At 52.6% G+C, this 69,541-nt stretch overlaps 3 protein-coding genes across 3 annotated transcripts; all 3 read left to right on the forward strand.

The window, feature by feature from the left end:
- Positions 1-12,533: 12,533 nt before the first annotated feature.
- BCL6 (BCL6 transcription repressor) lies at positions 12,534-30,299 on the forward strand. Its single transcript, XM_082767401.1, has 10 exons — positions 12,534-12,781; positions 21,418-21,456; positions 22,456-22,623; positions 23,582-23,803; positions 23,940-24,923; positions 25,476-25,657; positions 26,734-26,901; positions 27,877-28,007; positions 28,322-28,459; positions 29,309-30,299. Exons 3-10 carry the CDS (start codon positions 22,463-22,465, stop codon positions 29,450-29,452), a joined length of 2,130 nt encoding a protein of 709 aa, XP_082623527.1. The 5' UTR covers positions 12,534-12,781; positions 21,418-21,456; positions 22,456-22,462; the 3' UTR covers positions 29,453-30,299.
- A 5,865-nt stretch (positions 30,300-36,164) lies between these two features.
- SST (somatostatin) lies at positions 36,165-37,760 on the forward strand. The gene is made up of 2 exons (XM_082766916.1): positions 36,165-36,358; positions 37,254-37,760. Exons 1-2 carry the CDS (start codon positions 36,221-36,223, stop codon positions 37,464-37,466), a joined length of 351 nt encoding a protein of 116 aa, XP_082623042.1. The 5' UTR covers positions 36,165-36,220; the 3' UTR covers positions 37,467-37,760.
- Positions 37,761-42,781: 5,021 nt separating this feature from the next.
- Positions 42,782-46,432, forward strand: LOC309881365 (cytoskeleton-associated protein 5-like; the record flags this gene model as incomplete). Its single annotated transcript, XM_082767232.1, has 1 exon — positions 42,782-46,432. The coding sequence occupies one exon, from the start codon at positions 42,782-42,784 to the stop codon at positions 46,430-46,432; it is 3,651 nt and encodes a 1,216-aa protein (XP_082623358.1).
- Between the last annotated feature and the right edge of the window lie 23,109 nt (positions 46,433-69,541).

The following is a 69,541-nucleotide window of genomic DNA, read 5'->3' on the forward strand; positions in this document are numbered from 1 at the left end:
TCACACTGGGGTATGTACCCAGGCTCACACAGCAGCCCAGCACCCGACCATACCACCTCCCCATTCACACCCACTCGCCGCCCCAGAATCTCTTGGCCCGCAGAAGTTGCCCAAGTCTCCGGAGTGAAGTTCTCAGCGTTATCATTACTGTTGCAGTGTCTAGAGGGACCCAGCCAAGAGCAAGGGACTTGTTTTCCTGCATCCTACACGCTGCATGCTCAGAGGGAGTTTCTCTGCCTACGAACATAGTCACTAAGATCCTGGTCTCATAAACTCTTACAGGCATTACCATAAAACCTCGTGAAAGGAAAATGACCAGGCCTTATGGAAACTGCCTTCTCCTCTCCCTGCGTTTAATTAATGTGTCTGCAGGCTTTAGCTGACCTGAAACAATTGGTGAGTGGGGAAGGCAGGGCAGGGAGAGCTGGGGAGTAGTTTGTGCCCCGTGCTGAGCACAACCCAGCCAGCCCGGGGCTCTGCCTGGCATGGTCCTATGGCACACACTGCGCCGGGGGCTGTCCCACATGTTGCCAGTGTCCCCTGTGTGTTTGGCTGTTGGTAGGCAGTGAATGAGTCTGAATGTCCCTGCTGAGACTCCCTCTTGTCGAGGCTGCACCTTTTCCTAGTTTTGCACTTCTGCTCATTGCACAACCACATTTATTTCTCCTGACAGCTGTCCCCCACAGACCTGCACACCTGCGAGCAGCGGCTGTGGCACTGACCCCTCCAGAGCAGGAGCTGCACAGGGACATGAAAATCAGCCGTGCCTGGCCAGCACCTATGTGCTGGGGGCTTTCTGCAGCCAGCTCTCCAAATGCCAGAGCTAGACCCAACCTGTGCAATAGACCTGCTCCCTTGCAAGGGAAAGCCCTACACTGTCATCCTCCTGCCTTACCCAGACAGACAGACCGATGAACCTTTAAGATACTGGGAACGCCGGCTGCTAACAAGGTTGGCCAATGCCTGGGATGTCTAAGGGCTGCGGGTGTCTTAGCTGAGCTCTTCCTGCTCAAGAGAAGGCTAATTAATCAGCTCTGCTATTCTGGCATCACCCAAAAGCGAAAATACTTTCTGGCAGAGCAGCAGGCACAAAATTAGCTGCTACATTAAACTGCCAAATCTCCTTTACTCCTTTATTAGTTGCATTTGGTGATGATGAGGAGCGAGGCATTAACCGGTCCCTGATGGATAAAGAAACTATTACTCTGCTTTCTCTTTGCAGCAGGGAGGAGGAAATAGGTTTTATTACAGAGATTTCCTTGAAGACATTCACTTGACTTTGTGGCATCAGAGACGGAAGAGAAATGAAGAACACAGAAATCTTGGCACAGCAGGAGAGATTGCGCACAGATAATAAAAAAGAGAAGTACCAGGTCAACGGGGATCTGGAATGTACTTAGGTGATTGAATCCCTGCATCGGGTCGAGGCTCTGACGATCTGCTGGGCTCAGGATCACAGCCAGGTTCTCCGTGCTAGCTGTGCGGGCCTAAACCGTGAAACTTTCTGGGGTCAAAAGGTTTGATTCACCAGAATGTCATAGAGCAGAATAGAGATAAAAGGTTATTCAGTCTTTTTTTTTTTTTTTTTTTTTTTTTTTTTCTCCTTTTTTCCCCCTCAAACTAGACCTTGAATATATTTACCCCTCTTCATCTGAGATCCTGGCTAACATGGCGTGGCCCTCCTAAAGGTAGGGATGTACTGGAATAGCCCATGCCAACTGCTGTTTCCACGTCCTGAAATATCCATCAAGGGTCACGGACCAAAGTCCAGCGTATGAGCTGCAGATGAAAGTGGTGGTGAGGGAATGGGGCAGGCTGCCAGCTGGGTGATTAGGTTGCAGGACACGCCATGGCCACAGTCTGCCACCTCTGCTCCAAAAAAGGCCAAAACAGAGAGAGGGATGGGCAAGAATCTTAAAAAGCACTCTAGAATGAAATGTTGAACTTCCTAAAGCATAATCCCAAGTTCCTGAGTTTTCCACCCATTTCCCAGCAAGATAAACATGGCCTGGAGGCAGACGTCCAAGATGCCTGCAGCTGACAGGAGCGGGAGGGCATGTCTGGCACAGGGGTGGCCTAGACATGGTGGGGAGCCAACGTCCATGAATAAATGTAGGGTGGAAGCTGGAAGAAGCACCCTAACCATGAGTGAAAAGAGGTCCTGCACGAGGCAGCCAGAAGCAAGGAGCCAAGCTGGTGAGCATACAGCTGCCAAAAGTTTGTGGTAGTCCAGAGAGGCATGGGTTGGCCTCCATGGCCCACCTGGGCCTCCTGCCCTTCATCACTGAGGGGCCATCCTCATCTCCCTCATCACCAGGAGGGCTCAGAAGGAAAACAGCATGAAAACATCTCTGCTCATCACTTCTGACACTGAGGGGAGAAGGCACAGGCTGGAGGCCCAGTGAAGCCCTCCTGGTCAGGGTGGATTTGAACCTCTTGTGGGAGAAAGCAGCAGCAAGGGGAAAGGCTGTACGGACTGGTGCAGCACCACGGAGCAAGGAGGCTGCTTCATCCTGGAAACAGCCGGTGCTGTGCCCTGCGCTCACCCGAAAGGACCCAAGGCAAAGAGCTGCAGGAAGGGCAGCCTCCTCCATGCATAATGCAGCCCAGGAGGGCAGCACCTCCCCGGCTCAAACCCTAGCAGGGTATGTGATGGTCTGGTGAGATGAGCTTCCTTCCCAGGACATGTCCTCCCAGAGCCCAGCTGAGGCTGGCTGCTACTCGAGGCACACTCCCGCAGCCCCAGGACCTCTCCCCAGCTCGGCTGCAGCCTCTCAGCCTCGCTTTCCCCATCTGCAGCGCAGAGCTGAAGGTAATTACAGCCCCTAGAGCAGAGCTGCGTGGCTTGGCTTTCCTCCTATTTCCAAAACGCTCCAAGATGAAAGGTGCTTGAGAGAGCAGGGTATTGTTATTACTAATAATTACAAAAATTAACCAAATATTTGTCTAACAGCATCCCTCCCCGCTGCTGTTTTTCACGTAAAACACACACCTGCCCCGGCTGCCAAACCAAAGCCCCAGACTTGCTGCATTAGCCCTCCAGTATCGAGAAGGGGGGCAAAAAGTGCCTTGGGTCTGAAAAGGGTTGTCTGTTCCAGCAATTAATTTAATTGGCCTAAAAATAACCCAGGTACACTGCGGATCCAAATTGCTTGCTGACAACAAACCCAAACAGGGCCCACGGGCAGCCAGGCAGCGGGTTCACCGCCGCTGCCGAAGCTGCGGGGCCGATCCTGGCACCGAGGGTTTTTTTTTTTCTCCTGGTATGAGCCACCGCTCTCTGCTGCGGAGCCGGGCTCTCGTAAAACGTTTATCAATGCCTGGGCATCTTCCAAACCGAGAAAGGGTGCACGCGGAGAGAAGTCTCCCCTCGCAGTCAGCAGGGACTGGATTTCATCACTCGTTTTAATTCACGTCCTTATAATTTTATTGCCTTTCCCCCCCCCGTTTTCTAATAAGCTCCTCTAACACCTAATAAAATCAGTCCTTTTCCCTTCTACTTACCTCCCCCTGCTGCCATCGCGATTACCTAGACAAGAAAAATACAGAGCACGGGGTCCTGCCGGCTGAGGTTTTAGTGACTGATTTCAACCGACGTGAGCAGAATCGGCAATAAACTTCAATGTCATGGTATTTTGATTCCTCCTTCTTCCATATCGCATGAAATATCTGAAGGGGACAAACGCCAGGGAGTGAGAGGAATTCTTTCGGGTCGCATAGCCAAAAATGAAACTAAGAGAGGAGCCATTTCCAGAGAGAGAGATGCAGTCAGCTGTGCCATAGTTATCTGTAATAGATGGCATCTCTCACCGACGCGATCTCTATTATCCTCCTATCTCAGCATCTCACAGCCCTCAATAGATTCTTCCTCCCAGCATCTTTGCGAGGCCATGCTATTGTCTTATCCATATTTTACCAACTGGGACCAGAAGCATAAACAGGCCAAGACCCAGCTCCCCTAACCTACTTTGGCACCCAGTTCCCACTGTCGTAGGCTAAAAATCCATCTGTATTCTGGTCACTAGGCCACGTACCCGTGAGTTTATTTGTGAAGGTAGATAAAATGCTCTGTGACCACAGAGAGTCAAACAAAGCTCGTAAAAACCAAGTTTGTTATTTCCTGCTCTGCTTTCAAAACAAAACACAATAATTTTAGCAGACAATTAAACTCCCTGATTTCCAAGGGAGGAAGGCACACAAATACTTTTGAGGATCTGAGCCCACATGATTATGTAAGGAATTAGCAGGAGGGAATTAACCCAATCGCTGGAGCATCCTTGTAGCGAGGCTCTCATCCACACTCAGGGCTGCTTCAGGGGGATGCACCAGAAAGAAATATAAATCCCCAAAATACTTAAAATTCAAATCGGGGAAATGCCAGAAAATGGCCGGGGCATCTCCGCCCCTGCCATCATGCTGCTGTTTGCACTGCTTGAAGCCAGCAAAAACAAGCCCAAGTCCTTTGCAGGCTCCCTCTCCGACCCATGGGACTGGGTGGCGAGCCTGGGGGCTCATGGTCCACGTTTGGCCCCCTCCCTCAGCACCCAAGGAACATTTTTCAGGGGTCCAGAAGTGCAAAGGCACTCGCAGCAAAACACGGGGATGAGGCAGGAAGAGTGCAGGGTTTCCACATCTCGGCAAGGAGCTTGCATTCCTCCCTCCAGCCTGGGGCTGCTTATTAAATATGCTGTCATATTAAAACAGAACTATTACGAAAAAAAAAAATAGAAATGAGCAGGATTTGGGGAAGCAATGGGGTAGGCTGTGGGCCTGATCCTGCTCTCCCTGGGGCCGGGGCAGTGAGGGGCATTTTAGGTGAAGCTCAGGGAAGAAGAGGAGCAAAGCAGGTCAGCAACAGGTTCCTCCGTCTCAGCCAGGGTGGGATAGAAAGGAAACCTGGCCGCTTTCCCATATTTCACACCATTGCAGCCCCATTTATCACCCTGGAAGCGGCGGGATCGCTTGCACAAGCGAGGGCTGAGGCAGCCCTGGCAGCACAGAGCATGGCCAGGGGAATTTGGGAATTAAACCCGTGGCTGGGACGGCAGCAGCCCCACGCATAGCCAGCGATGCCAGCACCCCGTCCCCACCGCACTGGGAACCTCCCGCAGCCCTGGGCTTCACCTGGTGTTTAATGATTCACCTCCCCAGCAGCCCGCCTGTACCTTTGTAATCTTTCTGAAGGTTAACTTGTTGATCCTGGAAACTCGTCTTGAGAGAGCGAGGCAGGCAATTTTTCAGAGAGGCTCGGAGGGGAAAGTATCGTGTTTTCTGATGAAAAGTGTTTTGTTTTGGTTTGTTTCTTGAAGGAGGAGGAAGAAGAAATAAATTGCAAAATTCATAGGGGCCGATAAGACTTTGGAGAGAAAAAAGAAGAAGGGGGGAAAAAAAAGGAAAGAAATACCCACAAAAAAAAAAAAGACGAGGGGAGAAAAAGCAGTTGGGTTCAGTTTCCAGCTCCTTGGAGAGGTTTTATTTCTACTTTATAGGAATTAAAAATATATTTGTCATTTACTAGATTAAATAAAAATAATCCTGGAGTTAAAATATTTTTAGGACTTGAAGAGTTACATTCTTATGGGCAATAATCTATTTGTAAACTCTAATGGAGTAACTGGCAATTTCATACAGCTCAGAGATCGATCCTTCCCTATTTGCCATGTACCTATGCAAATAAATATCCCATTCGATTCATGTCCATACCATAGAATCTGCCTGCTTCTTTCTGAGTCCTTTAATATTTAATTATTAAAAATAAGGAGATATCCCATGGGCATTTTAGCCTCAAAAAATAGCTGGCTTATTCTTGTCATTTGAGAGTAACTGAAAAGGACGGGAAAATCTAATTCTTTTTAAGTCCTAAAACTGAAACTCAAATAAGAAAAAAAAGGATGAGAAGAAAAAGTCTTAAAACCCAGGAACCAGTTCTCCCCCCCCCCCCTTCACATGAATATTCTGCTTTTTTTTTTTTTTAATGTAGCTATTCATAGTCGTACCTAAATGTAGTCTATAAATCTACTAATATATTATTTAACACTCTAAATACTGGTATAAAAAATATAAAATAATTTGTTGGCAATGCATTTAATTGAATTCTTTTCAGAGACAGTTTGTTATTGCCAGCCATGCTTTTAAAGATAGTACAGAGAAATAAAAGAATTTCAGGAGGCAGTAAAACAAATAATTACCATTTTCATCATTACTTCCAGATACCCTCCCACCCAGTCACTAAATCCTTTAAGTCTAAATCAAAGGGTTTCACTGAAATAAAATGTGCAGATCATTTCAAAGAATATAAAAATTACGCTGATGCTTTATTTGAAGAGAGAAATTGAAATTCCCGCAGCACTCGACTGGCTGAGATGTCCGAGGAGCTGTTAAACCTCCCTGCTGCTGCAGCCTGAACTTGAGAGGCCTGTTTGCAAACCATCAGGATCGATGCAAACCCCTCTTTTAATTTCCATTTTTCCAGGGCTTGCATTCAGGCTCCCTGCAAAACTTTGAGGCTCTGTCCTTTTTCTTAGGCTCTCTTCTGCATTTTGATGTCAAGGATCTGAGAGATTCTTGAACAGAAAAAAATAAAAAAATAAAAAAATAACAACAAAGCTATTAACCATCCAAAACATTTATTTTATTTTTTTTTTTCCAACAAAGCAACTTCTTTTGCATTAGGTTTGAGCAACTCCTTATCAGAGAAGTATCTGTGGGGGTTACTGAGGTTTTTTTAACGTCAACAGCTGAAAGCTGACAGCTCTGCTGCAATGGGAGAGGTCAGCGTCCCCACGCAGTGCCAGGAGAGGGATTGAGCACTGCCACCGGTCACACGCTGAAGATTTCTGAAGGTGCCAGGATGAGAAAAATGTGAGGAAAAGCAGGCGAGCTGGGGACATGGGGCAGGTTGGGGACGTGGGACAGGTGCTGCCATCAGGCACGCGAAGGCTCTCTGGCACGGCCCCGCTGAGGCACTCCCAGACTTTGGTCCATAACTGGTTAAAAATTGATGGGGAGCGGGCAGGGGTGGGCAGCAGTCCTCGGGTGCAGCGTCTGGCAAAGCTGGGGCTGCTTAAATCAAATCCCATCTAAATCAGAGCTGGGGCACGGACAGCGAGGGCCGTCGGCGCTCTGTTGCACGGTGCCGGCACGACGGCAGGCTTTGCACCCTCTCCGCGGGTAAATAATGTTTACTCGCCCTCGTCCTGAGTGCTTGTGAGATTAGGCAGGCAGGCAGGCAGGCAGGCAGACAGCTATCTCGCTCCTTCGGCTACACGGGAGGAAAGTCATTTTTGACAGGCAAGTTTGCACTCTCTCCTGGCAGTGGGAGCTGAGGAGATTCGCCAGTTATTCGGGCAATTTCACGGGAATACGTGCTGGGATTTTATCTGAGTGCAGCGGGACCACCTTTATCATAATGCTCTTTTTGCAGGATATTGATCCGAGCGGTGTTTATTGCCCCAAAGGGGGCATCTGCATGCTGTGGCACTTGGCACGTAAGAGGCAACACTCTCAGACAGAGCCATGCCATCGCACAGAGGCTGGGGGCACCCGGAGGCACCCCTCCCTGCTGTCCCTCCCTCTGTCTGTCCGTCCATCCCTCCGCTCATCCCGTCCTCTGTCTGTGTCCCTCTAGGAGATGCCAAGCTGTCACCCAACACCTCTGCACGGGGCATGATGGGGGCAATAAAAATGGGGCTGGGGGCTTGTGGAGGGAAAGCTTGGGGTGGCAAGGAGCAGGGAGCTGGGGGGTTTGGCTCAGGTGTGCCCAGGGCATGTTGGAACAGCCGGGCCCTGCCACGACATTCAAGTTTTTCCACTTCAGTCCTTTCGCACACAGCGAGGACCAAGCCAGATCACAAACACTCCAATTAAAACAAAAAAAAAAAAAAAAAAAAAAGAGAGAGAGAGAGAGAGAAGAAAGCAAGAAAAAGTGCCCCGATGCACATCACGATACTCCACTCCCTGCCATTTACATGTTCCCTCTTCCCTCCTCACGGAGCTGATGGCTCTTCCGATACCGAGGAAAACATTTTGTTCTGCGCGAGGGCTGAAGCCTGCACATGACCAGCGAGAGGCGGCAGCTTGTTTAGCTCGTGGAGTTTATTTTAATTGCGGCCTTGTTTTGTAATGAGCGCGGCCGCGGCAGGGGGAGCCTGCTGGGAGCAGGGGGCTGTTCCGGGGGAGTTTCCCTTATCAATAAAAAGGAGTCTCAGCTATTTAAATTTACTAGCACCGGATGGGATGCGTGCTTGCTGGCTTGGTTTGCGTGGAAGTTACATCTTGTTCATTACAGGTTTCGGTGGCCAACAGGGACGGCAGGGCAGGGAGCACTGTCCCTGCTGAGCGCTGGCCTCCCTGGCCCCAGCCTCTGTCGGGGAGGAAGGAGAGGAGCTGATGCTGACAGGCAGAAAGCAGCCCGGTAAACTTGAGCAGTTTGTTATGATGATGCATGAAAAAAAAAAAAAAAAAAAAAAAAAGAGGAAAGAAAAAAAAAAAGAAAAAAAAGAAACCCCATGTGATTTTTATGCAAATCAGGTGAATGGACGGTTAAAAAAACCCTAAATGTCAGGTAGATAAGATCGCGTACACCTAGAGCAGTGTCATGATATTCTTTTGTACGTTACATTCATACTGGAAACCAAAACGTGTTACAGAAATCAGACACCCACAAAAAGCTCTGAGATTGCACTGCGAACAGGTTCCTGCAAAGCACCAACCTCTGACAAAAAAGAAATAGTAAAAAAAAAAAAAAAAAAAAAAAAGTAGGTTAGATTAGAAAACAAGATAGTTGGGCTGAACCAGGGAATACAGTGTCCCCGTGCAGCGTGTGGCCCGGCCTCGGGCACGCACCTCCATGTGCACCCAGCTCCCTTCCAGCAGCGTCGTGCAGGCTGCGGCCACCACCGTCCCCTGCTGCCTCTGGGTACTCCTCTTTAAGGCTGAACAGCCCCCTCCCGGACACAGCTTTGGGGTCTGCTTTTTGGAAGGGGGCTGGAGGAGGCTCGTGGCCTGAAGGAGTTAATTTCTGAAGGGCAAAGTGATCACGGGGCGCTGTTTATGTCCTGAGCTCAGGCGCTTCTTGACAGGGTCACCTGTGAAGAGGTGCGGGCTGCGGGGATGCCTCGAACCCACCGACGTGAGGGGAGGTCCCGCAGCCCCTCACCTCTCACCCCTGGCTCCGAAGGTCCCCATAACAGAACTGTGGCCCTGGCAGGGGATCAGAAAGCGTCCCCAGTGCCACTCAGCCCAGCAGCTCAGCCAGGGCACATCACCCTCCGTCATGCCCAGCACGGCTCCGGCCCTGCACAAACGCTCTGCCAACACCACAGGGACCATTTTGTGGCGGCGATGCCCCCGTCCTGGCATCACCGAGCAGCACCGGGGTTGCAGTCCCAGCTCCGAGGAGAGGCTGCCTAGGGCTGGCTGCGTGATGTGGGCACGGGGGGCCCTGTGCCAGAGGGGTCCCGGCAGCCCCGCTGCCCCTCCGTGTGCTGCGAGCTCGTCGTCGCCTTCCTCTTGGGCAGCTGCCACCAGCTGCAAAGTGACCACCCCGAGCCAGGGCCAGCGGGCACCCAGCTGGGCCAGGAGAGGGGCAGGAGGTGACAAGGCCTCGTCCTGCCCGGCACGGACCCCTCTGGCCTGTGGGTGACAGGCACGGCGAGGGGGATCCTGTGGAGATGTCCCCTTCCCTAGCACCCCGGAGCTGCCATCGCTGCTTGCATGGGGTGCTGAAGCTGTGGTGGGAGACAGCGTGGGAGCCCCACGGGTGATAGGATAGAGGGATGAGAAGGCATGAAGCTGCGGAAGAAATAAAAAATATAATAAAAAAATAAAGAAAAAACCACTCTATTATAGCACCCAGGCCGAACAGGCACCCGCTGAGTTCCCGGCCCAGCAGGGATGCCAGTGGGTGACCTCCGCATCCCCACTAAAGGGGGGGGGGGACACGATGCAGACCGAGGCAGAGCCAGCCCCCCTCCCAGTGCCACCAGAGCAGAAGTCACGCCTGACCCCGGGGCTCTGCAAAAACCCCCCTGCGAGCCCTCTTGCCCTGCCTAACTTTCTGCAAGCGTTGCGTCCAGCCAGGCACAGGGGCCGGCTAAACCGAAAGCGTCACGCTGCAGAAAAATGACAAACAGCAAGAAACCTTTTTTTTTTTTTTTTTTTTTTTTTTTGCTCTTCTCCTTAACCCCTCCACCCCCCCCTTAGGCTTTTTAATTTCCGTGCTGTAAGGAAGCACAAGCCCGGAGGGCAGTCGGTGCGAGTGGGTCCCACGAGCCGGCCGCTCGCAAACACCTCCCGAGCCTGCTCCCGGGGCCCGGAGCCTCGCACGGCTCCGGCCGTGCTCCCTCGCTGGGAATCCCATCTTGCTTTTTAACTACAGCTTTCGAGCATATCTGAACCATCTCAAGTGTCTCGGCAGCACCGTTCCGATCTTGCCACCGGGCTATTTTTAATGATAAGATGAGTCGGATTAGCAGAACGGCTTTCTTCTTATTCCCCCCCCAACCACCACCACCACCACCACCCTTCCACTCCCTGACTTCAGAGCAGGCACCGAGCATTTCGGCTCCCGAGCCCGGCTGCAAAACCAAAATAAAGGCAGCACCCGGCACGCAGGAACTTCCCAGCAAAGGCACCCGTTTCGTGGGGCTCGGCGGCGACTGAATCAGTAGCTCCGAGCGACTGTATTAGCGGAGGAGCGAGGGCACCGTGACCCGTGGTGGTTATTCTCATAAACAAATTTCTATTAATTGCAATGGGAAAGGCAGCCCGGCCCGGAGCGTGCCCTCCCCCTGCTCGGCCACACCGGGCAACCCGCAGCCGAAAAAGTGTCAGGGCAAACGGCACAGCGGGCTGGCGATGTGCTGATGCACCCCCCCACCCCTCGAGACAAACCCAAGCCGCAGGCCCCAGCGCCGGCACGGTCGCTCGAAATAAATACGCAAGGCTCGAGGCTGGAGAAGTATAAATCTCTACAGATTTACATACAGGGCGATACATTTACATACGGGACCAGAGCAACGCTCGGGTGGCGGCCCCCTCCCACCCCCCTCCGTCCTCGCCCTGCAGAACCCAACTGGAAGAAGGGTTTGCAGAAGTCTTCGCCTTATCCCCACCGCCTCCCCGCAAGGGCCAGCGCAGGCCTTCGCCCTCCCCACTTTACACCCGGCAATAGGAAGGGGTAAAAAGTGCCCGGAGAAAAACCCCGGGCAGCCCAAGCTCGTCAGGAGGAGCCGCCGGCGTTTTTGCACCCCAGCAGAGATTCGCGGAGCAGCGGAGGAACGCGAGGATGTGAGCACTTACAGGCTGGGCTGCAATAAGAAGCACAAGAGCTACAGAGAATTAACCCACCGCTCGGGAGTCCTGGGAAGGAAAAGAGCGAAAGCGTCTGAAAATAAAGGAAAATAATAAGGAAAAAAAAAAAAATTGACATCGTCATCCTTTCTTTTTTTTTTTTTTTTTTTTGCCTCCTCTCCTCCTCGAGAATCCCAGCGTTAAGGAGCAAAGCCGAAAAAAAAAATAAAAATGCAAAAAGTAAAAATGAAATAAAATAAAAAAGAGGAAAAAAAAGCGCGTGGGGGTGGGGGGGGGGCTTTCAGGAAAAAGCTTCTGGCCCCAAGAGTAAATCCCATCTGAGGCTGTGAGCCGAGCGTGGATGTGTTTGTAAAAAATTAGCAAAAAAAAAAAAAAAAGAGGCAACGGAAGGAAAAATAATGAAAAATGCAAAATTCCAGTGCAGTGCTGCAGGATCCAGGCTTTTTCTTTTCTTTTTTCTTTTTTTAAAAGGGGGGGGGGGGAGGGTTGATTGTTGGCATGAGAAAGTTGTCCCCCCCACACAAAAAAAAAAGGATAGAAGGGAAAAGGAGAAAAAAAGGAGGGAAAAGGGAAAAAAGGGGGGAAAGGAGGGAGAAAAGGGGGAAAAGGAGGAAAGGGGAAAAAAGGGGGGGGAAGGAAAAAAGGGAAAAAAGGGGAGAAAAGGGGAAAAAAGGAGAAAAAAATGGAGAAATAAAGGGGATAAAAGGGAAATAAGGGGAGAAAAAGGAAAAAAGGGGGGGGGTGAACAAGGAAAAAGGGGTAAAACAGGGGGAAAAAATGAAAAAAAAAAAAAAAAAACAAGAAAAAAAAAGGGAAAAATGAAAAACCAAGTTAAAAAAGAAAAAAAAAAAAGGAAAAAAATGAATTATCATTAAAAAAAAAAAAAGCATATATTTTTTCACACGCCCTCCTTCCCCCCTGCGTTATATTTTTTTTTGGGGGGTAGGCGAAGAGTTGGGGGGGGGGGGTCCACGTGCGCTCAGCCCCGTCCCCGCTCTCGCACCCGGGACCCCCCTTTAGCGTCCAGCGCGGCGCGCGCGCGCGCGCGCTCCCCCGCGCCCGCCCGCCCGAACGCGCGCGCGCGCGCTCTCGCCGCCACCCCGCCGCGCCCCCACGTCACGCCGCCGCCCGCCGCCACGTGACCCCCGCGGCCGGGCGAGACCACCGCGGGGGGGGGGCCCACCGCGGCGAACGGGGGGCTCCGGCACCCTCCCCGCCGCCGCCTCCCCACCGGGACCCCGGCGGGGGACGCGGAGAATCCATTCGGGACCACCGGAGGGGGGGCGGCTCCCCGGCGGGGCGGCGGCGGCGGCGGGGAGGCGGTAGGGGAGGTCCCCGTCCCTCCCCGCGCCGCGCGCAGTGGTAGGGCCGGCAGCTCAAATTCCGAGAATTGGGCTCTGTTGATTCTTAGAACTGGGGTTCTTAGAAGTGGTGATGCAAGGAGTTTCTAGGAAAGCCCGGAGACCAGGTGATTGCTGCTTCTATTGCCGCGGCCGATTTTACCCTTTAATTCTCTCGCTCTTTTTTTTTTTTTTTTTTTTTTTTCTCCTCTCTTCCCTCCTCTCTCTCTCTCTCTCTCTCCCTCCTCTTTCCCTCCCTGCCCCGCTCTGGCGCCCAGCCGCCCCTATATATTTCTTACCCGTTTTTTTCCCCCCCTTTTTTTTTTTTCTCTCTTTTTTTTTTTTTTTTTTTTCCCTCGGCAGGTGCCCCGACGGCACTTTTAATCCATCCAAAAAATAATAATTTTACCACCCCCTATTCCCCCTCACCCCTTATTCCCCCTCACCCCCTTCTCCTAATTTCCCCCCGTATTTTTTCATTATGATAACAATTCGCCTCCCCATCCTCAATTAACGCGCTCCTTATTAAATCAACCCGGGGACACCCCAACCCCCTCCTTACACCCTTAATAGTAAAAAAAAAAATAAAAAAAGGAGAGGGAAAAAATAATAATAATAAAAAAAAAAAAAAATCCTAGCCCCGGCTGCCCTAACGGGGCCGGTTCCTGCAGGGGGGGGTCCCCCACGGTGGTCCCCATGGAGTCGCTGGGGGGTTTTGTCCCCCCGAGCGCTGCTGTCCCCATGTCCCCATCCCCGTGTCCCCCGGGGGGGCCCGGCGCTGTCCCTGCACCTGCAGGCGGCCGCAGGACGGCGGCGAGCGCGGCCGCCGGGGAGCTCCGGGCTTTTTATTTTGTTGGTTTGTTGTTTTTCTCGGGCTCGTTTCTCGGTGGATGGAGCTCGGGCAGGGTGTTTTACGTTCAGTTTGCTTTATTATTTGGTGTTATCGTCCTTTCGCTTCTGGGGGCTGTTCCGCTCCTGCTCCCCGCGTGTGCGTCGTGGCGCGGCACCGGGCGGCTCGGCCCTCTTTCGGGGTGATTTTTTTTTCTTCTTTCCCCTTCTCGGAGGATTTTTTTACCGCAGTCCAAGCTGGGGCTTTTTTCCCCGTGTGTGTGTGTGTGTGTCCCATTTCGGCTCCTTACCGGCTTTTTGCAACCTGTGGCGGGGCCGCGCCGGGATCTGTCAAAAGCCCCCGGGGGGCGAGGAGCCGGGCGGGGATGGAGCGGACTTTGCGGCATTTTGTCGGCCCGGGGAAAAGAAGCGGCGTGGGGCTGGGGGGGGGGGGAGAGAGAGAGAAAAAGAGCCACGGCGGGGAGGCTCGGCTTCCCTGCCGGCCTCCCTCCTCCCCGGGGCTCGGTGGCAGGAGCCGCGCCGGCCCCGACGGCACGGGAGGCGCAGCGAAGGTGCGGGGAGAGGGAGAAGCGGCTCTGAAAATACCGCGCAGGGGAGGGCTCCGAGAGGTTTTATTCCTTCCCCTCCCCGTCCTTTTCCTTCCAGCGATGCCGCCGCAAACAGCGCGGTGGAGAAGGAGGAGGAGGACGGGGGGTTCCTCCGGCCGCTCGGGGATGGGGTGCGCTTTGGGGAGGGGGTCGCTTGTCGGGGTACGGGGGAGCCCGACAACCCAACCGGGTTGTGTGTCCCCCCCTTTTCGCCGTGGCAGCCCTTTGCCGTGTGTTTACTACCGCGGCGGACTTGGCGCGGCGACAGCAGCTCGTAAATCTGCCGCCGGGAGCTGCGCGCCTGGCCCCCGGCCACACGCTATTCCTGGAGCGAGCCGCGCAAATAGCGCGCAAACAGCGCGCAAACCCCGCGCCCGGCCCCCTCCGCACCCCCCACCTCCTCCCCCCTCCAAAAAAAAAAAAATAAAAAAATAAATGCGCAAAAAAAAAAAAAAGGCAGCAAACAGCATTTGGGAGAAGGGGGAAAGCTGTTTGGGTGATGCGTGTTTTATTTTTATTATTTCATTATTATTATTTTTACACCCCCCCCCTCCTTTAAAAAAAAGGGAAAACAAAACCGAAAAAGCCCAACTTTGTTGTGAAAACTTTCGTGGTCGGGCGGCAGCGACCTCTCCCGGCCGTCCCCCCCCTCCCCTTTCTCTCTCTTCCCCCCCCCCCCGGCCCCAGCTCTCCGCCTCGCCAGCCGGCCCCCCCGCCCGTAGTTTGCAAAGTCACAGTATGAAATGTTATGAAATCGCCTCTTGGGAAGGAGGGAAACAGAAAGCAGGGCGTTTGTTTAGAGAGGAAAGAAAAAAAAAAATCAGCGGCGGCCTCTCAGATGTGCCTAAAAAGCTGCCTTTGACCCCCTGTTGCATTTCCAGGGAAAGAGGCGAGTCGGGGCTTAAAATCACAGGTCAGAAACAACAAAAACAAAGCCTGCCTCGCTTAGTTTTTTCCACTGGCTTCGGCTAGGCGCAGGATCGGTGCGAGGCGAGGCTGAGCCAGCCAGCTGGGGCTCAGTCCGTCGGTCCCGCAGCTGTCCGGGGCCGAATTCTTCCCCACGCCGCTGGACGTGTCAGCAGGGTTCAAGCCCTGGTTCGATCCGGGGCTGTGTATCGATTCCTGTCCGGAGGTTTTAGATGCTTTAAAATATATATATTTGCTGTGTTGTTTTAAAGGTCGGCAGGATAAGTGCTTGAAGAACAAACGCAGGCTTCCACCTGCAGTCCCTGGTTGGGGGGGTCTGCAGTTCAGAAATCCCTTAGAAAATATTTTAGGGCAGACCTCTCTTCCTCTCCCTCCGTAGGCAGAGCTACGGAGGCAGAACCTGAGGTTCTGTTATTTTCCTGCTAGCGATGGGATTGCTGGCTTCAAAAAAAATAATTAAAAAAAAAAAAACCACCTTACGTTACAGATAGCAATTTTTGCCCCGTGAAACAAATCAGCCACCCATCTAAAATATTCAAAGGGTGTCTAGCAATTTTCCAGAGGAATGGATTATTACATTGTTCCAGTAAGAAAAGACTTCATCTCCGAGCATTCAATTTTGACTGGCAAAACAGATCAAAGATCTCTTGGGATGCATTTCAATTCCAATTTCCAATCCCCCTCAGTTCTGCCTGTCTGAGTCAATATTCAGAGAGGAAGTGGAGGTTAACTAGTTAGTTATTATTGTGAAGGAAGAAGTTGGAATGAGAAGTGATTCTTACAAATCTCGCTTTAAAGAGGGGAGGGGAAAAAAAAAAATCTGTCAAAAGTCTTTATGCTACTTTTTAGACGTCCCTATTTGCAGCCCTGGGAGGACGTAAGCCTGCTGTCTGATGAGACAAAAATAACCCTAGCAGAAACATTAAGTTTTGAAAAACAAGGCTGGAAAAGCTCATAAAAATAATGTTGCTCAGACGCGTTTTAAGAGAAACAGAATTACATCGACAAAATTATATGTTTTCCAGGTTTGGTTGGGGTGTTTTATTTTCCAAGGGGAAAAATTGGTCCCGCAGCAAAGCTGACTGGTGCCATCTAGTGTCGGGTCTTCTCCTTCCTCCCCGGCCAGGGGCTGAGCCGAGAGGCTCGGGAGAGTGGGAACATGTTTATTAACGCTGCTTTTTAAAAAAAGAAAAAAATGCTTGCTAGCTCGGAGGAAGGTGGCAGAGGAAACTCCGGATGCCGCTGAACTTACTTAAGGAGCCTAATTGGAAACAACCGAGTGCTTATTAAAGTCACTGACATTTCCATATGGAGCTCTCTCTGCATCTGGTCATGAAATCACATGTGAAAATCTTTCCAAGTTGTGGTGCTAATCTGCCCTTGAATTTCTGCCTAATTTAGGTTGTATTGTAAAGCTATGCTTCTTTTTTTTTTTTTGCTTTTTTTTTTTTTTCTCTTCCACATCATGCCCCCCGGAGGGGCTGAAGCGTTCAGCCACCAATGGCAGCAGCCTCAGGTTAATTTGCAGGCATGTTTTTTAGTAATAACACCGACGCTGTCCTCCAAAACCCATTACAAAGACAGGTGGTAAAACTTACTGAGGCGGTCCCGTGTTTTTTAGCAGCAGGGGTGGATGTCGTCTTAATTTGCTGGAATACCCCATTAAAAATAAACTCGTGTTACAGAGTCTGTAGGTGAGTGAAATGAAGCTCTGACCTGTAGACAGACTATACGGTGTTTGTTGTGGCTGAAAAATACATTTCATGCCCGTTTTAGTCCGTGTGTGGTAGTGTTTGGGCTGCAAACTCCACGAGAAGGGCTTTTACGGGTTCAGTTGGATCCCAAAATGTTGTTTTCAGGTTTCTGAGAAGTTTGTAAAATCTAAATTTGGTGAAAAGTTGCCTGCATGCTCGTAACCTCTCGTTCCGTTTTTATAGCGGCATGGGAGTCTATAAACAGGAGCCCTGTATGCTGAGTGCCTGTATTCTTTTCTAATCTATTTTTAAACCATTCTTCTGTTTGGCAAAAAGTGACACTTGGTTTCCATGTTTACAGCAGGCATTGGCAAACCTCAGGAGTTCACAGTTTGCAGTTTGGTTAGATGAATATCCAAAAGTTAGCATCTGACCACTCAGCTTCTTCAGACTGCAAATTTAGACTGCAGATGTAGTCCTGCCTGCTTTTTTTTTTTTTTTTTAATCCGTGCTAGGTCTTGGGTTCCCATTACAGCAGGGCACCGGCAGCCAAAAGACACACACACACCCCTGGCCCTTCAATCAGAGCAATTCAGGGCTGCTTTCAAAGCCCAGCAATCTCAGTGGAGCTTCGCACCTAGAGCAGGGAGAGCTGTGGGAGTTGAGAGGGGGGCAAATTTGGGGCTGTTTTTTGGTTTTGTTCCTCCCTATTAATTTCTCCTGGCTGGTGTGCCCCCTTTGGCTTGCACACCAGGAACCCATGAGGACAGTGGGCTAAATAAACACGGAGGTGTCTCTCCCCAGCCTGGGGACCCCCAACATGTATTCATGTCTCACCCCAACTAGGGGGGATGCTGAAGCTGGTCCTCGATGCCACAACGAGCTGTGTCTCCCTATCAGCCCCAGGCAGACAGAGACAGGGGGGTCAGTACAGGGTGGGGACAGCGGGACCCCTCCTCTGAGCCCAGCTGGGACAGGGATGCCCGGCCCCAGCTGCACCCTGCCGTCGGCTCGGCGCGGGGCTTGGCAGCGCATGGCGTCAGTCCCTTGCTCCTTTGGCTTCAGCCGGGACGAGTCCCTGCCTTCCCTTGAAAAATTAATGTGCCAAATTGCTTGGGGTCATTGGAAATGCTGAAGGAGGCTCGGCTCCTCGCTTCCCAAGGGCACTCGCTGGCTCTGCCTCCTTGTTCAGCTACGTGAAGGGCAGGGGGAGTCTTCCTTAGTGGAAAATGTTGGAGGCAGCTCTGATGTCCCCCCCCCTCCTGCTCTGTTTTTTCTTCTGCAAAGACCAAAACAATGCGGAGACTTGAGCTGGGCCAGCTTTCAAGGGCAATCCTTTTAAACCCTCTTTTGAAGTACAAACTATAAAGTTCCCTGCAGCGCTCAAGAAAATATGCAGTTTTCCTGGTTCCAAATGCTGATAATAAACCCGTCCGGATAATGTATTGCATTTCCTAGAAACATTTGTTTGCTGGCAGGAAATTGGATCAGATTGAAAGTTAGCAGAGACCGCTCGATATAGCGAGTGCAATCTGCTCACGGAAGGGTACGATGGAAAAAACTACAGGGCTCGCACTGGCGATGCTGCTTTTGATCTGTGCTGACACAGTGCGCTAGGACTCCTCTCCGTCTCTTCTTCGGTTATTATTAACCAAGCCACGTTTTGGCCTAGACGCCAACCAGAAGCTGCTAAATTAATAAAAACCGTGCTGTGACAGCTAAAGGACGCTTGGTGCCCCCTGATTGTGTGATGTGGGGAAAGCCGAGCTGGGAACTTGCGTACCCCCAGCCCACAGCATCCTCTTTATGGTGGCTCACGGCACCCCTGACTGTGTCCTGGGTCCCCCCCTGCACCCCATTTCTCTTTCTGTGCCTCTGCTCCCTGCGCTGGACAAAGCGAGCATCCCCTCTTGGTTTTGGGGGGAAGCTGGCAGCCTGCTGGGTAGGCAGGGGGGTGCTTCCCTCTGGGGCTGGGCTGGGGGGGGGGGGGTGGCAGGATGGAGCTTCCCCTGGGCGGGCAGTTTCGGAGCTGTGTGTGGGATGAGGCTGTGGGGAAGAGAGACTTCACCCAGCCGCCCCTCCAGGGTGAGGTGAGGGAGTCAGCGCTGCGGGCTCTGGAGCAGCACAGGGTGGAGGGGTAGGAGAGCTGAGCTCGGGGGGGTGGTCGGTGCCCCCACCCAGATTGTGATTGTGCGTGGTGGGGGGAGAGGGGCAGGATGCGGGGTATCCCCCAGTGCGAAGAGGATGGGGAGGAAGGCGTCTGCGCTCTGCACAGGGCTGTGGGAGGATGGATGGAAAGGGATTCCCTATAAATAGGGGAGTGGATGGCTGGAGGGATTTCCCTGTGAATGGCAGGAAGGCAGGATGGGGGGTGGGTCCCAGCTTCTCCCCCCACCCCCCCCTTCCCGTGCCTGTGGCCGGGAACAGCTGCAGGGGTCTCCCCTTTGCATGGGGTGGAGCTGGGGGGGTTCCCCCAGCCGTGGGCACTCCCTCCCTGTGCCCACTGTACTGGCCCCGGGGAGGACAGTGCTGGCCCTGGGCTCCCTTCCAGGAATGGTTTTTCTCGGGGAGGTGCCGGCAGGGAAGGGCCGTTCCCTGAACCGCTGGGGCAGACCCACTGCCTTCCTGGAAGGCAGCAGCGGTGACGGTCCCATGTGGCCACCCCCGAAATGGGCCCCGACCTTCCTCTCCGGGCACAGCAAGCCCCGGCGTGCAGCCCCGAGCACTGCCACTGGCCCCCACCTGCGAGGTACCGGGCAGGAAAACTTGGTGAGGGGGGACACTGGGGTGATGCTCTGAGCCCAACTAAACCTTGGGGGCACATCCTGGGCTGGAGAGGGGTGTGGGTGGAGAGGGTCATGCTTGGTGGTTCCCTAGTTCCCCACCGCTGTCCTTTTTTCCTGCTGTCCTCCTCCCCAAGCATCCTCCCTGGGGTGCGGAGCTGGTGCTGTGCAGCGGCCGGGAGGGGCAGGGTTAACGCAGCTGGGCTCGGAGGGGAAGGAAGGTCCCTCTCCCTTGTGCTGCACACATCCTGCAAGCCGGAGGGCTTGGGATGCACCTGCCCGGCTCCCATACCCCACAGCACTGCGCTGGGGAGAGGCGATTTGGGGAAGGGGCTGAGCGGGGTCCGGCGGTGGGAGAGGAGCGGGGTGTCCCCGCAGCCGGCAGCGCTGTGGGTGAGGGAATTTGGTGACAGCAGCAGCGTCTCACGTGATGCTCACGGGCACAGAGTTCATCTTGCAGTTTGTTGGTTTATAGACGGGTCAGTCCTGGCGGCTGTGACACCGAGGTGAGCCACCGGGAGCCCGTCCGAGGTCGGGATGCGCCCCGGCCGCCCTAAATACGGCCGTCTGCTGGTATAGGAAGCATGGATGCGTGCTGGGCTGCTTGCAGGGTGCTGTGAGTCCCTGGGCTTTCGCTTGCTGGCAGTGAGCAAGTACAGAAAGGTCAGAGTCTGCAGTATTTGGGAAATGAGTCACTTTGTGTGTGTGGTGGAGTTTGAAGATAGCCAGGCTCGGAGTAGGTCTAGAAGATTTGCATTTTATGGCCGGGATAGGGCTGTAAGACACCCTTCTGGGCTTTGCCTGCGACACCATGCCTTAAATCACTCCTCTTCTTCCCACCTCAAGGTTTCTGGGGTTTGGGGTGCAGACCCACATATCAGCTGTGAGGGAGAGGGCAGGGGACACCCATCCTCGCAGGGCTGGATGCGCTCCCCGCAGGTGCTGGCAGTCCTGCCGGATCCCTCTGCATTTTGGGGTCAGCCCTAAAAATAGCATGGTAAGGTTTTGGGGTTTGTTGGTTCACTTGCTCATTGCACTTCCTGTTCCTGCTGGGGCGGCTGCTGGGGACCTTCCTCCTGGTCGGTGCCAGGTTGGTTGTGTTTGTTGGTTTTTAGTCAATTCGGAGGTAGCAGCACGAGTTCTGGCAGCGAGCTCCTGGGTTTCCTTGCCCTGCTGCCCCAGCTGCGTTACCCACGAAGCCAGCTGCTGGAGACAAAGCCTGCGGTTTGGGGGAAGGCTTTTCCAGCAGCCAGAGGAAGGCATTTGTTTTGGGTCCCCTTCCGTCTCCGCCACCAACTTCCTACGTGATCCCGGCCAAGTCGCTTTGTTTGGTTCTTGACGTCCGCATCCTCCCAGGTCCGCTTGGCAGCGCCATCCAGCGCGCTTGTGCTGGTGTCTGGGGCATGTTGGTGTCCCGAGAAGGTTTATCACTGCTTGGAGGGCCACATTCAGGCTCTTTCCAGGTTTCCGAGCGGAGTGGCAGCAGGTGTTTGTAAGTCATACCTGATAACGAGGTGCTGGGAATATGACATTGGTCTTGGATGTGGCGCTGCCCGGGAATTCGGTCTTGGCAGGGGAGAGCTGTCCCCGAAAGAAGTGGTGAGAAAATTCTCACTCGACTTCCCTTCCCCACCTGCCTTCAAGTTCCTGAGTCATGGAAATGAAAATCTCCTTGGCATACGCCCATGGTTTGGGCTAGAGGGTGTGGAAGAAGCTATGACGGGATTCTCAAAGCCTGTGGTTGTGATAAGAACGTACTGTACCGGAAGAAACAAATGTTAACCTTACTGGAGAGTGGAAGGTTTGTTATCTCTAGCTTTTATCCCACTGATACTCGAGGGAAACAGCAAGCTTGTGCGCTGCCCCGGCCAATTCATAATTATCGGCTAACGTGGTGTTTGTTTTCTTCTGCTTTTATTTATAGGTTTGAAAGAAACTTTTGGACTGTGAATTGAGGCATTGGGTATGTAAATTTAAATTTTGTGCTTCCCTCCCCCCCCCCCCGCTTCCCTTTAAAGTGTTGAATGAAATGTTTCATTAGCCCCAGCTGGGATTTGTTTTCGGGAGAGCAGCTGCTCTGTGGAAAATGCTGTACGTTCGCATGCCACTGGGGAAAGAGGAGGAGACGGGGCTGCGGGAAGGGGCTGGTCGCTGGGGAACGTGGTGCTGGAAATGCACGATCCAGCCCAAACCCGGGGCAGGGGGAGGTGCAGGCTGCCCCGAGAGGCTGGTGGCAGGGACATCTCTGAGACGGGTCGGTGTGTGTTGTGCTAGGAGAAGGCTTTGTGTGCCTTGACTAACCCAAGCCTTCCTCACTGGGATGGACTGGGCCGCGGTGTGGGTAGCAGCCCGGCAGGTTGGATGGGTTCTGCTCCTCGCTGCCACCATCCATCCGTTGGGAAACCATGGACAGGTCTTCTCCAGGGTGGCCACCTGATAGCAAGGAAGTAGTTGGGCGGTGGGTGAGGGTTGGGTTGAAATCAGACAGCTCCAGCTGGGACCTCTGAGGCCTGTTTGGCTTCCCGTGGCTGGGTTCGCAGCCAGCAGGCTGGGGGCTGAGGTGGGTGGCAGCCCAGGAGGGATCTGAAGGCTGCCAAGCTGTGCTGGGAGCTCCTTGGGGATGAACCTGAGGAGCAGTGGTGGTGGTGGGAGGAGTGGGCTGGGGTGGAGCCGCCATGGGCGAGGCGAGGAGAAAAAAAAGCTGGTTAGCTAATCCTCAGGAGGGTCTGGGCTGGGTGGGACTGAGGCACGCCAGGTCTTGCTGTTGGCCTACAGACCTCACCAGGAGACCTGGCAGGCGCTTGGCACGATGCGGGGCTGTTTGTCCCAGCACCGAGGAGCTGGGACACCCATCCTGGCCACCCGAAGGCATCCCAGAGCAGCAGCTGCCTCCCCGCTGGGGTTAGGTGCTGTCCCGGCTGCGTCTCCATTCGCGTCCTTCTCCCGCTTGTGTTTCGGGCAGACCCAAGATGGCCTCGCCGGCAGACAGCTGCATCCAGTTCACCCGCCACGCGAGCGATGTCCTCCTCAATCTCAACCGCCTTAGAAGCCGGGATATCCTGACGGACGTCGTCATCATCGTGAACCGGGAGCAGTTCAGAGCCCACAAAACAGTCCTGATGGCCTGCAGGTGAGAGCGCCTGCCGCTTCTGGCCACCAGCACCGCTGCTGCGTCCCCAGGGAGGCTTGTGGGTTTTACGGGCAGGGAAACTGAGGCAGAGAAGCAGAATAGAAACAGGCTGCCACGCAATTAGCACCAGTAAAACGGGATTACTGAGACCTTACATCTCCAGCACGGTGCCCACGTGCAGCCCATGGGGACAAGCAGGAGCACAGCGGACACGGGGCATCTCTGAAGGCAGGGCACAAACGCTGTGTGGGATGGGACAGGACGGGAGGGCTGGATGCTGCTGAGGTGAGCGAGTCCTCTGTGACCGCGGTGTCCCCTGCCACTGCTATTTTTAGAGCTATTCCTCCCAGGCTGCTGGCTGCACCCACCTCTGTGGATTTTCAAGCCTGGTTGGGTCTGAAATCCCTTCCCAGGTCCAGGATTGCTTCCTAGTGACCTCTAATTAACATCCCTCCACCGCCTAGCTGCATTAACTGCGGATGCCTTTCAGGGTTTCGTGCTGACAAGATGAAAAGATACGGAAAAACAAGGATTTGACTGCTAAGACATCTGAAAAATATTTTATCAACATTTCCTTTTTTTTTTTTCCTCCTTGTTAAAGAGGAGCATGGATGCCCCAAGAGGCTTCTGAAAGAAATGAATCACAGTGGGAAGGGGGTGGTGGTAAGAACAACAGAAAAAGGTGAATTTCTAAACTGAGGCAGTGGGGAGTTGTTGAGCAGGTGAGATCTAAAAGCAGGCTGTGCAGGTTGGTAAAAGTGCAGCGCAGAAGACGCTTACTAAGCTAGGAAACCAAGCTTGATAATAAGGGGGAAGCTCAGGGAATACTGTAATTGCCTCCTTCTCCTCCTTCCTTATCACGCACAAAACTCTGTGAGCTAAGGGATTTCAGGTAAATTCTCCTTTCTTCCTCTGAATCGTCGTTAACACTCATCTTCCCTCTGCCTCCTCTCTGCAGTGGCCTCTTCTACAGCATCTTCACTGACCAGCTCAAGTGCAACTTGAATGTCATCAACCTAGACCCTGAAATTAACCCCGAGGGGTTTTGCATCCTCTTAGACTTCATGTACACATCCCGCCTGAACCTGCGGGAGAACAATATCATGGCTGTGATGGCCACAGCGCTGTACCTGCAGATGGAGCACGTGGTTGATACTTGCCGAAGATTTGTCAAATCTAGGTGAGCACCTTAGGTGAACTTTGGAGTTCCTGGCATGGTGTGTTTGGGTGGGAGGGGGGGGGACTGTCTAAATATCTGCGAGCTTATCCTTATGTGCTGAAAATGACTGCATCTCTTCCTTTCTGCCTGGTTCCAGTGAAGCTGAGATGGTGTCTGCTGTGAAGACCCCGAGGGAAGAGTTTTTGGCTGGCCGGATGCTGAGCCACCCAGAGGTGATGGCTTATCGGAGCAGAGACGTCTCGGAGAACAGCATGCCTCTCCAGAACGGGTCCCTCTGCAACGGGAGGGCTTTTGCGCCTGGCTTGTTCAACAGTTTGTCTGGATCCTCCATTCCCTACCCCGGGTACAGCCCCCTCCCTCTGAATGGCTTCCTTGTGGATGACGAGTTGCGGGAGATGAGGATGCCTCTCTCCGAAGTCTCAAGGGCAGGCGCCTTCCCCAAGGAGAGGATCCTGCCGTGCGACAGCTCCAGGACGATCCCCACCGAGTACATGAGAACCATCACCGACATCTCGGCCAACATGTGCCACGCCACCATCTACGCTCCGAAAGAAGGCGCTGCTGAAGAAGCCAGGAGCGACATGCACTACGGCGTAGCCTCTGGCCCCAAACCTGTCGTCCCCTCGATCCGGAACAATCCCTACTTCTCTTGCGACAAAGTGGCCAAAGAGGAGGAGAGGACCTCTTCAGAGGATGAGATCAGCCAGCACTTTGAGCCCACCAACACCCCCCTGGACCGCAAGGGACTTATCAGCCCCCAGAGCCCCCAGAAGTCAGACTGTCAGCCCAACTCGCCGACCGAGTCCAGCAGCAGCAAGAACGCCCGCATCAGTCAGAACTCCAACTCCCTCTTCACCAAGAGCCCCACAGACCCCAAAGCCTGCAACTGGAAGAAGTACAAGTTCATCGTCCTCAACTCTCTGAATCAGAACACCAAGCAAGACAGCGCTGACCAGAATGAGATGGGAACCCTCTCTCCTCGCACCTACATGCCCATGTCCACCTGCCAGCAGTCCATGGAACCGGAGCATCTCAACGTGCAATCCCCCACCAAGATGAGCGTGAACGGAGAAGACTCCAATATCCCCCAAGCGAGCAGACTCAACAACATCGTTAACAGGTGAGAAGATGTCCCTGGGGAGACAAGGACTCCCTGTGTTGTTGGTGAGGGTTTGGAAGTGTGTGAAATAGATGTAGCGTTGCAGTGGGGTGTCCGGCCGCGGGCAGGTGGAAACCTCTGCACGTGGTGAAGCGCTGCCAGCGATGTCGGCTGGTGGTGGAACTGGGAACACTGGGTCAGGAATTCCTGGCTCGCTTCAGCAGCTCTGGATGGTTTCTGGAGCCTGGATTCGTCGAGCCTGGTTTTCACCCTGTGCCTAGAGCTTTTGGTTGGCTTTAGGTGCTGGAAGGGCCAAACTAGCGTGGAACAGTGTGCTATCCCCTGGACCTGGATGTTCCTAGAGAACTTTGAGGTCATTTTGTGATGGGCATCTGAAGGATGTGGCTCAGGGACCTGTTGTTGATCAGGGCTATGCTGTGCATCTCACCGCAAAGGTCTCCCCATAAAACGTGGATGTTCCTCGTGTCTGGAAGGGTGCAAACATCAAGGGCCCAGTAGCTCAAGCACAGCAAGAGCCTTCTCACGGCTGTGTGCGTTGCTGTCCTTCCACAGGTCCCGGGATGGGTCCCCTCGGAGCAGCGAAGGACAGTCCCCGCTGTACATGCATTCGTCCAAGTGCAGCTCCTGCGGCTGCCAGTCCCCACAACATGCTGAGATGTGCCTTCATACCCCTGGCTCAGCCTTTGGAGAGGAGATGGGGGAAACCCAGTCTGAATACTCTGACTCCAGCTGCGGTGAGTCTTGCATCCCTGCTCGCCTTTTTTTTCAACGGGCATGCGAGGGGGCTGTGCGCTCTGGGGACCCGTCTCCCTGGTGCCCTTCACCCAAAGGGCATCAGACCCATCTCAGAGGCTGGTAGATCCCAAGGTGCTTTACCCTTTCAGCTGGCTGAGCAGCATGTGAGATGCTCACACGTGGGAATTGCTTCCGTCCTCCCCTTCCCCAGACACCTTGTGCGGGGAGTTAGTCACCTGCTGCCAGCTTGGCAGCTCAGGACAGGAAACAAAGCGCACCCCACCCCGCCAGAACCACACGAGAACAAGCTTGGCAGATGTAATGACCCTAATGGGGATTGGGCAAGCTGGTGTGTCTCATGCATCCGTCACGGTGTCTTCATTATCAGGGAGCCCGATGTGCACATCTGGAGAAACGCAGATAATGAGGCTTGCAATCTCGTTGCAAAACTCCCCAAGCCCAGAGAGGAGTATCTGTGCGCTGATCTGCCTGCAGCTCAGGGAGGGGGAACGCAGGATTGGCACTGTGGTGTGCTCAGACGTCCATAAGGGAGCCAGGTGTAATGCTCACAGCTCTGCAGAGCATTTAAGAGTTAAGCTAGAGGGGCCTGCCTGCCTCTTCAGATCATGGCAGTCTTCCCATTCTCAGTGTAGACATCTGTACCCATAAAGGTTTGCACCTCTAAAGGTGCTGGAGGTCCAGAACTGAGCACCCCTCCTTCAGAGGATGCCTGGTAACTTGGGTGCCGTTGTGGGCCTCTCTGAAAAATGCCCAGGTGACCTCCCTGGCTTCTTAGAAGCAGCTTTATAGAAGCAGTAGCTGGTGTCACACTGAAGGAGAGGTGGCTCATGTTGCCTCTTCTCTCTCAAGCCATGCACGTTGATCCTGTGTGCATGAGAAGGCTGTGGAGGTCATGGCATGGCTGACCACAAACACATCTGGGCCTCCGTCCTTATTCCAACACTCGCTCTGCCTTCCCCTCCCCACCTCCCCAAGCCATACGCGGGCCCATTTTGGTGCTGGCCGCTCAGTGCCCATCTCATCTATCTCATCGCTCCCCTCTCTGCCCTCCCAGAGAACGGAGCCTTCTTCTGCAACGAGTGCGACTGCCGGTTCTCCGAGGAGGCCTCCCTCAAGAGGCACTCCCTGCAAGTGCACAGCGACAAGCCCTACAAGTGTGACCGCTGCCAGGCCTCCTTCCGCTACAAGGGGAACCTCGCCAGCCACAAAACCGTCCACACAGGTACGGCGACGTCCTGGGGGGCTGCCAGGGGCTGGGCTGCGTCTCCACGAGGGCTGAGCTCATTTACTGTAAAGCCCTGGGCTTTTCTAAAGGCCGCTTGCACAACGCGTGGCTGGGAGCAGATGTGTGGCCACCAGGTCACTTTGTGGTAGATTTAAAAGAAAATAAAGAAATCATTTAGGGGAAAAAAAATCTGTTTTGTTTTGTTAGTTGTTTTTTTTTTTTTTTCCTACATCCTAGAAATCCAGATCCTATCTAGCCTGGCAGAAAGTCTGCTGATGGGAAAATCTGTGAGCGGATGGACTGTGTGAATCAGCACAATGAAAGCTGAGAAAGGAAAGGGATATTAAGGGTTTAGTCATTTGCTGACAAACCTGGGGATTTTTTTTTTGTGTGTGTGCTTTTATTAATGCCTAGCATGTCAACAGCCAGCTCCCCGGCTGGGGAAGGGAAGTGCGTGCTGCTGGGCTGTAAAGACACCATCCCACAGCCCCAGCTGAGCTCCACGTGGCCACGGGGGTAACCAGGGTGACACAAGCACCAGGGCAGGGTTTGAGGGTGTGGGGGTCAAAGTCCTCTGTCCCCCCAGGTCCTCTGCATACCCCAGGCCGGAACATATTTGCTCTTGAATCAAAAACAAAAGAAAAAGGCAGGAAGGGTTAGGCGATGACTGTATCCCAGTCCCCACTGAGCTCATCTTAAAGCATCCTGAAGAAACTGGTTAAAACTTTTTTGCAGCTCCCCTCTAGCCATGTGAAAGCCAGCCAGGGCTGACAGCATTAATTGTAACCAAATAACGAATGGGAGCTGGGCTTGATCATCCAAAGTTCTTCTTGATCATCCAAAGAAGAACCAAATGGCCAGGACAGGATGTGCTGGGAGCGCAGAGGGAGCCAGGTGGCTCTAGGTGGCTGACTCAGGGCCAAGGGGACATCTAAGGTATTTATGCCTTGCCCTTTTTGTTGGTCTCTGCAGGAGAAAAGCCGTACCGCTGCAACATCTGCGGGGCACAGTTCAACCGGCCGGCCAACCTGAAAACCCACACACGCATCCACTCCGGAGAGAAACCCTACAAGTGTGAGACCTGCGGGGCCAGATTCGTCCAGGTGTGTGTGACCGCCGGGGCAGGGGACACGGCCGGGGTCCTGCCCAAGACCTGGGGTGCTGTGAGGGGGCTGAGGGACCACACTCGCTGCCTGGGGCAGTTTTTCCTATGTGATTAGGGGATAAATAGGGACTTTGAGGTCTGCAGGGACAAGTTTCATGGCTTAGTAGGAAACTTGATTTCTGACGGTTGCTGTTAAGGATTGGAGAAATCAAACCTCAGACATGTGGTCCTGTCTCTCTGCTAGAACCCATATACAAATAAATACATAAAATAAGCTGCTGGGAGCTCTGACCCGGGACTTACTCCCCGCAGGTGGCCCACCTCCGCGCTCACGTGCTCATCCACACCGGGGAGAAGCCCTACCCCTGCGAGATCTGCGGCACGCGCTTCCGGCACCTGCAGACCCTCAAAAGCCACCTTCGAATCCACACAGGAGAGAAACCGTACCATGTGAGTGACCCTGCTGCTTTCTTGAGGGGCTCTCAGATTGGGGGGGATGCTGCCAAACCCAGGGACAGGGTGGGAAGACACCCCCATGCCCTTCACCAGCCTCTGCTCCATGTGTCCCATCCCTGTGTTGTGCACCAGCCACATGCAGCCTGGGCTGGGCACATCTGAGCTGCTCTCCTTTTTTTCCCCCTTCTCTGGAAGAAGGTCATGCTTCTTCAAATAGCTGCAGCTTAAATTACAGCCTCCTGTAGTGCGCCGGGATGGGGCAGAGGAGCAGGCAGCCTCACCGGTGCTGGTGGTACCCCACCCTGCCTTGCTGCAGCCCTGGAGGCTCTCGGCTCTTTGCTGAGGCTTTTTTATCTGCTAAGGAGGGAACCAGAGCAGGGACTGTCATCCAAACATCCCTCTGGAGCCACCCTCTTGGCAGGGGTCAAAAGCAGCTCCCAAAATAGCCCTGTAGCTACTTTGAGTGTCTGGATTAGCAGCTTGTTGGTGCATCCATCAACAGCCAGGGTCACATCCTGAGGGACCTTTGCACGTCCCATAAATTTAGGTGTGCTGTGGAGAGCCTGGCATGTGGTGTGTGACCCCAGTAGAGGTTCCTGAGCTGTGGGGATGGAGCGACAGGGCAGAGGGACAAGGTCTAGGGACTCAGCAGCCTCCCTGCTGCTTCTCCCCCCGTGCCTCCACTTCCCCAGTGCCATCTGTGCAATGGGCACAGCGTGCCCAGGTAGCTGGGGGAGGACGGGATTTTGCTGCGGTCACACTGCTTGGCCACCACCTCCAAGGGAAGGACATGTCCCCTGATGTGATTTTTGATGCCCTGCACCTTTGCCTCTCGCCCCACAGTGTGAGAAGTGCAACCTGCACTTCCGCCACAAAAGCCAGCTGCGGCTCCACCTGCGGCAGAAGCACGGGGCCATCACCAACACCAAGGTGCAGTACCGCATCTCGGCGAGCGAGGTGCCTCCGGAGCTCCCCAAGGCTTGCTGAAGGCCGAGGATTTCCCAGGAGGAGGTCAGGGGGGAAGCTGTCCAAAGGATACTTGCAACACTTTAAAAGAGGAGAGGAATATTAAAAAAAAAAAAAAAAAAAAAAAAAAAAAAAATTCATCACATGATGGAGTGCCTCTAAACCCATAGTGCAGATAGGTGGAAAAACATTAGAAACAAAACAAAACAAACAAAAAAAAAATACACGGGTTTTATTTTTCCCAGTTATGTGAAACTAAAAGAAAGATAAAGTTATTCAGATCTTATTGTATATAAAACATAAAAATAAAAATAGTCATTTTAAATGTCTGTGCAGTGGAGTGTTAATAAACTCTGGAGTCTAACCTTCACAGCCTTTGCCGTTTGAAGATGAGGAATGTAATGTTGATTTATGGGAACAGATTTTTTCTTTTGTATGCAAAATGTGTGTTCTTTTAAAGAGAAAGTATGCTATTAAAGAGAGGGCTTTAACTTTTTTAACCAAAGGTGAAGGAATCTATGGCAGAGTTGTAAATATATATAGATATAAATATATAAATATATATATAAAATAAATATATATAGACCTTTAAAAAAGCTATATTAAAAATATATAAAATGCATTAAAGGCTCAGTTGGACTCTGCAGGCAGAAGCCATTCTGAGAATCTTTATTATGATAGAGCACTTAACGAGATATTTTAAAGTATTGCATCTGTACAAGTAAGAAAATATTTTGTCTAAATGCATCAGTGTATTTGTATTTTTTTGCAAGTGAAGGTTTACAATTTACAAAAAAAGTGTGTATTAAACCAACAAAGCTGCAGAAGGAATTTAAAATAATAATAAAGTGTAATTTTTTTTGTTCTAGTTCTCAGTCTGTATATATGTAAAATGTGGTTTCGCACGGTGCCTTTCTTTTCAATGGAAGTTTTCAATGTATGGACTATATTGAGCTCAGTTTCTTCTTCAAGGTACAGCCTGATGTTGCAAAAGGAGTTTTGGTGGAACTCTCTATCGGGGAATGTTTTTTTTTTTGTTTGTTTCGTTTGTTGTTTTTTTTTTTTTCAGTCTTATTTTACATGCTTGTGTTATAAACAATCTCGGGAGACAGGGTTTGGGCTGTGTCTAAACTGCATTAATGCGTTCTGTAAAATATAGCTGTACAAATAAAAGAATAAAATGAAGAAAAGTGAAGCACGATGCTGTCAGAGGTCTCTTCTTACCCCTCTTCCTCGTGGAGCGCCCCGAGCCCCAGATGCTGTCCCCAGAGGGGCTGAGCAGATCTCTTGGACAGGTCCCGCAGAGATGGCTTCTGGCATGGCCTTGGAGCAAGGTCCCCGGGTCCTGGTGGGCACCGTCCCCCTGTGCCACCTCCGTGGGATTTTGTGCGTTTGCAGCAAGAAGCTGGCAGAGAGAAGGCAGAGCCCGCTGCCAGGTGACGAGGCATTTGTTTGCATTTCCTGGAAACCTGTGCGATTGCCAGGGTGGCTCGGGGAAGGGGGCTGCTGGTTCAGCTCCTTGCACAACATTTCGGTGGAGCCGGGGCGCTGACCTCCTCCAGGAAGCGGCTGGCCCACAGCACCTGGCTTCCAGCCCCGCAGCCTGCTGCCCCTGCTTTTGGTCCATATCCAGGGGCTGAAGCCATGGGGGGAGAACTGATTCTCAGGAAGCTTGTTTAGCTCCAGAGAAAGGGCTCTGTGCAAGCACGCAGCAGCAGCGTGTCCACAACTGGCTGCAGAAAACCAGGCTCAAAGCTGTTTGCACAGCACCATCTGTACCGGAGCAGGGCCCCGGCTCCTCGTGACCTGGGTGGGCTCAGGGTCTGCAGCTCATCTTTGGGTTTCCTTCACTTAATCCCTGGCCAGTTTGGGAGGCAGGGCTGGAGGGAGGTGATTCACAGAGGAGGACTTTGAAACGCCAGCGTGAAGGGGAGGTCCTGGCTGTGAGCGGTGAGGAGGAGCTGCAGAGAGGATGCGCCATGGGGCACAGGGTGCTGAGAAAAGCAGGGCATGGAAGGGAAATGGCAAGATGGGGGCAAGCCAGAGTGCAGGGCACTCCTCATTTCCCAGTGCCCAGGGTCTGCCAGCAGGTGAAGACATCCCCATAAGAGCAAGAGCTGAGCAGCCTCTGCCTCCTCCTGCAGCCAGCCTTGGCCAGCAGCAGGACCTCAGCCCCACAACCTCTCTCCAAGTGCTACCCCTATTTGACAAATATTAGGTTTCTCCCCTCTCTGTTGCGATCTGACTGCCTTTGAGGCCACTACCTCTCAGGTCACTTCAGCTGGCACTTTTTGGAAGCTGCTGGGCCGTGCCAATAGCCCCCACTTCGCCCAGAGGAGCAGGCTGCGTATCCGCGCCCCCATTGAGCCGCTCGGCTGCGTTTGCAAAATAAATACTGTACTTTCCTGGATCATGGCTGCGTTTCCTCCCTGGGACAGATTTTGTGTGTTTGTTCTTTTTTATAGCGATGATGTCACGGCTTTTCCAGGCAGCTCGGCCAAAGCGATCACAATCTCTGTCCCTCTCTGTCCACGGGGCAGAGGTCTGCAGGCAGCTGGCACGGCCAGCCTGTGCCGGTGAGCTTTGCTCCATGTGGGCCGTGTTGGTAGAGGCGAGGGAGCAGTCAGACAGCTCTGCATGGCGTGTTTTAGGGCTGCCAAGCCCACAAAGGGTGACCTGGTACTGCCTGTCCGTGTCGGTGCCGCTGGGTTAGTTGGAAATCCAGCTCCAGACAGGGGGGTTGGTGCCTCCCAGCCTCAGAAGGGCAGGCACCAGCGAACTGACAAGCTGGCCGCTTTCCAGGAAGGTTCCCAGAATATGTTGGAGCAGCTCCTTTGATATCCATCTCCCCCTCCTCCCACATGAAGGCAAGCCCTAAACATTGGGATGTGGTCGCGTTTCCCTTCAGATTTCTTCAGCACCGAAAAACATTTCCCACGCTGCCGACACCTGCCTCATTTCACTTCCCAGCACAGGCTGTGGGGCAACCCTGCAGAGAAATGGGGCTTCGAGTTTCTTCGGGCCAAGCACTTTTGGGGTCTCCAGCAGCGATGCAGCAAGGTGCTGGGGCTCAGCCGGTGCTGCGCTCACCCATTTATCCCCTGGTCCTCGGGTTGGTGCTGAAAAACTCGTGCTGACACTGAAGCACGGAAGGTTTAAATGCAGGCACGGCAGTCAGCTCTTTCCAAAATGTGGAAATGTGCACAGCCGGGCCCTGCGCACCATCGCTGCTGGCAGCCCCGCAGCCTGCGCCCAGCACCGGGGGGGCCCCGCTGCCTTCTGCGGCGTGCCCACGAGAGGGCGGGCGAGGATGGAGATTGGGAAGGATCCCGGCAATAACCGAGCCGCAGGAATAAATGAATAGAGATGAGAATTAAAAATAAATATAATAAATTAATTAAATAAATAAAACCCCTATTTTATTAACCAGAGCCTCTGTTATTTCATATTTGCATGTGCTCACCCATCACCTGTATCCATCATCTCTTGCCTTGTGCTGATCATTGAGGAATAAATAATAATCCGGGCAACTGGGAGACTCCAGTTCTTATGGATTTGCACCCAAATCTTGCTACAGAAACTGCTTTTTATCCAGATACCTCTCAGCACAAGCACCCCCCAGCCCTCTCAGCCTACCTTCGTGGTGAGTGTGGCCCTTCCCGGGCTAAAAGCCACGAGCTCTGCGTGACACCCGCAGCAAGGGAATTGCAGTCAGTGCACAGGGACATGACCTAGCAGACTGTGGCCTGGAGACCATCACCATATCTGTCAGAAATAGTGTGCACAGGCAAGCAATAAAACGTGATCACAGTTCTTACTTGTGCCCAGGCACAGAGGCATTTTATCTCAACTCTACTACTTTAAGGCTCTTTTTTTTTTTTTTTCCATGAGAAGGAGTAAGAGAATTTCTTGACCTCACATGTTGCCCATCCCTGTGGGAAGCAGAAGGCAGCCCACCACTTGCTGAGCTGGGTCTGTCCCCAGCACCCTGCAAAGGGCTGTTACAAGCCCATATGGCATCCTGACACCACTGCCCCCTGCACAGCCCATCCCAGGGACACACAGCACCAGCTGGAAGGAGTTTCTCCCCTTTATTTAGCTCTCGTTTCTCATTAACTCCCAGGCACAGCTGATTATTCTTATTCACTCATTTGCATCTATAAAGCATATATGCTTTTCCAGAGGAATTTTATGATGAGGAATTTCAGAGCCCTGGCTCCTGGATCACAGCTTGGCACTACACCAAGGCTGAGTGCTGCAATATAATATATATATATATTTTTTTTTTTTTCCTTGCTGTCAAGGTAGTGATATGTGGCAAGGTTTTTCTGCTCATGGAAAAGGAGCTGAGAGAGCCTGAGAAGCATCTTGTAGGCAGCAGCTGGGGTGAGGAGGTGCGAGGAGAGCTGGTCCTGCAGGCACGGTGACAGCAGAGGGCACGCTTTGCTGGCGCAGCGCTGAGCACTGTGCACACAGTCCGGGCACTGCTGGACTGCTCTGGATTCGTGGAGCAAGCTGGAGGAGAGCTGGGGGTAAGGAAGCAGTCCCAGGAATTCAATGCAACCCAGTCGTCTGCAAAGCCACATGCCCTGCAGCGCTGCGGCACAGAGGAAGGAACAGAATCGCCCTCGCCACAGCCGAGCGGACGGATGATGGATTTATCTGACTAGGGAACGAGGGGAAAAAAAATCTGAGCACAGTAATCCCCCGGAGGAGCCGTGGGAGGGGGAAGTGGTGAATGGATCTGCACCTTGCTTGCCCCTCCGTGCCTGTGCCAGCATCCTGAGGATGTCTGACGGTCTGCCCTGCGCTGGGGGCATGGCAGGAGACGCCACAAAGAGGCAGGGGGCAGGTGGATCCCCCCTTCTCCACTCCCTCTCTGCTGGTTTCCTTCAGGTCAGCACAAGAGGGTTTTCAGAACCAAAGCACATATTTTCATCTTCGATTAAATTGTATTTTTCTTTTAGGCATTATTTGAAATGGAATCCCAAAAGTTTTTGGCTGGAGAACATCAGAGTGATCCCCCCAAATTCTGCCTGAGGGAACCAAGATTATTTTGGTCCTTTCAATATTTTATCCAGAGCAAGGTTCAGATCTAATAGGAACTCAATTTTACTCCATTAAAACAGTCAAGTTCCCACTGGTGCCCTGGCACTGGTCCTGCCTCCACCCAACCTCAGCTGAATCCCATGAGGGGATAAAGGACCAGGGTGGGCGTCAGAGCCTTCCTGAGGCTGTTCTGGTGCCAAGTCATCTCCTGGTGGGGCACAGGACCAGAAAAAGCAAAAAAGCACTGCCCTGCTTTTGTCAGGTAGGTGTCTAAAGCTCAGTGGGACAAATTCAAGATGCTTCCATGCAGTAATGTTTCTCCTACTGTCAGAGGACACCCCTATAATTCCTCCAGCATCCCCAGGCAGGGGCACAGGTCTCACCCCCAGTGCTGGAGAATGAAGGAGCCTGAGCCAACCTCGTCTTCCAAATCTTGTCCCCCTCTGGCTGGCAGAGCCACAGCATGCACTGACACCACGAAAACCTGGATCCTCAATGGGACTGAGGGTGCTCCTCTTGGGTCCAAATCAACCCCGTTGCACTCATTTGCAGCGTGATTTGGGGAGGAGGCAGAGGATGAATGTAAAGTGGCTGCAGGTATATCCATAGAGAAAGGGGTGCATCGTGCAGGGAGGGCAGCGCCTGCTCAGCCCAGAGGTCTGCCCGGTTGGGAGCCAGCACCCAGCACCAATTCCCCTTGCTGGGCTGTAAAGTGGAGCAGGAACACCTCGGTACACTCTCCTCACTCCTAGTCCAGCCTCAGCAAGGCAGTCTGTGAGTGTGCTGGGTGGGTGTTAATTACACATGAAATGAAAGAGTCCTTCTGGAGATTTCTGGAGACCTCTGAGCAGCAGCAGCCTTGTTCCCACAAGCCTTTGACTTCTCCCAGCTGGGAATGGGAGGAGAGGGCCCCCGACACCACACAGTGGGGTGGTAGCAGAGCCCCAATCTCTGCTCCTGCTGCTGGCAGAGGGCTGGGGAGTCCCCTGGTGTGGAAGGATCCGTCTGTGTGGGCACCAGCCAGCCGTGGGGACAGGCTGGGGGAGATGGGGAGACTGGTTATCCCAATGATGGGCACATCCCCCATGGGACCAACATCATTGAACCCAGGACCGGGGGGACACGCACGACACCAAGACACCGGCTGGTCCCCACTTTGCCCAGCTGCAGAGATGCTGCAGAGCTGGGGAGGCACAAATTGCCCCCGGGGACAGCTCAGCACCCCCTGTTCCCTGCTGCTAAGCCGCTTTTTGGGGGAAGGTTTGCATTTTCCCCCATTCTGAAGCCTTTCCTTACCCGACGGGGCGGGCAGCCCCGCTGGGGCGCACAGCCGGGGGGTTCCCCACCGCCCCCCGGGGGGATGCTGGAGGCTCGGAGAGGGGAGAGCAGACGAGCAACGTCGAGGACCCAGACAGACGGCGGTTTGGGGAGAAAAGGAGGCGGGGGGCAGCCGGAAAGCACCGAGGAGGGGAGTACAAAGTGGGGGGAGCGCCGTGGGCGCCTGGCCAGCCCCGGGCAGAGCGGAGCATCCCCGGCCGCGGCTCCCCCCCCCCTCCCCAAGCCCGGGCAGGGACCCACCCCCGGCGGCGTGGGGCGAGGGGGGCGCCCCCGCCTTGACGTCAGGAGAAGGGTTTATAAAGGCGGCGGGAGGCGAGGAGATCCCCAACGCCGGAGCCGAGCCGCAGCGGAGCCGCCAGCGCTTCCCCGCCGCCTCCTGCCCGCGCCCGCCCCGCCGGCGAGATGCTGTCGTGCCGCCTCCACTGCGCCCTGGCCCTGCTCTCCATCGCCCTGGCCCTCGGCACCGTCTCGGCCGCCCCCTCGGACCCGCGGCTCCGGCAGTTCCTGCAGAAATCCCTGGCTGCCGCCGCCGGGAAGCAGGTGAGAGCCCCCCCCCGACGGGGCGGGCACCCCGCTGGAGACCCCGACAGCCCCGCTGCGCAGCCCCGCTTCTCCTCCTGCTTCCCCTCCCCTGCTCCCCTCCATCCCCCCTGGCAGACCCCCTGCTTTCCCCTCCGCAGACCCCTCCGCTTCCCTGCTGCGCACCCCGGTACCCTCAGTGTGTTCCTCCCGTTCCTCACCAAACCTCCCCGATGTCCCTGCTCCAGACCCCAGGCCGCTTGCTGCAGCCCCCGGTTCCCCGACAGACCCCTGGTTCCCCACCAGAGATGGGCCGTGGTGGCTGGATGGCTGGGGGCAGGATGGGGAGACCCCCCCAGCCCAGTCTGCTGGGGGACGAGGAGCGGCTGCTGCCCGCACAGAGGGCACAGCCCCTGGAGAAGCTCCCCGAGGCTTCTCCAGGGTGCAGAACCAAGGCAGCTGCCTCGATGCAGCAGGAAGGTGTCTTCTGCCATGCAAGGGGGCATCCAGGGCTTGGAGGGAGGAGAGGAAAGATCCCCCAGTGAGAGGGTGCCCCAGCTCAGCTGCTTTCCCAAAAACCTGCCCCGTGCTGCTTCAGCAGCATCCTTAGCATCCTCTCTGAGTTCATCTGGGAGGGATGGGGTGGCAGGGAGATGCTCGGGTGAGCTCCTTCCCTGCCCAGTGATCCTTTCAGCCCACCAGGTAGATGTCGGTGCTCTCCTGCTCTGCTTTATTTTGTAGCCACGGCTGCTTCGGGGCAGCTGCTGGTTGGGCTGAGCTGCTGGGGAGATGCAGCTCCCCGTCTCCTGAGGAGCTGTGCCGCTGTCCTGGGCGCAGAGCAAGGGCACAGAGCGAGCCCCAGGTAGCCAAAAAGTAATCGTGCTTTCTCTCCCTCTTTTTCTCCCTTCTCCCCAAGGAACTGGCCAAGTACTTTTTGGCAGAACTGCTCTCAGAGCCCAGCCAGACAGAAAATGAAGCCCTGGAGTCTGAGGACTTGTCCCGAGGGGCCGAGCAGGACGAAGTGAGACTGGAGCTGGAGCGCTCGGCTAACTCAAACCCCGCTCTGGCGCCCCGGGAACGCAAAGCGGGCTGCAAGAACTTCTTCTGGAAAACTTTCACATCCTGTTAGCTTTTGACACCCACCTCTCCTCCCCATCCATCCCTGCCTTCCTCCTAGCCCCCCGCCCCGAGCAGAACCTTCACCACACGAGGCGAAGACTGTAAATACACGGTTATGGTGAAATGAAACACACGAGGAAAATCTGAGTTCAATTTCAAGTTGTTTTAATAAAACTTTCTGTTCCAATTGTACACGATTTGCTTGAGTTGTGATTTCTGACTAGTTCCTTAATGACATGCACTCTGCGGCTCTTTCAGATGTACTATTTTTAATCCTTTGTTGCAATAAAGTTTATGTTTCAAACAGTGATGCTGGGACTCACTGGTCACTGAGGAAACCTAATTCACCTCTCTCAACCTGCTTGTCTTGGAAACGCTGCCCGTCTCGGGGCAAATGGCAGCACAGCCCCCACATGCACATATATAACACAATTTCTTTACGTAAAATTTTTTGCTGTTGTCTTTCTAAGGGACCTAGGGACACTGCAGTATTTTAGACATCAAATCCCTGTAATTGGGATTGAGTCAAATCCACAGCACCGGCAATTCAGTCGGGCTAGAGGATTTGCACCCTGTTCCAGTGTCACTGCTGGAAATCACAGCTGTGTGTTGGAAGCTGTGGGTATCAAAAAAGAGGCTCACAGTGCTGCTTCACCCCCAATGTGCCTTTTTTCTTTTCTCTCACAAACACCAAAACATTTTCTTACCTGGTGTATTTTCTCCCTTGCAACATCCCCAGCAAACACCGCTTCTGAAATCCCTTCAGAAACTTCTTCTTTGTTCCACTGTGCAGGGGGGTTGCATCCCTGTAAAGGCAAGGTGCTAGCCCCACGCCATCAGCATCTTTCTACCTAGTAAACCCGCTACAGCAGCTTTTCTACCCACTACATCATCATTAACGACAATATTAAAAGTGTCAGCTGGGTAGGAGATGGCACCGAGAAAAAGAAACACTTTCCTCAATGGAAGATAAATTCGTCGTGCTTTTCCAGAGCCTCTTCCCCTCCCAGCCGTGCTGCTTTCTGTCGTGCAGTCATGGGTGAGCTGGAGGTGTGGGGCACAAATGTCACTTTGATCAGAAATTCATCATTCGGGAGTAAAGGTAGGAAATATTTTGCAGACATCGTCTCTGAAGGTGAGAACTGGGGTTGCTGTTCTTTGTGGCTGGTGCAGCTGAGCTGGGTGCAACATTAACTCACCCCTGGGAGGGAGCAAAGGGGCAGCCCTGGGGGAGCCTCCTGGAAGTGCTGTGGGAATTGCAAGCAACGTAGATCATTTTGCTGCCCTGAAAGCAGATAGGGTGAGAATAGGACCCCTTTTGAAAGTGTAGATGCAGACCAAGGGGAAAGCACCAGTCCTATATCACGTCTGATTCCTCTGCTGCTGGATGTCCTCTAAGGAACGCATTCTAGGGGACTCAGCAAAGCTGAGATCTCCCCACCCCTGTCCCTTTGCTCCTCTCCTGACTGAGGATCCAGTCAGCTTTCAAAAAGCATCCAATTCTTCAGTGCCGAGACAGCTGTAAGACAACAGCTATAGGAACAGAGAGGGGGGTGGAGGTGCCGGGGGCTCGAATATTCTTATGCACCGGGTCCATCCTTCACGGGCTATAAATAGAGCGCTCCTCGCCTGAGGTTTTTCCTCTTGGCCACTATGCTCAGGCAGTTCTTTTGAAGGGAGTTGTTTAATCCTGCCAACTGCAGGAGTGAAACCCATCACACGCAGGGATATGGATGATCCACGGGCACAGGCAGGAACCAAGACGAAGTGATTCACATGCTACACCAGCCCGGCACGGCGGCGCGGCTGGCGGCACGGCGCGGCGGCTTCTGCGCGGCTTAATGAAGATGTACTGGTGGAGGCAAGTGTGAGTCCCCTCTGCTCAGAGGCAGACAGACAAACCTGCTCCTTCAGGCAGCTCAGAAGCTCCTGGAGGCTGGGGAGGTGGCTCCCAGGGCATCAAACACAGCAGCATCACATGTAATAGCACCACAGCAGCACCTGCAATCCCAGGGACTGGGAGCCGTGCAAACACGATGCCAGAGATGGACTTGCCCTGCTGAGCTACAGAGGCTACAAAGACAAAGAAAGATTTATTGCTTCTCTTAGATAGGTGGGAACTATGGGCTAAAGGGATTAAATGGCTGGATGTAATCCCTGCCCATGCAGCCACAGCACAGCATACTGGCCTGGGAAGACTCGTACCGGGCTGGATGTGGATGTGGGGTGAGAGCACACGGTGCAGTCAGCTCCACGGGCCTGAGCTGCCAAAGGGGAAAAGAGAGGCTTTGAGAGAGGTTTTCCAGTGAGGTTCTCGGCAGCTCAGAGCCGAGGCTCCGTGGAGGAGCAGCCCCTGCATCATCTTGGGGCAGCCTGGGGGCTGTGATGATCCCCGCTGGCTGATTCACCTCTCCTCGTGCACTCAGTGGCACGGGCAGACCCAGAGCAATCCCCACGCCAGCATGTACCTTCAGCTGGTGATTCATGAGGCACTGCAGGGAAATGTCCACGAGGAGCCATGTAAAAGGGCTTGAAACTGCTGTCCAAAGGATTGCTTTTATTGAAAACCAGAAAAGATTGTATGAGGCCTGAGAGCACAGATGCCCCCATGGGAAGCCAGCGATGAGCTGCTCATCCATCCCCAGCAGCAACCTCTCCAAGTAACGATGCCAGGAAGGGCCATTGGCTCTAGCAAGCAGGCCAGGATCTTCGTTATTTGAGGCCCAAATTGTTAGAAAGGCCAAGTCTTCCTTGGCCCAGAGGGCTTGTTGGTGACAGATAGCTCGAAGCAATCCTAGCTGTGGTGCATGAGGAATGCTTCTGGGATCCTGACTTCATAGCCTGGGGCCGCTCTGGCATCAGCTTGCTCTTTTTGGCTCTGTAGAAATTATAAAGAGCCCAGACCCCTGGGCACAACTGTCCTTCACCCAGAACAGCCTGTAAGATGTTCCATGGTAGTTTTGCATTTTATCTGCCCCTGTAGCTCCCAGCAAGCGTCAGGGCAGACTCATCATTGCTCTGATCTGTGGGCACTGGAAGCATCCCCTATTCCCAGGCTCTTGCTCTCACCGTGGGAATCTTTTTCCCCTCCATCCTGACAAAATCCCAGCACCTCTGGGGAGCACTGGAGCAGCCCCCAGCCCCTGGGTGGGTCAGCACCAGGCAGCTGGAAAGAAGCATTTGCTGCTGTAACCGAGCCCTAATGCGCTGAAAACAAAGCAGCAGGATGCTTATTGACCAGGGTGAGAAACTATACCTAGGCAATAAAAGTTATTATGATAAAGGAACAGGCTGTACTCTCTCTCCTCTGAACACCTTCTGACTTTTTGACAGCTTCTCACCAGAATAATGCAGTAAAATTCACTTACACTGAGCTTTTTTCTTCCTCCTTTGTTTTATTAGTGAATTATTTGTCGCTTTTGTTAGCACCTAATAGCATACCCAGAAGAGTTTTTTGGCCAGATGCTGTGAGTGCCTCAGCAGTCTGGATCCCAGTCCTGGGAGACTTATCCTGCAAATGCCTGGCAGAACCCCCAAAATTAACAAGCTCTCTAAAAATATCTCCAAGTGCAGTTTTTCTCATATGTACAGTACACATGGCAGTTTGTGCCATGACCTGATATTTCCAGCATCATCCAGCAAAGAAACCCACCTGGGTGGAACCAAAACCCACTCAATTAACAAAACGAGGCTTCACAAAGGTCCACGGTATTTCTTATAGAGAGATGCCCTGAGAAAGCATGAAATGATGCGCTCAGAGCCAGGCTTTGCTCACTGCTGGGGCAAAGGGAGAGGGACTTGGTTCTGCTCACCACCCAGAGCATCGCTGCTGCTGCTCCCTGCTGCCTTCATCCCGATCCCTCGCAGCTGCAGGCAGGCTGCCGTGCTCTGCTAGTGGGAGGAAATGCTCCAGCCTCCAGCCCCGACAAAGCTGGCCCCAGAGGGATGCTGCCAGCCCTCCCGTGTCTGTCCCTCAGCACTTGTTAGGCTCTGTTCCCCCAGCACGGAGCAGAGTTGGTGAATCCCTCCCAAGTATTTGCTCCCTTGCGCAGCTCTGGGTTTTGCCTTCAAGGAAAATCTGTCCCTCCAGCTGGAGGCTTAGGGAAGAAAAGGATCCTCCTAGAAATCAGCTGTTGCATTTGCAAGGCTTTTTGGGGAAACCTCGCTGCCACATTTTTCCTTCCCTATTTTACTTCTAGTGCTCGTTGTGGTGTGTGATCCTTCCCGGAGGCCCCAACACGGGACTTCTGTCCCTGCTGCTCTGCTCCCCACACCAGCCTCTTCCCCAGGGGTTGCAATGTTGGGGGACCCCCTGAGGAGCACCAGCCCACGAGTGGGGTGCACTGCAGCCAGCAGAGAGAGCCAAAGAGCACGGATTGTCCTGTTTGTGGTCTGTGCATCCCTGTCCGTGAGGGCAGATGCTCTGCACAGGTCTCCTCTGCACCAGGAGCTGTCCGAGCAGTGGAGCTGGATGCAGGGCTCCTGCAAAAAAAGGAGCTTTCCCTGTAGGATTCTCACCTCCCTGTGAGGACGCAGGCAGTGCTGCTGCACTGCCAGAGATTTTTGCCCACGGCTGAGGGCCTGTTTTTCATTTCTACAGGGCATTTCTCATGCAAAAGGTGTCAACTTGTAACAGGCTGGAAGAAAGTTAAATAGCATAAAAGTGAACTGTGCTATCTGCGTTTAAAAGCGGTGGGTTTTGTTCTAAAGAAAACCTTTAAAAAAATTGGCTCAGTGAAAATCTTCTCTCCCCTGGCAATTTTGTTGTTGTTCAGCATCCCAAACTACTCCTTACTCACTCAGCTGCCAGCCTCCCAGTCTCAGCAGGAGCCGTGTGGGCAGAGGGAGGAAAGGTTATGTCCAATTACAGGCTCAGGGGACCAGACGGCTGTGGTGGCACGATGCGTGGCAGTCCCTGCCTCTAGACTGCATCTTCCACAGCCCGAACAAACCACCCCTGGGGGCAACGAGGGCTGGAGGTGATGCTGTCTGTGCTGATGCCTCCTCCCAGTGGCTCGGACCCACCTGCAGGAAGAGTGGTCGCTGCTGGTGACAGAGGTGGCACTGGGACCCCACCGCAGTGCTGTGGCTCTCCGTGGGTGGCTCCGACCTCACAATGGCCAGCACTCGTGGCAGGTGGCTCGTGGGCTCCATGCACCCTGCCAGGAGGGGCCCAAAGGTGCCGCCGTAACATCTGCACCTCTCCATTGGCAAGGACACCCCGCGCCGCCCTCTTGCTCCTCGTTTAGGGTGCTTGGAAGGAAACCTGGCCGGCCCTGGAAGGACAGAGCCCAACAGCAGATGTGAAGGGTGGGCTCGAGCAAGATGTGTGAACCAGAGCTCTCGGAGGAAGAGTGCAAGGAAAAGGTGGCAGCGGTGCTTCCTGAAACCTGCATTCAGCATTTGGAAAGCAATGATTGGAAAGAACGGATTTCCAGCATAGAGACCCTGCAGAAGGCTATCAGGGAGATGAAGAAAAGCGAGATACCGTGCCAAGCCCTGGTGAGACTGCTGTCATGGGGGTGCAAGGAGACAAAGCTCCAGGTGATGCAGAAGAAACTTCACACAATCACTCTGCTAGCCCAGGAAGGGGACTTCTCCAGGACGTCTGCTCAAATTGTCCTGGAAAGTGTGGTGGAAATGGTGGGAGACGTGCTGTGCAGCACCAGTGCCCAAGGAGCCTTGACAGCTATAGCAGAGGCATGCTCATTGCCATGGACAGCACAGGCAGCTGTGGCACTGGCTTTCTCACAGAGTAATTCCAGGATCCAGACCAAAATCTTGGACTGGGTGTCAAAGGCAATCCTGGAATTTGGCTTTGCTGGCATGGAGGCCAAGACACTGATAAATACCCTGAGGATTGCTCTCGCTGCTGCTCAGCCCAGCGTGCAGAGATCGGCCATCACTTTGCTGGGGGTTATTTACCTGTACTTGGGAGACCCGCTCAGAGAGCTGATGGAGAGTGAGAAGCTGCCCCTTCTCCCCCAGATAGATGCTGAGCTGAAGAAGGTGCACGGGAAGGTCCCACCAGCTCCCAGCCGTGCCAACCCCAAACCAGGCCTGGATGATGGGACCCAGGAGGATCACAGAAGAACAGGAGCCATAGACATCAGTGACAGGATCACGCCACAGCTGCTGGCCAAGCTGCAGGAGAAGGATTGGAGCGTCCAGAAGGAGGGCCTGGAAGAGGTCACCTGCATCCTTCAGGATGCCAAACGCATCCAGCCAAACATAGGAGAGCTCCCAACAGCCCTGAGGGCTTGTCTCCATGACCCGAACCCCAGCCTGGTACAGATGGCCCTGAAGGTCCTCCAGCACCTCCCCACAGCCATGGGCTCCAACATTGCACAGCACATGAAGGACTTGGGCCTTCCCCTCATCGCTCTGCTCAGGAACAGCAAGAGCAGCACGAGAGCGGCCGCCCTGGCTGCCGTGAATGCCTGGGCTGCACAGCTCGACATATCACAGTGGCTGGGTGGGCAGGAGGTTTCAGGAGAGCTGGGAGAAGCAATGGCTTTCCAGAAGCAGGAGCTGGCACGGTGGCTGGCCGAAGAGCTGCCCACCCTGCGGTCAGCTCCCTCGGACCTGCTCCGCTGCGTGCCGCTGCTCTTCTCCTGCCTACAGGACAGCAACGGGGACGTGTTCGCAGCCTCACAGGCAGCCCTGTCCTTCTTCATCATGCACCTTGGCTTTGAGAAGATGGCTGAGGCCACCAGCGAGCTGAAGGCGGGTGCAAGGGATCACGTACTGGCGATCCTGGAGAATGCCAATGCCAGCCTGTCAGCACAACCTGCTGCTTCTGTTGAGTCACTGTCTGGGCACCCTACAGACAACGCCACTGCCACTTTGCCCTCTGTTCCAACCACACCACCTGCAACAACAGCCTTCTCTTCACAAGCCTCAGCTGAAGAGCCAGCACCCAAACCCGGCAGAGAGCAGAAGCAGGGTCCCAAGGAGCCCACACCAGGAGAGGAAGGCGTGAAAGACGTGGGTGCAGCCAAGGGGAAAGCACAGGCAAAGCCAACGCTGAAGGATGAGGACAATGCCATACCCATCTTCATTGTTGTCCCCAGGGGGAAAGAGCAAAGACTGAGGGACGAGAAAGGCAGGAAAGTGCTGCAGTGGAACTTCACTGCTCCCAACAAAAGGTACATCGAGCAGCTGAAGGCCCAGATGAGCAGCTGCGTGTCCAGGAGCTTCCAGGTGGAACTGTTCCACCCCAGCTTCCTGCACCAAATCAAAGCCTTGGCCGTGATGATCAGGCACCTGGAGACAGAGAAGGAAGGAGTCATCAGCTGCCTGGACCTGATCCTGAAATGGCTTTCCCTGCGTTTCTTTGACTCCAACACGTGGGTGCTTATCAAGAGCCTGGAGTACCTCAACCTACTGCTGACTTTGCTGATCCAAGAAAAGTACCAGCTGACGGAGAATGAGGCCCTTTCCTTCCTTCCATACCTCGTCCTGAAGATGGGGGAGCCAAGGAAAGTCATTTGTAAATTGGTGCATGCTGTCCTGAAGGGCACGTGCCTGGTGTACCCGGCTAAGAAGGTGTTCAGCTTCCTCATGGAAGGCATCAAGTTCCAGAACACCAAGCAGCAGGCAGGATGCCTGGTGGAGATGGGTCATCTGCTCGAGGTGTACGGCCTGGAAGTGTGTGAGCCCAGCCCTGGCAAAGCCTTGAAGAAGATAGCTGCCTTCATCGGAGACAAAGACAGAGCTATTCATAACGCTGCTCTAAACATCATGGTCACAGCCTGCAAAACCCATGGGGAAATTGTGCTCAGAATTGTTGGGGATCTCCCTGAAGAATATATGCGGGTGCTGGGACAAACTGCAGAGCAGGAACCTGGCAGGCCACAAGTGTGTCCGGCAAAACATCTTTGTGAAAAGCCTCAACAGGAGTCAAACACCGGCTGTGAAGACGTCTGCCAGCAGGCAGGAGGTGCACCCTCAAAGCCAGAGCCCACCAGCCCTGAAGGAGGAAATCTGAATAAGGCAGTTGAGGCTCCTCGGTCTCTGCCTCCACATACAGGACAGCACAAGTGCAGGCTGGTCTCCAGAAAATACAAGCACTTAAAACTGAGGGACATCATTCATCTAGAAACGATCCCTGAATTCCAGACCTTGCCCGCCTCCTCAGACACCGAAAACACGTGTCATAACATCACCCCTGCTATTAATTCCCTTATTTGTGGCATCAGAAATAGCGATGCTGACACCAGCATTCAGGCAGTGGAAGAAATTGAGAAGATCCTGAGGCAGAAGAACAAAGCAGAAGCCATGGCTGGGCACATTAATGAGTTCCTCGTAGCCAGCTTCCAACCATTCAAGTTGATCAAAAAGCAAAAGGAATCTGATGAGAAATGTGGGAAAGAGCAAATCATCCTGCGATGCAAAGGCGTCATCCAGGCCATGATGTTTCTCTTCCAGGAGAAGAAACTGGCTCAGGAGGCCTCGATGGAGGTGCTGAAAGATGTAATGCACAACCTCCTTACCTTAATGCTGGAATTCCTGGAGGGGGACCGAGAGGAAGATCAGAAGCTCATACAGTCCATTAATGTCCTCATGAGAAGGGTCTTAGAAAAATCTGACCAGACGAGGATCTTCTGTGCCTTGCTCAAGCTGCTCCAAGGCAGCCTGAGTGCCGACGGCAGCCCAGATAAGTTTTCTGACCTGTTGGCCAAATGTCTCTGGAGGACTACACGTCTTCTCCCACACACCATCAGCACCATCGACCTGGACCAAATCCTGCTGGATGTCAACACCCTCCTGAAGTCAATCCCAAAGGAGAAACTGAGGCAGTGCACGAACGAGCTCCCCCTGCGGACCCTGAAAACTCTGCTGCACACTTTGTGCAAGCTGAAAGGGGCGAGGATCCTGGACCACCTCACCCTGATCGAGGATGCAGCTGGCTCCGAGGTGGAAGCTTACCTCCGAAAGACGGTCAGTCCTGCTGGGCAAATAAAACAGCTGTAGGGGCAGGGGGAGAGGTCCCCTGGACAGCTGGCAGGGTTGCAAAGCACAAAACAGGCAATGCTTTAGGGAGCATCTTCCAGAATATTTGTTCCTAGGAGAGTTTGAGGGAGGGTCTGGAGGAATTGTAGGAATGTAAGAAAAAATGTTTTAAGTGAAAGTTGGAGTCTTTCACGGTAAACCTCTCCCTCTTCTTGCAGAGCTATTTGAATCAAAACCTGGCTGTCATCAGAACAGAGCAAAACACCAGAGAACATCTTCCTCCACCCCCCCTGGACAAGTCCCCAGAGGCAGAAGCAGCTCCCCTTGGATCAGCGGGGATCCCAGGAGCTGCTCATCCACCCTGCAGCCTGGAAAACCTGCCACCCATGGCTGGCTCCCCACCGAGGGGCCCGTGTCACGCTTCTCCCTCTGTTCCAGGGCTGCACAGCAGCGGGGTCCCTGAGGGCACGAAGAAACAACAGCAGAAACCGGAGCGGGCCCTGAAGCCAAGGTGGGTGTTTAGTCACCGGTCCCAGAGCTAAGCTGGCACTCTTCTGGGCACCCATTAACGGGCAGGTGGTGTGAATCGTATAACCAATAAAGAAAATCTCTAGCATGGATGCCAGGAGAGGTATCTGGGATCTGGCTTCCCAGGCTTGCAAAGCCCAGGAGCTGGTCTGGGTTTCTGGTTGATGTCTCTGTTGCTGTTTTTCGGAAGCAGGGAAGTGCTGTAGGACTTGCCTGTTTGCAGAGCTCAGTGTTCATAGCAAAACCGAGTCTGGGAGAGAGGTCTCAGGACAAAACAGGGCACAGAAACAGTTGGGATGCTGATCCTAGCTGGACAACCTCCACGAGGGGGTCCACGGCAGCCCCTGACCCGCAGATACTGTGAGTGATAAGAGAGAACTGCAGCAGCAGAGGCACCCAGAAGCCTATAGGAGCAAGTGGTCTCTTGCATATTCGCAGCACTTACCCATCAGTAAAGTCTTCAGCAGCAACCAGAAGTGCCCTGAACATCAGGACAACGATCTACAAGGTATTCATGCTTGCCTCTCCTTGCCCCTGACAGACAGCAGCGTGCAATGGGGTATTGAGGTCCAGCATGGGCTTAGGTGCTCATCTGGGGTTTCCCCAACAGTTGCATTGCTTCAGGTGGTGCTAAGAAAGAGAGCAAGGACTGCAAATGTGCTTTGTTCAACAGCTCTGGGCAGGAGCTATTTCCAGCACAGGTAGCACAGTGTGCCAGGAAATCCTGCCTTCTGCCAGGGAAATTTTACATTTTTAGACAGTCCTTTGAAGACAGAGGAGCATGATCCTGCTGGGGACATAATGCTTAAAGGATGGGTCCTACCACACAGGATGAAACCTCAGGATCCTGGGATGCTCCTGCCAGCACCATGTGTTTGTCAAGTTTTCCTGAAGGACAATTCAATCCTTCCCCATCCCACTTCCCTGCCAGCCAGCCCTCCAGCCCATCAGCCTCCTCCACAGCTCTGGGGAAGAGCAAATAGCAGAAGAGCTCTTGGGTCAGGAGGCAAGAAAGAAAGATGTGACGAGCTCGGGAGGGAGAGCTGACCCATACCTTTTGCTCTTTCCTGGTTCGGGTCACACTCCCTCTTCCATTTGCTGGAACCGTGACCAAACTGCAGGCTGGGGAGGTAGCAGGGTCAGGGAGATCAATGCATTATAAATAAATGCAGCATAAACAAATCAATCAGAGAGATAAAAACATTGGACAGAGCCACGCTAATTAAAAATATAATAATCCAGATAGCGGACATTTGTTTAAAATGGTGCAATTACAGCTTTTAATCATCTTGGTTTAAATTAACAGCAGCAGTGAAGCGGCTGTGCAAACGTGTTCCCTATAATGAACTGATATTAGAAAGCCAGCTCGGTGATCTCTCCCTCTCAGGCTAATTCTCCCTCCTCTCGTTGTAAAATAACCTTTTGATGTCGTTTTCTTGTAGAGTCTTGAAGATGAAGACACAGTATCAGAGCTAAATTAAATCCCCTTCACATATTTCTCTCCTTTCAAGCTGTAAAAATTGCTGGTATCAGTCATTCAGTCTCTAGTGCTGACGCAACCACACTTGAGGAGAACATCTGGGGGCCCCAAGAGTCATTATAGGGAAAATAAAATCCTATATTACAATCAGTCAGCAATTAAAAGGCAGGATGCAAGGGGGCCAATCCTGCAAGATGCTGAGCTGGCTTGGTGGGGAAATCAAATGGTCGATTTGTGACCCTGCGGGGCTCTTTTCTTTGAGTGGACTGGGAGGAGGCTAGAAAGTTCCTTAATCTGCCCCTGCCCAGCACAAATGATCTGGGAAGCAGCTTGTGTTAATTTAGGTAGGTGCTGGTGCAGAGGTCACAGGTTTAGCACCTGCTCACGGCCACGTCTGGTGAGCTGGGGGCTGTTTCTGCCTCAGCCTGGCAGGTCCCAGCCAGGCTCACATTCAGACAGGGAGGTCGTGGTGACCACTGCGTGGCTGCAGGGTGATGCCCCCATGGGAAGAGGGGCTCGATGCAGGTATTTTTAAGTCAGAGATGTAAAAGCTGTGTGCCCAGTGTGGTTCTGACTTAGTGGTGTGATGCCCTGGGCAATCATCATGTTTTTCCCCCAATGTGCACACCTACTTCTGCCTTATAAAGCATCTTTCCTACAGAAGAGGCCAGTGTCCACCAGCCAAGATGCCAAGAATTGCCCAATGCACTGATTGAAGTGAGCGGATTTATAGACATGGGCAAGCAAACTGTTGAAGGCAAAACCATCCAGGCACTGAACTGGGCCTGAGCCAGCAGCCAAGGAGAGGTAAATATCCACTGGCTGCAGAGGAGCCAGGGCAGAAAGAGCCCCAGAAGTTCCTAGGTTTGGGGAACCACCTAGAAAATTTTGTGATTCTGTGATTCTGTGAACCCGAGATGTCGGTGACAGCACGGTACTGGCCCTGCTCACAGCACCAGGATGCTTCACGTCTCAGCTGGATGCAAGGAAAGGGACAGGGAGAAAAAAAAATGCGGGGAAGAAAAGTCATTTTGGAATTGTGGGAAGATGTGTGTGTGACATGAGAGAGCTCCTGCATACATGTGTACGCCCACGGACACGTCTCTGCCCGCGTAAGCCATGGCTCCTCCCGGAGCTGCTCACCCACCCCTGGGTTTGGGCTGCTGTCACCAGGCACAATTACCGAGCTCACAATTAAAATCAGGAGCCCTTTGCAAAGAAGATTTCGTCTCCCTAATTAGCACCAAACCCTCCTCGTTTTCCTGTTTACCCAAAGGGTGTGCAAACATACAGCGAGAGAGCAAGTGAGAGTCACGCAGCCCTCACTGCCGCAGCGGGCAATGCAATTACCTGGCCTGCACATTAGGATTAATAAATATTAACTTTACTCGTGTTTTTACTGTCCACCTAAGATGGAAACAATGAGCTTTGCCGCTTAATCAAATTAGAGCTATAAAATGATTTCCCTTTTAGAAGGTTCATTTCTGTTTTGCTGGCAATTAATGCTGATGATTTGAGTCCCATCTTTAAAACATTTTGAAATACGGAAAATGGCAGAAATGCCACAGTGCATTAACAGAGCCATAATACACATCAGGTAATAAAGCATGAAGAGCCTGTTTACTTGGAGTACTCTAATTATTTGAGAGCTTTTTTTTTTTTTTTAATAATAAAAAACAGCAAAGCCAACATGTGAAAACTTTTATTTCATTTGAATTAATTTTTAAAAACAAACAGGAAAAAAAAAAACTTTTGAAGTGTTGCTTTGAAATTCCCTGCAGACAGGCCAGGCCCTAAGCAGACACAGAGGAGAAAATTCCCCTTTCTGCTTTTTTTTTTTTTTTTTTTTTTCTTTCTTTTTTTTTTCTTGCTTTTCTCACTTTGGGGTGTGCAGGGCCCAGGGCTGAGGGGCTGGAGCACCACGCAGCCATGCCAGCACCTTCTCAAAGCATCAGCACACCATCCCATAGGGCACCCTCACCCTTGTCACTTCCTGATCTGGGAGACCTGAAAACCCCTCACACCTCCAGCACAACTGTGGAAATGTCCTCTGCTGTAGCTTGTCTGAGGCTCAGCTGTCTGATGAGGCAGACTGCAGATCCCAAAACATCCTCACCTCTGTGGGACGAGCGGGGTTTAATTCCTTCTCTTTGCAAACCAGCCCAGCAGAAGCAGAGTGACTGAGGCACGATGAGACTTCTGGAGGCCTCCAGCTCTGCACAAAGGGGCCAGCTTCCAAGCTGTATCACAGGCTTGTCCAGCTGAGGTTTGAGCATCTCCAAAGGCAGAAATTCCCCCATCACCCTGCCCCTGTCCTGGGGCTGAGCCTCACATTACAGATACGTCGATAATGTCCTCCTCCCACCTGCTGGTCCTCCCATCCTGCTTCCACCTCCACAGCACAGTCACAAAGATAAAATTACATGGAAGGGCCCAAATGGCTGCTAGCAGCTGGAGAAAGCACAGCAGGGTGCCTGTGGTCTCCATCCAGCACTACCCAATGAAGCTGCCCATGGGGAAAGTGCAGGGCACTGGGCTCGAGGCCGTGGCACTTTTGGAGAGATGTTGGCATGGGGCAGCCTCTCTTAGCCTGCTGCCCGTGTCCCAGCACTCCTGCTCTGACCACTGCCCTGCAGCTTTTGGGGACCTCCGTGGGCATGTGGCACACATCAGCCTGCACGCTGTCACCCAGGTTGGGTGGCACAGCCTTAGCTCAGGACCGCAGCCACCACACGGAGCACAGGGCTGTGCAAAAATCACCCCCAGATCGTTTGGCCTGGTTTTTCTGCAGCAGGCTGCTCTCCCTGTTGCAGTTCATGTATTGCTTCACCAGTCAAGTGTATTTGCAGCGCTATACAAGCCAAGATAAATTTGCCCCCAAAGTAATAACTTTTCAATTACCTTCCTCATTCCTTGCTCAACACAAGAACAGCACAGCTCCTCTTGAGGGAGCAGCTGAGTATTTCTCTCCAGGGTGCACATTTATTATTTTAAGAATCATTTAATTTTCCATCTGAACATGCAGGGCGAATGTAGGTCCTGAATGACTCCAGGGCCCCGTTCAATACCACGCCGCGTTATCCATCATGGCAATTACACATGGTAATCCATCTCTGAGAAACTTCAATACGCAGATCAGAGAGCATTTGAGGTACCTGGCATGGCTCACAACTCTGGGAGCCCGTAGAAAGAAGGCGTCGTGACTGGGAAGCGTACCACTGCTCCCCAGAAGCTCAGGCCAAGCCTTTATTAATATAACAGGACTTTTAGCATACCAGCTGGTTGTCCAAGGCTGTCTTCAGGTACCCATTTGGCAAGGGCTGCCTGGTCTAGTGAAGCTGCCGTGGGCTGTACATCCATCCTTGGCACAGGCCTAGGCAGGATCAGATCCCACGGGCATCCTCCAGCCTCTTTACACAGCTGCTTGTTGGTGCTGGGAGCACAGCCCTGGTCTGTAACACAACAGGGACAAGCATGGGTGAGAGACTGCCCTCAGTGCTACTGCCACGTGTGCCCATGTTCAGCACCTGTAGGAGCAGAGTGTGTCCTAAGCAGGCACACAAGTGGTGTCCTGGCTCTGCTCCCACACCATCCTGCCCCCGAGCCCATCACCCAGACAGAATGGCTCCAGGTACATCATTTCTTTTCACTTTCTAGATGATATTCTTGAGAGAAGCCCACCCAGAAGTCTAATAAATACTCCTGACTGAAGGGCTGGCTGCCATCAGGCTGCTGGACACCCCAAAAGCTCCTGATGCTGCTGTAGCTCCAGGACTAACTGGGTGCAGTCGGTGTGGAGACCCCTGTCCCCTCCAGCCAGGGTACATTGGCAGGCCCAGAAGGTCCTTCAGGCTGCATCAGAAAAGCCACCTGAGAACCTCCAAGGTACAGGTTCAGAGAAGAAAAAGTATTAGATAAGCTGGTAGTCACAGAGCTGGTGTGCTCAGAGCGAGATCCACCCGTGAGGCCAGGATGGAAATGACAAGCAGGCTGAGTAATGCGCTGCTGAGGAGCTCTCCACACAGCTCACGGGAGCCAGCCTGAGAATTTGGCTAATTGGAAAATCATCTCAGATGGCTGCCGAGGTAAAGGGCCTCTCCTGAATTATCACTGCTGAGAAAACCATTGCTAACAGGGAAGCAGAGAAAAGATATCTCGTGCATTTGCGTCCCCTGCTATTTTCTCCTCTTTGCTTCTTTACAATCCCCCGAATTATCACAAACCTGGAAATGCCCACCTATTGCCTCATTCAGCAAACAGCCCCCCACGTTGCCAAAAACAACTCAGTTAAGAGAGAAGCATGGCAATGCTCAGATGTTATCAACATTCTTGTGTTCCTCATGTCCTCCCCCATGAGATTCCCCAGGGACACAGCTTGGCTTTTTTTTTGGGTCACTTCTATGCCCAGTTTCTCCCACTTCTGGGGTTCAGCTCTGTGCACCAAAACATTTGGTGGGGTATTTTAAGCCAACAAATGGTGTCTTGGATATAACAACAAGCACTGCCCCAGCTCTGCTGAGATTCTCCTCTGCTTTGCTGCACTCCTCTGGCACAAAACCCACAGAGGGCATGGGGAGGCCATGGTGTCTTTGCCAGCAAGGTCCTCTGGAGTGGGCAGAAGAGCTTCCTCGATGCTGTGCAAGAGGCTAAACCAACAAGAGTGCAAACACAAAGCTCTGGCATGTGTAGCTCTCTCATCTCTGCCTCATCTTGAAAAACAAAGCACTTAGCTCTGATTGTGCGCTGGCTGTCAGCTGAGGGTAGGACAGCACTCAGAGTCACAGAGGAAGGAACAGAGCAATTTTTCAAGCACTCTGGGGTGGGCTTTTTTCAGGAAGACCAGAGCATATCGGCACCCCCAGACACAGGGAAACAAGCAGGGAAGGTGTCAGGTTTTGGTGGCACCGATAGACCAAGGAGCCATGCACAGACCCTGGCCCTGGGGCTGTGAAAAAACCACGAAGCAGCAAACCCAGCCTTCTTCCAGTGCCGTGCCTGGAGGATGCCCTTTGTTTCCACTTGCTGGTGACTATCAAACATCTGACACTGTAGAGGGGTCCCAGAAATAACAAGAAAATAACACAGCTAATTAGCCCTGTGGACGAGTTTAAGCAGCTCCCTCCGGAATACCTTTGTTGGACAGGGTTAGGTTTCTTCCCTTCCCCCTACAGCTCATCTTCCCATGTAATTAAACTGGAAACCTGGCTGTGCCCGGCTCGGATGGAGTATTTTACTGCTTAAATGGTCTTTGCAGATAAGAGGTGCTGCTGTTATTGCACAAGTGGCTCTGAGAGGCCTTGTGTCTCCTCTGGGAGGCTGCAGCTCCAGCCTCCTCCATCTGTGAGACCAACACAGGCAGAAATCTTGGAGGGGAAGGTAATAACTCCCATGCCTTGTACAGGAGGAGCAACACTGCCATTGTGTCGATCCTTTCTTCTACTTGGAGAGGCTAAAAGTGATGAATTGTCAGGTGAATGGTCCACGCGGGAGAGAGGAGATAGGATTGGTTCTGGTGGAGGCCAGACTGATCTCCAGGGATATCAAGCCTCGTGAACAGCTTGCTCAAGGGCAATGCCAGGCAGTCTGGAGAAAGCAGGCTGGGCATCCATTTCAGACAGGCTATTCAAGGCAGTGTCACCTACAGTATGGTCAACAGTCGGGGTGAAACTGCCGTGTACGACATCTTCCATTTCATCAGTCAATCTATTTTCAAGGAGCACGAAACTGGGCCCCTGGGAGAGAAGTGATGATCCCATGGATAAGAGACAATACTGGGCTGTGAATTTAACATTTAATCCACTTTTTTTTTTTTTTTTCTTTTTCTGCCAACCACTGATAAGATCTTTAAAATGGGCACAGCATTACTCTTGTTTCCTGAGAACACCGTGTCTACTTAGGCTACAAATTCTTTAATATTGAGGTCTTGACATCTCCTCTTCCATCCTGACACCATTTGTCACCCCACTACGTAATGCACAGCATCCACCCACAGCCAGGGACTGTGTCTGCCCCAAGACAAGCCCAGCAGAAAGCCCAGCGGTGTCCTGGAGCTCTTCATGAGACAGTCCGACTTGGTTTCCTTGATAGACTGGCAAGAATTATGCTTGAGTCATGTAATCATACAAAATTCTCATCCTCTCAAAAGTTATTTTCTCCTGACAGGTTGAATCTCTCCCTTATGTTTTTCCTTACACTAATATGGAGCTTTTCAGACAAAAAAATTCAAACTAATTGTGCACAGCGGCAGGTTAATATGATCAAAGGAGGCTAATAGGCTTTCATATGTATTTACATTACATAAGGCTCTCAAATTCAAAGACTGGATCAAGAGATTTGCGATAAATTGCACGAGGATTACTTGTCTGCCTGTTGCGTGGTGGAGAACTTCTCTGTTCTGTTGCAAAAGTCAACAGAGCATTTGCCTGGGCTGGGAAGCAGCAGCTTTTTTGGTAACACTGTACTGCTTTCACCACCCCTGTGCACGCAGGGGAACCTCAGCAGATGCCATCAGCCTCACCTCGTACAGAGGAGAGCAGAGCAGAGCTGCCCAGCTGAGAGCCAGGCTGGGTAAAGGTGGGAAGATGCTCCTGAGCTGAAACTTTGTGCTGAGCAGGGGCACCACACAACAGGAGGAGTGAGCAGAGGCTGGAAAGGGAGCTACGCACCAAGGGAAGATTTTCTTTGGAAGGATCAAGCACAATTTGCCTACCAAGATCAATGCCTCGTTCATCTTTAGCTGCTTAAAATAAGTCAGGGCAAGGCTGGGAGAAACAAAACCCAGAGGGTCTATTCTATTTAAGTTGTGCAAAAAGGGAGAAATTTGAGCAGAGGACAATGAGAGAGGTTCATGACAGATAACTAAGCTTTTTATTTTGTAGGAGATGTAGGTTCAAATCTCCTATCCAAATCAAGCAGTTGAGGGACACGAACCCAGGTTTCCAGTCCATTGGTAGCACAGCTCATTGGGAACCCTGTGCTTTGTTTCATTAAAATTCCACAAATCCTCTTTTTTTTTTTTTTTTTTTCCCCCCAGTTCTGAAGCAGGCAAACAAAGTTTTAAGCCTCTCCAATGTTGCTGGCTTTTGAAAGCTGTTATAATGGGAAATGTTTAGTTTTAGTGAATTCATGCTTTGTTTTTCTTTGACCTTTAAAGCTATATCAGATATATAGAGGGAAATATGTATATAATAAACACCGAGTTTGCTTTTGCGTGAAAACAGAGGAAAGATGGAAACCATCCAACGCCAGCAGATGAGTACAGGGCAATTTCCTAGACAATATTGTTCAGAAATTGGTATGTTTTGAAAAATGCTTCCTTTTAAATGAAAATAGCCATTTTCATCCAAAACTGTAAAGCTTTTCTGGCCAGCTCTGTTTGGAAGCTGGCTGATTACCATCTCCTTCTCTTGGTACGACTGCACTGAACCCAGCAAAGCCCACTTCTGCTGCTGGGCTGTGACAGGCTGTGACACGGGGCCGTGTCACACTGCGGGGCTGGCACAATACATGGGGACAGTGGGGTTGGAGGGGGGACGGCGTTGTAGTGCTGGCAGGGAGGCTTTGCCATCTCCCTTCCTGTCCCCTTGTGTCTCAGGTTTGGATTTGTTAGCATGGGGTAGGAGATGAGAAGGGCACGGGGAGGACAATGCCTTGAGCATCACCGCTGCAATCTCCTGGGTCTGCGAAGCTCTGTGAGGCGCCGCAGAGAGGGAAGGAAAAGTGAGGGAAGAGGGAAGAGGGAAGAGCTGCCTTGCTGAAACACCCTTTGCGTGGACCAAGGAGTGCTGCATTGCAGCCCCAAGCCTGCCCATCATGGGCAGCACACCGTGGGCAATGAGCTCCTCTCCTTCCAGCATGACTCCTGTTTCCACACACAGACTTCAGGTGTGAAGGCCCATTTCCAGGAAACCAGGAGCACAGCAACCAGGCTGATCCTTTCTGGGGCAACGAGAGAGAAGGGGACATGTCCTGGGAGGCAGAGAGCTGGTGGGGTGGGAGGCTTGGTGTCAAGCAGCGTCTCAAATATCCTCTTTGCATCATACTGGCTCTTAATTGTCACCAACCACGGAGGAACTGATTGAGCCCAGCAAGGGTCCGGCAAAATAGATAATTTCTCGCAGGCATCTAAAATTCATGAACGCGGCGGTGGTCCCGTCGCACCATTGCTATGTTGTTCCACGGCCCAGAGTCTCCCTTGAAGGGCGAAAATATCAGGGGTAATTTTTTTATTTTTTTTTCCCGAGCGCAGAATACATTTGGGTGGTTAACACGCGGCTCGCACTTCAGGCGGATCCTCACCGAAGGACCAGGAGCTGGTCTCAGACCGCGTGTTGTAAATTAACTCTTAATGTGATGAATGCATTAAGGGGCTGTTAGGCCTGAAGGATGTGCTCGGAAACCCGAGCTTCTGATTAAGGGCTTGATTCATAAAAGCTTTACGCACCATTTACGCAGGTCTCTTTATTGGAAATGTTACTTGGAAAGAGCTCTGGAGTGGCTTCTTCCCAGAGAAATGGAGCTGGGAGTCTGGACACGCAGGCACACACGTGTGCTTGCAAACATGGGGACTCGTTGGGCAAGCAGGAGGGATGCACACATGTAAGTGTATGCAGGGGTGCACTCACACTCGTTACACACCACTGTCACGTGTGGCTGGTGTGCACCCAAGCAGAAGCATGAGGCTGTCCCCTACACTGCAAGCAATGATTCTCCTCCAGCCTGAGGTCTTTGCATTGCCCAGGATGCAAACCTTGGTCCTGCTCAGGGATTTTTCCATGGGTGCTGGCTGCTGCAGTCTGCAAACGGAGAGGATGCTACCTGGGCTGCTGGGTGCACGTAGCGTGTGTCCCCAAGGGGCAATCATCAGGGCCATGTGCCTGTGGCCAGAAGCATTGGAGCAGCCTGCCAGCTCTGCTACCTGGGCTGCTCAGGGCGGAATATGTCCCTTGAGGAAGCGAGTTATTTAATTTCCACATTGGCTGCATGAAAGCGGATATTTGCCATTTTCTATATCGTGCAGATCTATAGAGAGGAGCAGTCAGAAAATCGCTGGAGGGTAAAAAATAATTCATATTAAGTATGTCATTCCAGGGGGATCCAGATGAATCAGGTTTTAAGTGACGCCCCACGCTGATCATGACAAACATCCCACTTGCAAAGCAGCCCCAGGAATTTTACAGCCCTTACTTAAGTAGCTTCCTGGGGAATCAGAGGAGAGTTTGCTGAGCACTGGGGATCAGGGTGGTGGGGAGCTGCTTGCTGCTTCTGCCCTGTGCCGTAGGTTGAAGGACAGCCAGGGTAACACCAGCTCCTGTAAGTGCAGCCACAGTGTTCCAGAAATGTGCTGCCTCTGGGCAGAAACCTGCCTCCTTGTTTCTGGTTTAAATTGGTGTTTTGCTAGTTTTGGTGAGTGTCCCAATGTCTCAGTGCTGTGGGATGTGGTGAACAAGTCTGCAGGCATCTTAGTGAAAACTTTCATGATTTTCTCAGCCTTCTCCTCTGCCTGCTGAAGAGACCCAGGGTTTTTATTCTCTCCTCATAAGGCAGCTTTCCCATCCCCTGCACCACTTCACTCTTCCCTGCACCCTCTCTAGCTCCCCTGCATCCCGGACCCCAGGACTGCCTGCGCTGCTCAGCTCCAAACCCAAGCAGGGCAAGGGTCCCCTTGTCCCACCACCCAGCTCCCATTCTCCAAAGCCAGGGCATGGCAGGCATTATCACCTGCTCAGAAAACAGCAACAGGTCTTTTGTATCCCCTCAAGTCTTTGCAATCACCTTGTACCTTACACCCAAAGTCCCCCAGAGCAGCACAAGCACGATGTGCCGAGGCAGAGGGTGCTGCAGAACCTGTGCTCTGCGCTGCACCCGGCATGCCTGGGTGTGCACAAAGCCAGCAGCTCTTCTCATCAAAGTTCAGTGATGACATTTATCCTGGTTTTAATTATAACATGCTTCTGTGAGTCTGCTATTAGCGGGACAGGATAATGGCCCGTTCAATCCAAGCAGTCTGCCTGATCCCAGAGATGTTTAATCAGGCAACGGCAACTGTACCTGAAATCACCACATTAGCTATATGGCAACATCCCTCCTCTCCTGATGCTGTGATAATAAGCCCCTGTTCAACAGGAATGGGCTTTATTTGAAAGGCAGAAGGAGTCTGCCTGCCTGGAGCTCACAACCAGAGCCTGCTCCAGAGCTAAGGGATAAGACAGCCGTCGGTGGCTCGTGTGTCCCATCCCTTGCAGGGGTGTGTCTGTCCTGAGTGCAGCTAAATGAGGAAAGAGGAGAAAAAATCAGGGGATATCAAATAAAAGAAAATAAATAAATAAAAGTGATTGCTCATTTATAGCATGAATAGCTCTCTCATTTCCAAATGTTCCTACAGAAGAGTTTCTCAGCAGGCAGATTCGTGGAAACGCTGCACTGGGAGAGGAGCAGCAGCTGTGACCCGGGTGCCTGCCCCCCAGGAGGAGCAGGAGCAATGCCCTTGACACCCAGCAAGGTCTGTCCAGGGCAGCTCCCATGCAAGGTACGGAGCCTCTGAGCAGCCCGGAGAGCAGGAGCAAGCAGCAGGGCTTTGTCCAAACAGAGGGAGCCAGGGCTGCAGGTACCTGGCCTCTGCTCTCCTCTCCAAGTGCAGCTTGCAGTTGAGCTGGAAAAAATGAACTTGGGGAAAATAAGAACCTGAACAGTGCAAAATCAAAATGACAGATGCGATTCCCAGCCACGTTTGAAATACAAAACAGTTCAGCCTGGCGGTTTTTAAGTGAACCTCAGAAACTGGAAGGAGGAAGCTGGTGTTTGCTGTTTGCTTTCTGTACACACAAGGTGAGCAGGGCAAGCTGGAGGGCTTCTCCTGAGAGCTTGTTTACAAAGCTACTTTTTTTTTCTTTTTTTTTCTTTTTTTTTCTTTTTTTTTCCTTTTTTTTTTTTTTTCTCCTGGCAGCATAAAGCTTCAGTTTAATCACTGTTTGCTGAGGAACAGCCACAGGAAGCTCTGCTCCCTTGAGCAACAACCAGAGATATTCAATTTTGAACCTGCCAGTCAACAAAAGGGCATGAAGTTATTAGCTCCAAAGACTCCATTACCTGCCAGCTTGGACCCCTGATACCATCTCTCACAGATTTTTCTGGGGATTCCCATTTCGAGTAGGGTCAGAAGCCAGGTGACTGACAGGTGACTTCCAAAACATCTCCAGATGGGAAGGGCTCAAGGTTCAGATTTTGCATTTTTTTGTGGGGAAAGAAGAAAGCAGCTTATTAATAAAATAACCATGCCCAAGGACATTTCCATGCAGAGCTGCAAGTGTTCTTAATGCAAGTGGATAAAAAGCACAATGATGATAAATGTCATGGGCTGATGAGGTCGTTTTCCTTCCCCTGTCCCCTACGGTCCCCTGGGAGGGTCCCCAGCTGGGGCATGCTGCCTCATGACCCAGAGGGATGGAGCCAGGAGCATCCCTGGGCAGAGCATGGACCTGCAGAGGCAGGACAGGCTATGCCTCATAGAAATGCCATAAAGTGTCTGTTCTCAGCACCAGGAAGAAAATAAATAAGGGTTTGCTGCTTAATCCCTTCTCCAGCCAGGACAATTTCAGATTTGGCAGTTTAAGCTGCAGGAGGATTTATCTATCAAAGAGCAACTTTGAACACCTTAAAGAAATGCAGACAGAGGCCACTAAGTGATGGTGTCAGGCAGAGGGAAGTGCTCAGATATCGTGGTGAGGAGTGAGGGAGGGATCAGTCCCTGCCCACCCGCCCGTCTGCCTTCAAATGTAAGTGGATTAAATGAGGAAAGTGAGCAAAATCCCCCAGTGTGGTGAAGAAGGTTTAAACAGAGCAGCTTCAGTACACACCCCAATCTCGGTGGTTAATAGACTGGGGAGCCTTTTCGGTATGTTTCTCTCGAAGTTATTCACATCAGTTTTATCTTGGGGAATCAGTGGCTTCCCGGTCCCATCCCTCGCCTTCACGGCACTGCGCTAACAGGAGCCTGAGCTGCTCACAAAGCACAGCCTCCCCGCTGAGGCACAGGGCTATAACTTTACAATTTGCCTGTAGCTAATGGAGTAAATAGAATGGAGTTCATAGAGCCAGGATTTAACAGGAAAAAATATCTGTATTTACGGTCAGCAAGGAACGTGCTCGGAGATATCCTCTCCGTATCGAAGCCGGGTGATGTTAAGCAGCTGGATGCCAGGATTCAAAACCTGCTGTGTTTAACAAGCGGTGGTGGCGTCTGGAGGAGATCAGAGAGGAGGGGAATGATCCCGGGGAGCTGCGGGGAGCTGTGAGCAGCACCAGGGTGGGCTTGCCCACACCAGAGGGCTCGCTGCCTCGCGGGGCTTCAAAAGGGATAAATTCATGGGGGGTGGCTCGGGTTTACAGGCAGCCAGGGAGGAAAAAAGGCATCTCCGGGGAGCAAGTGGGAGGTGGCACTGTGCCTGAAGGTCTCCTTGAGCTCTGATGGATGCCCCTTCTCTTTGCTGGTTGGGGTCCAGAAAACCTAGCTGAGGACAGGGCAGTGCCTGGGTACAAACAGCCTCGAACCCCACCACGAAGCTCAGCACAGGGCAGTGCTGCCCCACCATGGGACCCAGGAGAAACCTCTGGCAGCATCACCCACATCGCGTCAGAGAGCCCCGGCCTTGCCTTGCTCACACATTAGGCCGAGTTGCCACCCAATTTATCTCCACTAATCTGCTCCTTTATAGGCCTGTTAAGATAGAAATCTCTGAAATGAAGAGAGAGCTGCCAGAAAGCTTTTGAATTGACAGTGGGTTGCTCGACTGTTTTAACACACTATCATCCTAAATTGCCTGCTGCTTGGCGCTCGCACCGGCTGCCCTAATGGCACTTCTGTACCACGCAGAACTGGAGGCTTCATCTTCCTGCATTTATGAGAAACTAGGACATTATGTGAAGGGGGTGTAAAACAGCTCTGAGATCAGTTGTTAGCGCCAGGGACATTTCATCAGCTGGTTTGTGGGAGAAAGTTTGGGAGAGCAGCAGGGATGTCCCTGGTGCTGAGCAGCCAGACAGACAGTCATCGCCAAAAGCCAGGATCGAGCCCTTGGTTGTGAATCCATGGGCAGATAAAACACTGGTGGCAGCAGCAGGAGGCTCAGCTAATGTTTTTTGGCCTTGGTTTGGCAGGACCTGTCCCAGCACAGCTTGTAGCTGCCATTCAGAGCCTGGGTTTTGAGGATAATCTGCATTTATGTTTTCCAGAGCAGGGAAGCAGATGTTCCCCACCCTGGCCCAATAGCCCTGAAATGGTCACAGCTCCCTAAAACCAAGCCAGGCGCTGCCTTTAGAAGTGAGCAACTGAGCACCGCAGGGACCTGGAGATGCAGCATCCTCCAGGCCTTGCTTTGGAACAGTATTTTTTGAGATGTTACTCAAATGAGACAAGTGGGAGCCCTGCTTCTGAGAGCCAGTTTGCAGCCAGCAACATAAACAAAGCAACTGAGTCAGAGACACGCTGGTTCAGGAAAGGGGGGTTGCTCTGTAACTGGTAGGAAGGACTTTGAAAAACCCTTGTTTTATCATACATCACTGCTGAAGGAGGCAGTGAGGAACAGAAAACCATCCTGGCTCTCTGTATTCCCCAGCAGTGCCAGGCACAGCTCTGGGGTAAGCAAGCAATTCCCAGCACACTCCTTCACCTAGACCATGACCCATACCCCTGCTTGGCTAGGCCAGATGTTGCAGAAGGTTAAAACTGGGACTCTGGGTTCCAAACCGGTGCTCCCATCTCCCTGCACATGAGCTGTCACATCTTGGCTGCAGGGGCAGGAGAGGTTTCCCACGCCAACGTGTTTTGGAAGAAGACAGCTCAAGGCTTGGTCTGTCCTGCAACCCATCATCCGATCCGCTCAGCTACAAAGACATCCCACATCCTGGTTGCCAGCTGTCTGCATTTCCTACAGCCCTCAGCCTTCCTCAAATTATTGTCTCGTAGATGAGCCAGAGCATGTTTTACCCCGATGCTATACAGGAAGGCTGCAGCGGAGACAAGGAGCGCTCCGAGCTCCTTCCCGCACCTCCTACACCATCTCTCCTCCTGTTGCAGGCAACAGCCTTGTTCCCAACAACCCAGCTCACCCAGATCAATAACTATAAAGCCTTCTGCTCAAAACACAGGGCCTGGGGACAGCGGCAGGCTCGGCGGCAGCTCGCTCCGTGTTTCATTAAGCTGCTGCCTCGGGAGGGTCGCACTCGTGCTGCCGGAGCAGCTCGGCACCCCCTGCGCAGAACGGATGCACGCTGCTATTTGCGACGCTGTTGTAGTGAAGAGGAAACAAAAGTGTCACATTAGCAGCCGAGGCGGGTCAGCAGTGCGATAATTGAGTACAAGAGCCATCCAGAGGGGGGGGTAATAGAATAACAAGCAATCAGCTACAATGCAGGAAGAATAAATTAAGCGGCGTGCGTCTGCTCGCATCCAGGCATAATTAATGCTGTTAGTCCTGAGAGATGATCCGGCTTTCTGGGGATAGCTCAACGAGACAGGTGGCACAGCTGAAAGGTGTGGGGTCTGCTACCAAAACCCAGGTATCCAGAGCTCCGAATTTCAACCCCATCTTGAACACCATTGGTGTGGCGAAGAGCCCTGCTTACAACCTCTCAGCCAACAGCCGAGTCGCCTCCTGCCTGCCCGTGATATTTGTCACCTTATAAATTAATCACTTTCAGCCATTCCTCAGCTAAAGCTGTTAAGATCTGGAGAGTCTGGGACAGTTTAATCTAGAGTAAACAACTCCACAGGAGCTCTTCTTATTTCTACCATGTTTTTATTTTTTTTCCCCTCTATCATGGAAAAAAAAAAAAATTGTTTTATTAATACTTTCCTGATGTTTCGTCTCAGGAGCAGAACTTCAAAGTGATTTCACGGTCTAGCTCACTCCTGAAAAGAAATAAATCACGAAGTCAAAGAGGCTGGTGGCAGAGCCGTAGTGGGGATTGTTAAAAATGCTGTTTTCAGCCTTTTCCATTTTCCAGGGAGCTCTCCCAAAGACTGCCCGAGGGAGATATTTATTCTGTGTTGCTTTGGGAAAGACACATCTGAATGGTGCAGGCTTGCTCCCACGCTGGTGACTGATGTGACAAAGCAGGGGGAAAGGCTGCAGCCCCGTGACCACAGCACGGGGAACCTGAGGGCAAAAGGGTCTGTGGAGCTGGGATACTGCTGGCCATGGATGGTGGTGGGGCTTGTGGGGGCTGCAGCAGTGTTCTCTGTGCCCAAGTAGGAGTACCTGAGGCAGTTTGTACCTTCTTCCCCTCCCAGCACCACCCCTTGTCCCCCAAAATGCAGAAGGGGGGCTGACTTTTTTTAATTATCTTTGTCTCTCCCAAAGGCAGATTCCCCAAGCAAGGGCGGATGAATAAATATTTGCACTTTGCAATTTGGAAAAGGGAGACGGGCTCCCCGGCCCCGCCTGGATCCCCATCTCCTCAGGGGGATGCTCTGGGGGAGAACCAAGGGCTGATTTTGGTGGTGAGCCAGAGCCACCACCGCTGGCTGAGGGAGAGCTTTGGGTAACAGCTCAGCTACTGCGTGAGCAATAGCAGGGCTGCGAGAAGCGGTGCTGATTAGTGTATTGTCAGCGCTGAGGCCTCCCACACAGACAGCTCTGTCTGCGCTCCCTTCCCTCGCATCCTCAAGGATGCTACATTCATTAGCGTGTTTCTGTGCTCCGTGCCCTCCATCCCTCACCCAGTGTCCTGTGCCTGTTTATTCAAGCTTAGTGCTGAGGCAAATAATCCACCTACGAGGCACTTCTCCGCACTCCCGGTGAGATGCTCTGTGCTCCGGGTTAAAAGCAGCGGCCCCGTCAATGCTTCCTCCCCACGAGGGATGGGGACAGCAGGGTCAGGGCTGGCTGCCACATATCCTACACCTGGAGACTTCAAGTGCCTTAAGAACATGCTGCCACCACGCTGCCACCGCCCCTCGGCAGCACTGGGGAGCTTTCCTCACGTCTTTTGGGTGGCTGGGTTTTAAAAGGGTGAGTCTGGGTCCCAGAACTACCAGAAACCACCAGAAATACTGATGGATTGAAAGGGTTTTTTAAATGGACTCCCTGCATGGCCTGGGTACTCCGCGCTCTGGGATATTCCCAAAAACAGACAGAGGATGACCTCCCATCCATGCTACCCTCCTGAGAAACTGGGGATGACCAAGTCCCAGAGCCCCTGAGGAAATTTTGGGCTAAATAACCAGGAACTTTGCATTCCTCAAAGCATGTTGTCTTGCCTTGGTCTCACAGAAAGCCCGCAGCAAAGGAAGCAGTCTGTGAAAAGAGCAGGGCCAGGCTTTGTGTTCTTAAAGGTGGTGATCACAGGCTAAGCCTGAGAAATAAGGATTAATTAGGGCTGCTCGACATGTGGCCACAGGGTCTGCAGTGAGGGGCATTACTGGTGCCCAGCAGAGCTCCATGAGCCTGTAGAGCTCCCTGTCCTCCTATAAGGCCACCCTCCTTCTCAAGGACCATCATCTGAGAGCACAACATTATCCATGTTCCTACAGCAGCCCACAACCAGCAGGGAAGGGGCTGCTGACATGTCAGTGCACAGAAAAATCACGGAAAACCACTGCCCCTGCAGCTCTGAGATGGATTTGGGTCAGTTCCAGGGAGATTTTGCTCAGGGACCCTCAACCCCCCTGTGCTCATCCTCATTAACGGAGGCTTCACCAAGTCCCCGCTGCAGCAGCAGGCTCCATGGGGAGTGGGGAGCCAAGGCAGGGCAGATTTGGGAATTTACACATGCAGAGGATGCCCCGGCTTCTTATCGGCATCCCAGGCTCCCAGAGGAGAGCTGCGATAGCATCCCAACAGTTAAACAGCAGCCAGGCTCATTTCCTCACTCTGATGTTCCTTTACGTAAAGGAGCCTGGGATGCACAGCGTGTGCTGGAGATCTGGAGGTGGGAGCCCCTTGGAAATGAGCTGTGCCCCCCTCTGACTGCCACCTTCAGCAAGAAAATTGGCCTTTCAGTTCTAATTAAAAAAAGAAAAAAAGAAATAAAGGAAAAAGATCCATGTGCTTATGTGCACAGATATAAAAAGCAATTGCAGCCCCCACAGAGTGAAAGGAATAAATAAAGGAGTGGGAGAATGATTCAGTGGCAAAGGCTGGTTATGTGCGTGCCCATTAACGAAACTTAGAGAGGAATAGCACTAATGACACTGGAATAATAAAGTCATTAGAGTGAACAGCCAGAGCTGGTGCTTACACCAGGTAAGTGCTGCCGTGTCGTGGAGTAGATTGAGTTCATCCTAGTGACCACGGCTGCCTCTTCTAAAGTAATTATTGACAGATCCCCGAGCTGTTTGCTTTGCCTTTAGTGATCAATTAGAATGCAAACACTCTCCAGACCGGCGGGAGAGGCGGGATGTTTCCGTGGTTAATTATTTAAGTGCTTAGGTGACAGGATAACGGATTTCAGGAATTTTGTTGTATTTGAAGCCTGGCTGTGCCCCGCGATGTGGAAACAATCCGACTCTCATTTTAAAATTTACATCCCAGCAAGAATTTGCTCAGCTAGAGAGGGGAACTATCTGCGGATGCATCATTAAGATCCTGCAATAAAGCGCGGTGTTATTGCAGGGCTCGGAGCCGGGGGTGTGCTGGCTGGGGGGCTGGTTTGGGGGCAGGCACAGCAGGGGCACAGGGAGAGCCAGGAACCTTCATTGGTGATGAAGTACCAATGTGCTTGGCCATTCCCCTTTTCCCTGCCCATGTAGAGCCGGTACCCATGGATCCATCCTCCCTGTCCCTGTGGGAGCACAGAGGGCATGTGGGGAGTCCCATGTCCAGGCTGTGTGAACGTGTTAAACCACATCCAGCCTGAGTCCCATTATCCAGTTCCCAAACCTTCCTCTCCTCCAGCACAGCATTCTTTGCAAAGCAAAACACCATTGATTTCAGTGCCAGTTTTCCAGTCCCACTATTTATTCAGCATGAAAAGGCTAGTTTGCACGCTGTCTCCCTCTCTGCTTATCAGTCAAGGGATGTTTACACTGTGAAAGGCATCTGTTAAGACAACAGCATCTTTCTCCATAGCAATTTATTGTTCTCCAAAAAAAAAAAAAAAAAGAGGGCAGTTTAATATCTTGTTAACGAGTCTGTCAAACAGACTGTGATGGCCGGGGAAAAAAAATAAAAATAAAAATAAAAAATGGAGCTGATATTGAAATCAATGGGAGTTTAACTACTTTATAAAATGGCATTTTTCCCATTGGGTGTCGATTAAGCTGTCAGACTTAATAGGCCTGTCCCAGGAAAAAAATATATATCTTCAATAAATAAATGGCCTAGATAAATACATTAATAACTGGTGTGTACTGAAGGCTCCTCTGTTCTGATATTTTTTATCTTTTTTTCTCGTCTCTCAAGTTTACATAACTGTCTGAGAGCTAAAAAGCACTTAATTCTCTCCTAGCATATGGCTATTAAGGAGGATTTACTGTAGAAAGTGCTTTCTGACATGTGGCTAATAAAGCCTGTGTATGTCTCGGCTCTTTAATAGGCTCTTGAACCGCAGCCGCATTGCCATGCTGCTGAGGACTCGACACAGTCTGCTCTCTCCTGCTGCTGCTCTCTGCCAGCTCCACGGTAATGTAACGAACCTGGGGAATGCTTAATTACTTCGTCCTCCTCCCTGGTCCCAGCTCCCAGCCCTGCCTGTGGAGGGACATGGGGACAGGACCCCAGGTGGGTGCAGTGATCCCGCTGACGCGGCTTCTCTGCCAGCCCCAGAGCCCCCGCATGCTGCTGACACCCACGGTCACAGCGAGGCCAGGACCGAGAGGAGAACATCACCAGGATGGTTAAAATAAAAGTTTGAAAGGCTCCGCTCTGAGGTTTTACCCCACCACTTGGCCACGTGTCATTTATCTGCCTGAAGACTCAGCGAGCAGGGGGTCTCTGGGGCTGGGTACCCACACTGAGGTGTAGCACCAACCCAAGAGCTTCTCCTGCTCCGGGTTTAAGCTGCAACAGAGAGCCCTGAGATGGCTGGAAATCTCCCTGGGGAGCCAGCCAAGCTCCTGGGGATGAAGCCATGGGCACGCACACAGAGGTCCCACGTCATGGCTCGGCGAGGCGGCAGGCCCCCCCTGGGCTGAGCTGCATGGTATAAGTGGAATTGCTTAGATATTCACAGCCTCTTCCCCCGTGGTGTTTACTGGGATTTACATTTCTGCAAACACTTTGATTTCACTGTGTTTCCTTTCATTCTTCCCCCGGGGAGGGTCGTGAGGGGAGGTTTCTTCCCCTTTGCTTTCCAGCAAAGCTCCCAGCCCTCACATTTCAATTTGGCGTGTTTCCCTTTTCCCTTTCCCCTCTCCGTTTTCCTTCAAAGGGCTAAAACAAAGAGGCAGCGGCCTCCCCCACCTCCACAACCACCACATAAAAGCTCTCCATCCTTCCCAAGCACTTTGCCCACAATCTCTCCTCTGCTTTTGCCAGCAAGCAGCAGCAGCACTGGCAGGTGGCCTAGCCTCCGTGTGCTGCTGGGCCAGCTGCCACCACGCTTGCTGGCCGTCTGTCCGTCTGTCCCCTGCCATTTTATGGCCACCAAGCTGGCCAGGAGCTGCCTCTCCTCGGCTGGCAGAGCCCGCAGCTCCTGCTTCTGCAGGCCAGATGCTGCGTGGGTCTGCGCTGGGGTAATAACTGTAATTAATAACAATAACGTGCCTGCAAACCGCGAGGGCAGCAGGCCCCGATCTTTCATAATACTTTTAAGACAGGAAGAGGAGAATCCTGCCACACGAGTCCTGCTCTATATCAGTTTGGAGCCGATACTTGGAGGAGGCAGAAGAGCTCTTTAATGCCATGTAAATCTGTTTTTCATTGAGCCGGGTTCTAGTAATACCACCAACCCTTACGCTGCCTCGGGATCCGCTTCATCCCGCGCCTCACAGGCAGAAAACATACAGGAAAATGGCAACGCAATGTGATTACAGCTGTTCCCCCAGGGGAAAGCAGGGAGGATGCCGTGCCCTGCAGAGCACACGGCCTCTGTGCTGCTCTTTGTCCTGTGGTGAGAGATTTGCTTTGGGTGGCTGGCAGTGGTGCTCCTGTATCTGCCCCAGCAAAGCATCCCTGCTTCTGCCCTGCGGTGCCAGTCTTGTTTAAACCCCATAAAGCAGGACATTGCTTACCCCATAGCAGAAAACAGCTTTAGGGGATGGTTTTTGGCAGAGGACTCTTCACGTCTGCTTTAGCTGACCCCATGCCCCTCGTGGGCAGAAGGGACTGCTCTGCTCCCACTCTGCCTCACAGCCCCTGCCTCAGTTTCCCCATCTGTGAGACGTGGGCTGGGTAAATCCTGCTGGATGAACTGGGAGGATTTCAGAACTGTAGGCAGCCCGTGGGTACCTTGGCTGTGTGGCAAGCATTTGTGAAGCAAGCAGAGCTCCATGGCAGAGGTGTTTCCACACAGGCTTCACAGAAACAACAGCTGCTATTTACACAGCGCTGCTGCTTTGTTTGCCTGCCCCTACAAGCTGGGATTACAGGAGGCTCCCAGCGGGATGTCAGAGCTGACGGGCCCCTTCACCCTGCGGTGTGTGGAGTTATGGGACCGTCTCCCACAACAGCCACCACAGCTCAGCGCCTGGGTGGGCTCTGCCACAGCGGACTCATCTCCCAATTACACTAATGAGGTGTGCAAGGCCCCAGAGAGGTCTGGAGATGAGACACGTTGTTTGAGGTGGATTTTTAATTGGCCAGGGAGGCTCAGGGCCACCGGAGGCTCCCAGAGGTCCTGCTCCGGTCTCAGTACAGAGGCCTTGGCACGTCACAGCTGGAAGGATGTGGGGTGACCTCTGTGAGGACGGGGAGCTGTTTGCAGCCACAGCTCTCAGAGGCACACGTGGAAAATCACGGCTTGCTTTGCAGAGGGTCCCCTTGGCACTGTGCCCCATGGGATCCTGTCTGCCTCCCCCCAGCAGGATGGGCGAGATGGGCAGGGCTGGAGGAGAAATGCAGGGCAGCAGCTCGTGGCTTTTTCTGCTGTCCCCACACTCCCAAATCCTCTGCCAGGGACTGGCTCATCACCACGTGCTTCCCAGTGCCCAAGCATGGAAATCCCAGGGCTCTTCTTCCCTTCAC

Source organism: Aythya marila (assembly GCF_965140915.1).
Source record: "Aythya marila genome assembly, chromosome: 9".
NCBI classification, from domain to species: domain Eukaryota; kingdom Metazoa; phylum Chordata; class Aves; order Anseriformes; family Anatidae; genus Aythya; species Aythya marila.

Excerpts from the sequence above, each read along its gene's own strand:
- BCL6 (XM_082767401.1), top strand. The coding sequence starts at position 22,463 with ATGGCCTCGCCGGCAGACAGCTGCATCCAGTTCACCCGCCACGCGAGC. Across the intron at positions 26,902-27,876 it reads CCACAAAACCGTCCACACAG|GAGAAAAGCCGTACCGCTGC; the intron begins GTACGGCGACGT and ends TGGTCTCTGCAG. Across the intron at positions 28,460-29,308 it reads CAGGAGAGAAACCGTACCAT|TGTGAGAAGTGCAACCTGCA; the intron begins GTGAGTGACCCT and ends CTCGCCCCACAG.
- SST (XM_082766916.1), top strand. The coding sequence starts at position 36,221 with ATGCTGTCGTGCCGCCTCCACTGCGCCCTGGCCCTGCTCTCCATCGCC. Across the intron at positions 36,359-37,253 it reads CTGCCGCCGCCGGGAAGCAG|GAACTGGCCAAGTACTTTTT; the intron begins GTGAGAGCCCCC and ends CTTCTCCCCAAG.